The sequence below is a fragment of the Cannabis sativa genome, chromosome 6, assembly GCF_029168945.1.
Source record: "Cannabis sativa cultivar Pink pepper isolate KNU-18-1 chromosome 6, ASM2916894v1, whole genome shotgun sequence".
Classification (NCBI taxonomy): Eukaryota; Viridiplantae; Streptophyta; class Magnoliopsida; order Rosales; family Cannabaceae; genus Cannabis; species Cannabis sativa.
Window position 1 is genome coordinate 60,239,162 of NC_083606.1, and position 72,089 is coordinate 60,311,250.

The window sequence follows — 72,089 nt, forward strand, 5'->3', positions numbered from 1 at the left end:
TTCCATAAACCTCATTGATTAGCAACGAGCTGCACAGTACGTTTAAAAATCACGTAATACGCCTATGCTAGTTAGGGTGTTACACTCCTAAAGTACAAGCTCTGACTATACGGGCCCCTCAGGGGGTACAAATATCCCTAGTGGCAAGACTTGTAGTTGCTCCAGGACCAGGAGACTCGTATCCACCTAGAGTTATTCCACCAACTTCAGATGGCCATGTGGCAACAATATCTCGAGGCCCACATATTGCCGAAAGCACCAGAAACGCTCAATAGAGATATCTGAATGAGCTTGAACAATAAGAAACATATAATCTCGTCCACACACATGCTCAACATCCTTAAATGATAAATCTTCCAATAAATTTTATAGAAGATGATGCTAGGCACATGTATTTTCCACACAATGACCCATTAGTAATTGAAGCTCAAATTAAAAATAAGAGGGTGTCAAAATTCTAGTAGATAACGAAAGTTCTGTCAATATTCTCTTCAAATCTGCCTTTCAAGCTATCAGTTTAGTGGAAACCAATCTAACATCTTGTCTAGTTCAACTCCAAGGCTTTAATGGAGATACCCTACTTCTACAGTCTAATTACTCATTGGCTTGACCTTTTCAACCTCATCCTCTACAAGAGATCTCAACCATTCTTCAACTGCCATCCAAACCTGCTCATTCACTGCCTTGAGAAAGGCACTCATCTTGGTCCTCCAATAGGTGTAATTAGCACCCTTTAATATTGGAGGGCGACTGGTAGAACCGCCATCCCTAAACATATCCATAGAATACAAGAAATAACCTTCGTGACACTCTTCGAGATGAAACTCCAAGATAGTTAGTGTTGGATATTATTTTACCAGGATCTTAGATCTACTCACAAGTATGTTGTTTAACACCCTAAATATGAACTTTCTAAAACGATAAAATAAACACATATAAAGTTAAGAAAACCTTACATTGATGCAGCGGAATTAATGTCTCCTTCCACTCAGATCTCTAACCCTTGTATCCTTTCTGTCGCAGAGTAATATCAAGATCTGAGCCCGAATGTCCTTCTCTTTGAGTTTTATCCTTCACAGTCTTCCAACCTATGATTGAGTTACTGCTTGCTGTCTGTGGGCACTCACTCTTTCACTAGGGTCGAAATTTAGGAAGAGGAAAAGAGAAGAGGGGTTTCGGCCAAGGTATAGAAGAAGGGAAGGCTCAATTTTTCTGAAGAGAGAAATTTCTGACAGAAAACTAATGAAAGTGTGTAATTTTGACTGAGCCATCACTTTCTATTTATAGGCAACTACTAGGTTTAGGTTAGGAATTATTTGGCATTAAAATAATGAAAATATAAATTTGAAATTCCACAATAAGTGGCCGGCCAAGGTGTATAGAATGGGCCCCACTTAATTTTGCAGTTTTAACAAATTTTATTTCTATTTTCTCAAAAACGCCAATTTTTCAATTCTAACCATTTAAATGCCAAAACTAATTATTTAATAACTAAAATAGATTATTAAATAATATTGTCATTTAATTTAATTATTAACTAGACATATAAAGTCAATTAATAAATAAATAAACCTAGATATGCTATCTCATTTAACCATTGTTATAATCTTATTGTGATTTAAAGATCCTCTATATAGATGATCTACATCGAGATGGGATAATTTTACCGTTCTCACCCCTCAATGTATTTTTCCCCTTAAAACACTTAGCTACCTGTAAATGGTGTTTAGTGATCTAATAATTAGTCAGTTAAACAAGAGCTCATCCATTTACTTCTATTTGCTAAGCTCGAAGGTAATCATCACTTGACTTCTATACACCAGTAGAAGCTATAGATTCCATATTTATGTTCAGCACTCCCACTCAATCATACTATCATGTTCCCAAAATATACGTATCACCCTGACCCAAAAGTAGGCTTAACTAATAAATCAAAGAGCATGAATAGCACTCCTGAGTTGAGCCTAAGCATATCAGGATTTAGATTCTTTTAATCTTAAGATCAACTACTGATATTGACTTGGAAAGATATATAACGGTAAGTTTGTAATATCTTAACTTAGTTGCAATATCGGTCCAGTCCAATGTATACTCCATACATTCGAAACTAGTATACTTTACTAATGTCCTTGAAAGAACATAACACTTACTCCAAGTGTAAGTACACATCATCGCTGATTATCACATTAGTGTAAATCCAAAACACTGATGAAACAGGGACTTAGTCTTTTGATTCATATGATCACAATCACATTCCACTGTGTTGACGATACTGTAATTGTGAATAAACATATGATCTGGATTTAACTGATTTTGTGTGTGAATGTAATAAACATATTAAACCATTAGCATGTAAAATTCATGCAAACATTAATCACTTCAAATTTCTTATATTGATTACTAATCAGATTGTAAAGAGTTTTATTTAGGGCATAAAACCCAACAAACTCCCTCTTGCACTAACATAAAACAAAGTATGCAAATAGGTCAATCTGATGTCTTGATCTTCAGATCAAGTGTAGTATATTTGAATCCACCCAAACTTCTGGAAAGTGGTTCATAAATACACTTATGAAACATCCTTTACTATATGCTTTACTCATCAAGAGATACTGAAATCTTTACTGTTTTTAAAGTACATCTGAATAAACAGAAGACATATCTCTCATATTTTAAAATATGTAATTGAGATAATACAGTGTAGACTTTTCTTCAGTAATATAACTTTCTTGGTATTTTCGAATTTACAAAGTTATAATTCTTCTCTGGTAGAGCTTGAATTATTATAAGAATAATTCCTCCACCCCCAAAGTAAGCACCATCTCAAAAAATTTCAAAATGAGTTGGTGAGATACAAGGAAAACTGATACACAGTTCCTTAATATCTAACATATAGATCACTTTCATAGATCTTTATTGAATATCTTTTAATGCTCCTTATTTGATTACATCTCAGATAGCTCCCACTCAATAGCAGATGTCTGGTTAAATAATACTTTTAACCTCTTTATTGTTTGGAGAGTTATCTAGTTGTGACTTTTGTATTAGTCTAAAACTTTAAGTTAAGACTAAGTCATCAACATAGTAGACTAGTATTTGAAGTGAAAAATACATGCTAGAGATTAAGTAATCAAAATTAAGATACCATAAAATTTTATGAGGATTAAGAATTCTTGGTTCAAGTCATTCGAATAGATTGAACTAGAGTTCTTTATCTTATTCTCATAATTCTGATAAGTTATACCTATCCATGTGTATGGTTAGATTTACTTTTCAGTAGTGTTCTTAAGTACCTATCACAAGTATCTACCTAATGAATATGGGTAAAGAATTTTAAAATTCTCCCACTCAATTAAAGTAGTGTGAAACTTTATCAAAGAACTTTTATAGGTATCAAACTTTTACTTACAACAGTAAAACAAAATGGAACATACAATCAAGATCAAAGATTTATATTGATAATAGCTAAGTCATTATATTACTTCTATGTTAAAAGAAAATATGTGTTACATAGGGAATTGTGGAATAGACTCCACCCCTAAGTATATACATATAGGGTATTGTGGATAAACTCCACCCCTAAGTATATAGAGATTATGATCCACCCCTAAAGGTTGTAATGATCATGATTCTCTAAGTGTGATAGAGTTTATGTGGAGTTGAATACTATCCAGAGTTCATTAGATATAAAAGATCGTTGAACTACATAGTTTTCTTAACTTTTCTCCAGCCCTATCAGATCAAAAGATCCTTTTATTAAACAAATTCTTAATAATTGTATTAGAATTAACAATTATTAATAAACATAGAAATAATATCTAGTGTTTATTTAATATAACTCTATAAAGAGTTGTAAATATTATAGAATTTGCATCAATAATAAAAAAACTTACACATACAAACATATAAATATAATGTGGTAATTGTTGATGAAGATTAAGTAAATGAAGCTCAATCTCATAAATTGCAATGGTTTGAATTCGAAAATTAAAATAAACTTTATTAATAATAAAATATTGCAACAATATGAGAAAAACAGGGATAAATATCCCTAACTAAAATTCGAAATCCAAATTGTCTTTAAACTAAAACAATTTATTCAAAAAATAGACAGAAGAGCTTCATCTTCATCTGGACAATTTCACCCTTGGTCCAGCTTTCCGATCCAACTCATCTCAGTTCAAGTAGCTTGGCCTATAAGAAGAAGAAAACAAATAAACAAAGTTAGTCCAGAATCATAAATCCAAGTGGATAATAATTCACTAAAACTCTTAAAGTTTATAAATAGAAATACCTTGTTTCTTCGCAAGAAGTTTAGGACACTGGGGTTTCCAATGACCTTTCTCATTGCAGTAGAAACACTTTCCTTTGAGTGTAGCATCACCAGAAGCAGCAGCCTTTTTGTTTTTCATGGCTTTTGCACGCTTCTTGGTGTTCTTCCACTTCTTCTTCGATTTGGGTTTTGAAGCAGATGGAATATTTGCTTCAGGTTTTACTGTCCCATTACCATTCCCAGGATTGTGAGGTTTACTCCATTTCTTCTTGGGTCCTCCAATCAAATTTTCATAAGTTTGAAGGTCATTGACTAACTCATGAAAGTCTATTTCCTTCTTATTCATGACATAATTTGATGTGTATGGTAGAAATGCTGGAGTCAGACTATTCAAGATAGGCTTACTTGAGTAGCGCTATCTATTTCAGCACCATGATCCTGGGCTTCTTGGAAATAACTTGCCATGAGGAGAACATGGTCACGCACGTTTTGATGGGGTTCCATCCGTGCATTGATGTACTTCTTAGTCGCGTCAAAGCGAGACTGAAGTGATGCCTTACCGAATAGCTCATTTAACTTCGTCATTACTTCAGCAGCCTTCTCGGTTTTAGAAAACCGGGTTTTGAGGGTGTCAACCATGCTGGAAAGCATAAAGTATAGAGCTTTGTCATTTGCTTTCTGCCAACGCTCATACTTTTCTTTCACAGCTTTGGATGCATTATCGCCCGGCACTTCAGGTGACGACTTAGTTAAAACAAACAAGGCACTTTCTCCTATGAGAGCAATGTTAATGTTCTCATTCCATTTAGGAAAGTTAGATCCATTTAGCTTATTTTCAGTCAACAGTGATAACATAGAATTCATCATGTTTATACAGGATACTACAAAATAATAGAAATCAACAAATAGAAATCAATAATGGTTTAACACAAAATCAATTCAGAAATTATAAGCACATAGCAAGTAGGAATGATAAGAGAAAATACTTAAAAAAAATTCAATCCTAAATAATTTCCAAGGTTTTTCAACAAACTGATATAAGTGTCCCGTTTAGGCGAGAGTCAAAGTTACCATCCATTGAATAGAGTTGTCAGCTCATCTAAAATGTTAAACATTCTAGCAACCTTTTATTCAATCAAGATTGGAATCCACCGTTGTCCCGTTTAGGCGAAAGTCAAGGCTATTCTATCTTATGAGCTACTACCATTGTTTCGCAATTTGCAAGTCAAATATGGTCGCCACCATTAGGGTGATCCATACCATATAAAACACTTACAAACTACTTATTTTTCGAGATTAAACGGTGCGAAATTGCTAATGAACGTTCCTCCATTAGGGAGGATTACTCACTAAAACAAACGCGATGTAAAACCAACAATGGAGATCGAATATCTTAATAATAATAAAGCTCATTCTTTAAAATGTATTTTCTTTATTATTCTAATAAATATATTCATTAAATATCAAATTTAGAATTAAAAAAAATTCAAAAATAAGAATTTAATATAATATTTATAAAATTATACTTGGATGGTGATTGAAATAAAATTAATATTTCCATCTTAGTAGTAATTTTAAATATAAATATTAAGGAAATTAATTTAAGTTGTATTAATTTAAATTAATTAGCAACTTAAAAATTTCCATGAGAATATATTTATTGTATTCGAAAAATAAAGTATAAAAACTATACAAATTTTTGAAAAATAATAAATACTGAGAAAAATACTTCAAGCAAAAATATCACCTATCTATATTTTCTTTTGACTAGTTAATTCAATTTCTAATAATATATTTTAATTCATTTATTTTAAATTAATCAATTAAATGAAAAAATCATTGATTTAAGTTGGTCCAAGAATTAATTAAAATAAATAATTAATTTACAACTCAATCTATTTTTCAAGATAAATTAAAAAATATTGCATAATTAAAATGCAATTTTCAAAAATGATTAATAAAATAAAAAAATATATATATATTTTGAAAATTATTTAAATTTAAGTTGAAAAATTAAATTTCAACCTAAAAATAATTTTCTATTTAATTAAGTGTCATGAAAAATAAATATTTAAGTATCATGATGAAAATCAACTTAGATATTTAAATTTTTCAATTTAATTAAATGTATTAAATTCAAGAAATAAATAATTAAGTGTAGAAAAGGCTTAATTATTAATTTCTAGTTTAATACTAGGAAAAATATTCTTAAATAAAATTGTACCAAAATTAATTATTAAATAATTAATTTCACAATGTATAATATTTTTCTATTTAAATATTAGAAATAATAAGTAGTCTAGAAATAACTATCTAGAAAACATCTTATTTGACTAAGTATCTTTTCAACAAAAATTTGAAAAATATCTAATTTAAGTTGTAAAAAAAAAATAAAACTTAAATATTTTCAAATTTAAATTTAATTAAATATAAAAAATTAAGTTGTAACCACTTAATTTGAAAAATATTTCATTTTAAGTTTAAAGCTAACTTAAAAAAAATATCTTAAGAATCTTTAATAACTAATGCCTAAGATTCCTCAACTTAATTTAAATTTAAATAAAATATTCAAATTTAAGTTAGATATGAAAAAATAGTTAATATAACTGATTTATAACTTAAATAGGAATATTTAATTAAATAAGTTCCAGAAAGAATCTAGTTAGTTAAAATTCTTTATTTAATTAAATACAAGAAAAATACAAATAGTTTTGTCTAGAAATAATATCTAAAACTAAAGGTGTTTTTCTTAAAATTAACTTTAAAATATTAAAATGAAAATAAATTTTCATATATTTTAAAAGTTAATTATGTTGCTAATTAAATTTTATTAGGTCAAACTATTATAATTAACCTAGTACAATTATTCAAATCAGGCAAATGGGCCTTCACAATTGGGGTAGTTCATGTGAGGGGGTGCTGGGTTCAGTATGTCGTACCCACTTCTATGGCTCCCAACTCTCACACAAGGCCCAAAAGAGAGGAATTTAACCTTAAAATAAATAACTGTTATTAATTGAATAGGTCCAAAAACTAAATGGACATAAATAAAATCTTTCATGGTGTGACATTTTATTTAGCAACAACCTATATGCATCTATATAATAAAATAAACATATAGGCTCACACAAGCACACACTTGGATGGATCCTATCATGTTGCTAGGCCATACACAGATGAAAGAAGATTGTAAAATTTACCTGTTACAAATTATTAACTTGACCAAGGGAGCCATGAGTTAAAATCAGATCATTGGATCTGTCAACAAGTTAACCATGGCTATTTGCAATCAAGTAATAATAGGTTTTGAAAACTTACACACAAGCTAAAAAACCACATACTCCTGCAACAAGGTTAGCTGGATAGTTGGATGTAGGATTTATTTAATTTTAAATAAATAAATTTCGAAAATTAAATAATTAAATAAATAAATAAAATTAATATTAATTTTTCGGAAAAATAAAAAAAAATATTAATTTATTTTCGAAAATAAAATAATATAAATTAATTTCGAAATTAGTTAAAAAAAATTTAAAATTAAACCTACAATTTTGAAAAATTAGGTTTCAACTAACCTAAATATCATTTCAAAATTTGCTAACTACTTTTAAAAATTAAATGTTATTTTATAAATAAAAAATTAAATAAAAATTAAAAAAGATAAATTAAATATCTTTTTCAGATTTTAAATTTGATTTAAATAAATAAAATAATAAAATTTAAAAGTTAGCAAAATGTCTTACATCTATTTAAAATTACATGATTATAGTTATCTTATTTTAAATTTAAATAAGGTCAAATTATATAAAAAAAATTAATATCTGACCTTAAATTTAAAAATAAGATAAGATATAATTAAATTTAAAAATAAGATAGATAATTAAGCAAAAAAGATAGATATTTACTATTTTTAAATTCAAGTTACACTAATATCATGAATTAAATTAAAAAAAAAATTAAATAAATTAATTATGATAATTAGAATTGAATTAGGAATAGTAAATATATAAATACAAAACTACACAAAAAATCGAAACTTAAATCCATGAAAAAGCATGAAAAAACGAAGAAAAACGAAAAAATTGTGTGCTGTACGGACGAGATGCAGTGCATACCCGTCCGCGCGCGCAGTTAGGGAGTTGGGCCGAGAAATCACGGCGCTGGAGGAAATCAGCATGATTTTCCGCGTGCGTAAGGGGCTTCAGACAATGATTCCGCGCGCGCAGGGCGTGATTTAGACAGCAAGCTCGGTCGTTGCTTGTCTGAATTCAAACTAATTCAAATTAAATCGAAATTGAGTTCTGTAAAAAAGTAACTTTCTTAATTTTTTCCATACTATCCAATAAAAATAATTCCAGAAACAAATATTCAATTATTTTTCACGAAAATTCGCAAACCTCAATCAATCATCATATAACACTCAATACAACATGAAACTATCCAAATAACAAACAATCGTTTTAAAGTCTAAATTTCTTGCAAGCAAATCAATTACCAAGGCTCTGAGGCCAGTTGTTGGATATTATTTTACCAGGATCTTAGATCTACTCACAAGTATGTTGTTTAACACCCTAAATATGAACTTTCTAAAACGATAAAATAAACACATATAAAGTTAAGAAAACCTTACATTGATGCAGCGGAATTAATGTCTCCTTCCACTCAGATCTCTAACCCTTGTATCCTTTCTGTCGCAGAGTAATATCAAGATCTGAGCCCGAATGTCCTTCTCTTTGAGTTTGATCCTTCACAGTCTTCCAACCTATGATTGAGTTACTGCTTGCTGTGTGTGGGCACTCACTCTTTCACTAGGGTCGAAATTTAGGAAGAGGAAAAGAGAAGAGGGGTTTCGGCCAAGGTATAGAAGAAGGGAAGGCTCAGTTTTTCTGAAGAGAGAAATTTCTGACAGAAAACTAATGAAAGTGTGTAATTTTGACTGAGCCATCACTTTCTATTTATAGGCAACTACTAGGTTTAGGTTAGGAATTATTTGGCATTAAAATAATGAAAATATCAATTTGAAATTCCACAATAAGTGGCCGGCGAAGGTGTATAGAATGGGCCCCACTTGATTTTGCAGTTTTAACAAATTTTATTTCTATTTTCTCAAAAACGCCAATTTTCCAATTCTAACCATTTAAATGCCAAAACTAATTATTTAATAACTAAAATAGATTATTAAATAATATTGTCATTTAATTTAATTATTAACTAGACATATAAAGTCCATTAATAAATAAATAAACCTAAAATCTCTTTTCTTTACAATTTCGCCCCTGCTTAGTGAAAATTCACAAATTAGACATAGTCTAACTTTAGAATTATAATTGATCAATCACGAATCAATTAATGAGTCTTACAAGCAGTATGTTCTCAACTAGAATGGGGACCATGGATCTATATGCTGAGCTTCCAATAAGTGAACCGAATTTACCAAGTAAATTCCTACTTATTAATTCTTCGTTGAATCCACTCTTAGAACTTAGAATTGCATTCTAAGACTTATATAGAGCATATTATATGTTCCGCGATATAGATATGCTATCTCATTTAACCATTGTTATAATCTTATTGTGATTTAAAGATCCTCTATATAGATAATCTACATCGAGATGGGATAATTTTACTGTTCTCACCCCTCAATGTATTTTGCCCCTTAAAACACTTAGCTACCTGTAAATGGTGTTTAGTGATCTAAGAATTAGTCAGTTAAACAAGAGCTCATCCATTTACTTCTATTTGCTAAGCTCGAAGGGAATCATCACTTGACTTCTATACACCAGTAGAAGCTATAGATTCCATATTTATGTTCAGCACTCCCACTCAATCATACTATCATGTTCCCAAAATATACGTATCACCCTGACCCAAAAGTAGGCTTAACTAATAAATCAAAGAGCATGAATAGCACTCCTGAGTTGAGCCTAAGCATATCAGGATTTAGATTCTTTTAATCTTAAGATCAACTACTGATATTGACTTGGAAAGATATGTATAACGGTAAGTTTGTAATATCTTAACTTAGTTGCAATATCGGTCCAGTCCAATGTATACTCCATACATTCGAAACTAGTATACTTTACTAATGTCCTGGAAAGAACATAACACTTACTCCAAGTGTAAGTACACATCATCGCTGATTATCACATTAGTGTAAATCCAAAACACTGATGAAACAGGGACTTAGTCTTTTGATTCATATGATCACAATCACATTCCACTGTGTTGACGATACTATAATTGTGAATAAACATATGATCTGGATTTAACTGATTTTGTGTGTGAATGTAATAAACATATTAAACCATTAGCATGTAAAATTCATGTAAACCTTCATCACTTCAAATTTCTTATATTGATTACTAATCAGATTGTAAAGAGTTTTATTTAGGACATAAAACCCAACAGTTAGTCCCAACAACTCGTACGGTAAAAAATAAGAATTAATGAAATGAAATCAAGAAATGAAGGGGATACAAGAAAAGTATAACACAACCTAAACAACACCTCAAATCACTATTTCACAAATAAATAGTAGGTTCTGTTACCAATTGAATGTGCTATACCAAATTTTTATCTCATTTTCTTGAAACTTTTGAACAATTAATCATCACTTGGTAAATATAAAATCACAACACTAAAAAATTACAAGGTTCACTATAACTAGAAACAGATTTTAGTCAACTACTCCTTGGGTCCCCCCAAAGAACTAGGGTAATAACTCTACCAAGTCAAGAATGTATTTAACAACCGCTAATCCATATTAAAAACAGCTAATCCATATTAAAAATTTCACAAGATCATATACAAAAGACACTAGTGAACAATTACCCTAAACCAAATCCTTTGGTTGTACACAAGATCTTCTTGTGTAAATTGCCAAAATCCTTTCAACAACTTCACGATATGAAATTTCTTTAGATTCAAATAAGACCAAGCAACACTTTAGTAGCTTCAAATCTTGCTTTAAACTTCACCCTTCAATGAAGTTCCTGCAAGTATACAATATCAAAGAAAACAAAGAGAGAAGAAGAAAGCGTTTTTTAACACTGTAACAAAAATTAATCAATAGGATTAGTTAACTAATTAAGAATCTGATTATTTATAGTAACCTTAATTTGTAACTAATTACCAAACTAACCAGTTAATTAATTAGATTTAACTCTTCTCAAATTAACAGTAATAGCTAACGTGTCCCAAATAACCTGCAATAATATGTAGATGGAACTTGATACCATGCAGTTTCAACAAAGACAAATATAGACTAACCACTACAAAAATTATATATATCCTTAGTGATAATTTTTTAATTACAACATAATTTTTTTTGTGATTAAATGTAATTTTTAGTCACAGCAAAAGATTACTTGTAGTTAATGCATAGTATTTAGATACAAGTTAGTACTAATTTAGTTTTAGAGTATTGTGACCAAAAATACATTTAGTCACAATAAATTGTAATTTTTGTGACTAATACTTTTAGCTATAGACATTTTAGTCACAACATAAGAATATGATAATTTATAATTAGTCATAACTTTTTTACTTTCATTCACAAATTTTATTGTTACTAAAAGTAAATTCTTTTGTAATGAACCATTATATTATAAAGATAAAATTCTTACCTTGTAGATAAAACAATTTGGTCATAATTTTCCATAAAAAAACTGAAAATACTGATAGTTACATATATATGTTGCTATATCCAATGTTCATATAGGCTGAAATCATAAATTTTGGGGAATTAATTAATGGCTGCTTTGGGTTTGTAAAGAGCTTATTATTATCAATTCTACGTTTGTTTATAGGAAAAGGAACCAGATACTTAAAGTGTTAATTAACTAACAGTGATAATGAGTTGTCATTATTAATTGATAGGATGGATAAGAGAGAGGGGGAAAGGTATAATGGAATGGAACAGAGAATCTATATATAATGCTGACCAGCTCACTAACATGCCCACATAATTAGTAAAAGCAGCACAAACATTCTGGGTAGATATATATAATATTAGTGTACTTAATTAACAATTAACATTAGCAATCATAATTATTAATTAATTAGTTGCAAAGACACCGGCCACATATGTCATCTACCTCTTTAGTAGTTGCGTGAAACCATTAAATATCGTAGTTGTTATTATTCTGTGTATTTAATTTTTTATATGGACTCTTGTCTATTATGCTTACTTTAATTATGCTGAAAGATAAATGGTAGAAAATACCACTAGTGTCTAATATCACCAATATAATTAATTATATATTTGGTTCAATATATTTAAGCTTCATAATATTCATAGTACTACTAATTATTTGCAACACAGTATCTGATGCTTAATATCAATACTAAAATTCTGTTGTTTCTGTTATCTTGATGCTAGCGCAGCCTATATCTATGATCGTGGATATAGTTCTTATTTTATAATTAATAACACTCTTTTTATGAACTTATTTCATTGCACTAGCTAGTATAATGAAGTATGGAACAGACTTAATTCTTTCAAATAAAATAATCTGTTATTTTTAGGTTAGCGATTCAAAATAACCTTAAAACAATGGATTGTTTGACAAAATTTGATTCAAAAACTGTTTGCTTTGTGCATGATGTGGATACTGAAAATATTCAGCATTTCTTTTTTGACTGTCTCGTTATGTGGAAAAGTTTCATCCCTGCTTTCCAAAGGGAGATCAAGGATGGCCCATAAAAACTCTCATTCAAGAATGTTTGGGCCCCGTGGGATTCCAAAGAAACCGATCTTTGGGAATATTAATGATCTGGATAAGAGTGCTGTTGGTACAAAGAGAAAGAAAATCTCGGATGGACACAATGAATTCGAGGGAGACAACCTTAAGACGAACCCGTGGCTTGTGATTGACCGGGGACCTAAGGATGTGTTTGCTGAGGGTAGTTCAAATTCGGGTCTCCCTTTGGGGGACGAGCGAGCAGCTGTTACGTTGGGCGAGAGAAATCTTGGTCTAATGGAGGACAATGGAAAGAAAAGGAAAGCCGGCACCGATACCGAAGTTAGAGAAGGCCAAGGGAAAGATGATTTGGGTAGAGGATGTGATGATCATCTTTTTCAGGAGATTCGCGGTACAAGAAATCGGGGTGGAAAAAGCAATAAACCTGAAAGCTTGCTGGCCCTTGAACAAGATGATGGGTTGTTCGAAGACGAGGAAGTGGCAAAGTCTGAGTCTCGACCTGATCCTGAGTCGGGCCTCCCAACAGGTGAACATTACATAACTATCTCTGGTTCTATGTCCCTTATTTCTGATGCTAATGTGGCTAGGGGTAGAGTTACTATGAATTCTGTTCTGGAAAATGCAGATTTTTATGTGGCCGAGGAGGCGGTGTTAACTCAAACTTTTCGATCTCCTTGTTTTGATGATTAGCAAATATTTGATTATTATTTGTTACTAATGATTTATTGATTTTGTAGCAAATTTAAAAGAGAAAATAAATATTTTGGTATTCTTACCAAACTTTTAAAAGCAACACTAAATGGACTCAACAAGCATATCAAGAGCAAAAGATTCATCAAGGGATCAACAACTCAAGACCCTATTCAAAAGAGGTCTTCAAAATCCCAAAGTCAAAAAGTCAACCCGAAAGTCAAAGTCAAAGTCAAAGTCAAGGTCAACTCTCGGGAAAAATCAACTTGGGATCAAAAACATGCAAATCAAGCTAGGAGGCTCATCTACATCAAGACTACTCAAAATTAAATGGTATAAATCTACTTTAGTCTTGTTAAAGTGATTTGCATAAGCACACTAAGTTTTTATAAATTTGAATTTTGGCCCATTCACTAACTTGTGCAACAAGTTTTCTCACACGATAGTTCAAAAATTTTTTTGATTGAATTTCTAAATTACATTTTGTTTAACTAAGAGAACAAAGTTGGAATTTCTGAAATCGGATAATCGAGTAAGAAGTTATGCGCGTTTAAGTCCCAAAAAATGGCACTTTTGCCACTGGTCAGTCATCCGGAATTCTGGATGGCAACCGGAATTCCGGTTGTAATCAATCCGGAATTCCGGTTCCCATCCGGACTTCCGGTTCATGGCTGACCTCACCTCGGGAAACGTGCTAACGGCTATAAACGGCTAGTTTTTTATCAAACACTATATAAACTCGATTTTTCTTTCAAAAAACAAGTTGGTTGAGCATTTATTACATATATCTAACCTATCTAAGTGAGATTAAGGAGCTTCTAAGTTTGAAATCCAAACCAACACATTTCACACACTTTGAGCCAAAATTTGATTTTATTCATCTTAAGTGTGCTTGCTTTTCACTCTAGGTTTCCATTGTATCATCATATTTCTAGAGTGATTTTAGCTTGTATATCAAACACATTTCCATATTGTGATTGAGGTGAGGTTGGCACCGGTTTTGTAAACAACCCGGAAATAGTGAGATTGGCACTTTAACAATCCGAGAAAGAGGTTAATAGTCCTCGGGGGTGCGAAACTATTGTAAGAGGTTTGGAAATACCTTGGTGAAAATTTCCCGGTTGTAAGGGTTAGTCAAGCCCGTTAACTTGGCTCGATATTGGAACTCAAAGCTAGGTCCATAGCTTTGAAGACCAAGGACGTAGGTGGCATAGTTCTACCGAACCTTGTAAAAATCGAGAGTTTGCATTTTCTAATCCTTAAACTCTTTACTTTACAAGTTTAATTATTTGTCTTAATATATTGCTTGCCATACTACTTGCTTTTACTTGATTAATTGACTAATTGCATAATTTTGTGTTAAAAGTTTTAATTTTCCGAAATTAGTTTAAATTTCCAATTCACCCCCCCTCTTGGAAACATATCTTGGGCTAACAGGCGGGCCGTATCATGCCCCCCAGGGCTCCATGAAAACTCTGGCTTGGAACTGCCGGGGCTTGGGGCAAGCTCAGGCAGTGGAGGCCCTTCGGGGTTTGGTCAGAAGGGAGGACCCGGATGTTCTGTTTCTCATGGAAACGAAGGTAAAGAATTCTAAAATGGAAAGTATTTGGAGGAGATTGGGGTTCTTTAGTGCTTTTATTATTGATCCCGTGGGTTCGGCGGGTGGTCTCTGCTTATGTTGGAAAGCTGGGATCGATGTAGGGATGCTTCATTCGGATCAATCTAAAATCGTGGTGCGGTTCAATAATACATTGGGATGTGCGGATTGGATTTGCTATTTCGTTTATGCTCCTCCGGTTAGGAGTGACCGGAAAATGTTCTGGGAGAACTTAGCTCTTGAGATGGCGGGTCTGGATAAACCATGGACTCTCATCGGGGATTTGAATTCCATTCTTAATCAGGGTGAGAAATTTGGTGGGACTTCTGGGTCTCACGGTGACTTTGAGGACCTCTCTAACTTCCTGCTGATGACTGGGGGAGTGGATCTTGGAAGTGTGGGGAATTTTTACACTTGGACTAATAATAGAAAGTTCTCGACTCTTATTAAAGAACGGCTTGACAGAGTTATTGGAGACCCGAAGTGGATCTTATCCTATCCTAAAGCAGGGGTAAAAGTTCTTACTATTAGAGACTCGGATCATGCTCCGATGCTATTGGATCTTTATTTGGAGAATGATTCAACTCATAGACCCTTCCGGTATCTGGAGGCGTGGATCAGGGATCCGTCTTGCTATGATGTGGTGAAAGAGGCGTGGACAGCGGTGGTCCGGGGTTGCTTCAGTTTTCAATTGATCTCTAAACTCCATCGAACGAAACGGGCTCTAGCAAAATGGAACAAGGAATTCTTTGGTATGTGCAAATCGAAACTTGACGCTCTCGAGAAGCTGCTCCTTGAAGTCCAATCCCGCCCTCCTTCTCTGCCTAATACTGAGTTGGAGGCTGATATTTTGTTGGAAATTGAGGAGATATCTAAACGTCAATGTGAAATATGGCGCCAGAAATCCAGGGAAACTTGGTTGAAGAGTGGAGATAGGAACACTAGATTTTTCCATGCCTCTACGGTGATTAGAAGAAAACGGAATTACATTGGGGCGATTTCTGAAGATGGAGTTAATTGGACTTCGGGTAGGGGACCTATTGGAGAGTATTTTACCCAAAAGTTCAGTGAGGTCTTTCGATCGTCCGGAGTTCCTCTCACTCATGAGATAAGTGATCTCATTAACCCCGGAGTTTCAGATGATATGAATGAGGAGTTGACTAAACTTCCCTCGGAGGAGGAGATTCGCCTTGTGGTCTGGTCTATGGGTCCGCTTAAATCTCCGGGTCCGGATGGTATGCCAGGCTGTTTCTATCGGTATCATTGGAATACGGTCAAAGCAGAAGTGGTGGGTACGGTTCAGGATTTCTTTATGACCGGGGATCTTGATAGATCTCTTAATCATACCTTTTTGGTGCTTATTCCGAAAAGACCGAATGCAGCCAAATTTGATGATTTCCGTCCTATTTCGCTTTGCAACTTTGCTTATAAGGTTATTTCGAAACTTTTGGCAAGTAGGCTTAAGAAGCTGCTCCCGACTCTTATTTCGCCCTTTCAAGCGGCCTTTGTTTCGAGTAGATGGATTGCAGAAAATGGAATCTTGGCTCATGAAGTGTTGGATTCTTTTAAGAAGAAAAAGGGGAGGTCGGCCTTTGTTGGTCTTAAACTGGATATGTCTAAGGCGTATGACCGGATGGAATGGGGGTTTTTGGATAAAGTGTTAGAGGCCTTCGGATTTGACTCCAAGTTTTGGTCCTTGGTTTCTAAATGCATCAGTTCAGTCAGTTTTTCCATTTTGCTCAATGGGGGCCCTCTGAAACGTTTGCTTCCTTCTAGGGGTCTGCGCCAAGGGGATCCTCTTTCCCCCTTTCTCTTTATATTGGGTAGTGAAGTTCTTTCGAGGCTTCTCCTTCAGGCTGAGTTTAATGGAAGTCTTACAGGCTTTAAGGTGTGTCCGCAAAGCCCTTCTATTTCCCATCTTATGTTTGCGGATGACACATTTCTTTTTTGCAAGGCCTCTTTGGAAGAAATTGATGTGCTTAAAACGTGCTTGCAACGTTATTGTATGTGGTCGGGTCAGATGATAAATTACTCTAAGTCGGCTGTGGTTTTTTCTAGTAATGCGAATGACTCCCTTAGGTCCTCTATTGTGGATGCTTTGGGGGTGAGGCGGATGGAGGCTTCTGAGGTATTCTTGGGTAATCCTCTTTTCTTTACTAAAAGTAAGACTCGAGACTTCAACTTTGTAGTGGATAAAGTTAAGAATCGTCTTGAGGGATGGAGATGCAAGCTTCTTTCTCAGGCGGGCCGTACCACTCTTCTGAATTCTGTGATTACTAATATCTTCATATATACCATGTCGTCCTTCCTTTTGCCTAATTCGATATGTGGGACTTTGGATAAATTGGCTCAGAAATTCTGGTGGGTGGGTAATTCTAAGAAGGATAGGTTCTTGGCCTTGTCCCATTGGGATGGGCTTTGTCGGCCCAAGGCTTGTGGGGGTTTGGGTATAAAGAAGTTTTCTGAGATGAACTTAGCATTGATCACCAAGTTGGGGTGGGCTCTTGCGAAAGGAGGGGATGCTCCTTGGTGCCAGGTGCTCAAGGCTAAATATTGCAAGTGGGGTAGTAACTTTTGGAATGCAACTCTTCCTTCTAATGCCTCTTGGGGAGCTCGGGGAATTTTTGCTTCCAGAGAGTTCATCCGCCAAGAAAGTTGTTGGTTGGTGGGTAACGGACATTGTGTTGACTTGTGGACTACCCCGTGGACGCCGTGGTTGGATTGGGATTCATACTTGGCTGCCTTCAATCCAAATGTTCGTTGGCCGGTTACGCTTTCTCTGGAAAAATTCATCTTGAGTAATGGGTCCTTGGATATTAATCTTTTATCGCAGTGGTTTCGACCGGATTTCTTAGAGTCATTGAGAACCTTTGTTACTCTCCCTGGAAACTCGGATGATCTGCTAATTTGGAAAGACTCTCCTAATGGCCTCTTTTCTGTGAAGGCCGCCCATGCTTCCTTGATCAAGAATAGAAGTGGCAATGTGGATGTGCTTTTCAAACGAGTGTGGAACTCTTCCTTCTTAGAAAGAGTGAAATTGTTTTTATGGAAGGTGGGTAAGGATATCCTTCCTTGTGGTAAGAGACTCAAGGTGATTTATGGGAGAAGTTTTGAATGTGTTCTTTGTTCGCTTGCCGAGGACACACTTGAGCATTTATTCTTTCATTGCCCGTTGGCGCGGGGGTGTTGGTTCAAGAGTAGGTGGGGCATTCGAAGTGATTCCCTTACTTTCTCCTCTTCTCATGAGATTCTCCATTGGCTTTTGAACCCCCACTCTCCGTCGATGTTATCCCCGATGGATCTCCATGATCTCTCTTCATTTGCGGTTGCCTTGGCTTATACCCTTTGGAATGCCCGTAATAAAGCCTTTCATGATGGCTTCCTTCCCTCTGTTGATTCTATTTTGCATACTACTATGACTTTAGTGCAGGAAATTCAGATTGATGGGAACTTGGTGCTGAACCATGTTGGGGGAACCCCCCCTATTCCGTCGGCAGTTGATCTGTTGGGGGAGTTTAATGTTTTCGTTGATGCTGCTGTCAAGGACAACATGGCCTTTCTTGCGGTTCTGTCTTTGGATAAACAAGGAGAGGTTATTGAGGCCTTTTCTGTGAAGACTTGGGTGAAGTCTCCTTTGGAAGCGGAAACGATGGCTATTTGCCATGCAATCTCGAGGTGTCAAGAGCATGGTTGGATGAATGCCTGCATTTTCTCGGACTGCAAGGTTGCAGTGGAGGCGGCGGCTGCCCGTAAAGTCCCCTGTTGGAAGAGCACAGCTTGGTTTCTTCAACTGTTCAATCGTCTTGAGGTGGCAGTGAATACTAAGGTGGTTTGGATACCCCGTTCACTGAATTCCAATGCTCATTTGCTTGCGAAATGGGCTGCGTCCCATAATTTCAGTAATTGCTTTTCCCTTTCTGTTTTGAGGTCAATTTTGGCCTTGAACTAAGCCTGGTTGTGGGGTTTCGGCTGCCCTGGTGTGTTTGTTTTTTTTTTCTGGTTTTGCTTTGGTTTAATGAATCGGCCTTTTATCAAAAAAAGAAAAAAAGTGAGTAGGTTGGCAAACTTTTTCTAGTTCAATTGTACATCTTGCTAGGTGGCACTACAAAAAACTGTTATTTTTTGTGATAATTTTTTAGTGACAATATATTTTTTTGCGACTAAATGTAATTTTTAGTCACAACAAAATATTAGTTGTGACTAAGACATAGTATTTAGATATAAGTTGTTACTAAATTAGTTTTAGTCACAACAAGTATTGTGACGAAAAATACATTTAGTCACAACAAATTGTAATTTTTGTGACTAATATCTTTAGTCACGCACCTTTTAGTCACAACATATAATGATGAGTTATAATTAATCACAAGTTTTGTTGTGACTAAAAGTAAGTTTTTTTTTATAGTATGGATGACTCGATCTAATTTGAGTAAATTTAGAAGGAATTGCTTGGCAACTTCATATTGTCGGCTCTGATATATATATCACTTGTAGCGTGAGAGAAATGAAGTTTTGTGGGCTAAAAAATAATCAGATTAGACATTCTTATTAGAAAGATAACCAAAAGTGTAAAGAAATAGAGTTTTATTGGTTTGGCCTAAACATATTGGTAAAGAGGATGTTAAAATAGTTTGAGAATCTTTATTAATAGTGATTGGTAAAGATTGTATAAATTTTTTCAAGCCTTTATTAATAACGGCTAGAAAAAGAATGAAGCAATAGAGTAATATATATATATATATATGTATTTTAGTGTATTGAATATTCTTGTTCTATTTTTCTTGCAGGTACACGGTACAAATGGGTGTATATATAATGCACTATTCACATGTGCTAATTAGTTTTATTGGCAGAAATTAATAAAGGATTCAAAAAGTAGGTAAAAGGATTCCTATGCTACGTACCCACTTGAGCATTAAAAACATGTGTTTAAAATGCTATTTTCAACACGCTCCCTCAAGATTGACTTGGTTGTGACACCACGACAAGCTTGTCTTTTAGGTAGGTGAACTGGTTTATAGAAGTAGCTTTTGTGAATACATTAGCAGTCTGTTCTGATGTAGGAATGTGCCTAATTTTGATGAGTCCTCTCTTGATTAAGTCTCTGATGTAATGGACATCAACCTCAATATGTTTTGTGCGGTTGTGGAAGACAGGGTTAGAAGCAAGTTGTTTTGCACCTGCATTGTCGCACCAAATGACGACAGGGGTATTATGTTTGATGCCAAGTTCAGTGAACAAGGAAAAGATCCATGCTACCTTGGTTGCTGTCTAAGAGAGGGCACGATATTCAGCCTCTGTTGAAGATTTTGCCACTGCCTTCTGCTTCTTTGAGCACCAGGTAATGAGGTTGCCTCCCAAATATAAACAATATCCTGTTGTCAATTTTCGATCATCAATGGATCTTGCCCAGTCCGCGTCGCTGAAGCATTCAACACTTTGGCTCTTAGATAGATTGAATAGGAGTCCTTGTCCCACTGTGCCCTTAAGATAGCATAAAAGCCGCTTACAGGCATTCCAATGCATTTGAGTGGGATTGTGCATGAATTGGCTGAGTTTGTTCACTGTAAAGGCAATATCAAGCCTGCTTAAGGTCAGATATTGCAGTCCTCCCATGACACTTCGGAAGAATGTGGGTTGATCAAAGAGTTTGCTGTCGTTGGAGCTGAGTTTATCGCCTTGGCTTACGGGTGTGGGGCTAGACTTGCAGTGTGGCATGTTAGTTTTCTTGAGTAGATCAAGTGTGTAAGTACCTTGAGAGAGATGAATGCCGGAGGTGTCTCGAGTGATTTCAAAGCCGAGAAAGTAGTTCATGGACCCTAGTTTTTTTAGGGAGAAAAATTATTGGAGCTTGTTTATAATGCTTCAGATGGTAGTGTCATTACTGTTTGTGAGGAGAATGTCATCGACATAAACAAGGATATACATTTTGGTCCCTTCTTGTTTATAAAAGAATATGGAGGAATCAGACACAGAGTTGGTGAAGCCAAGGGAGGTTAGAACCTGCTTGAGGCGGTCGAACCAGGCACAGGGTGCTTGGCGAAGACCGTACAAGGCCTTGTGTAATTTGTAGACTTGATGAGGGTGAGTTTTGTTGATGTAGCCGGCAGGTTTGGTCATATAGACGGTTTCAGTAAGGATGTCATTGAGAAAGGCATTGTCTATATCGACCTGTTGTATATCCCAATTATTGTAGGCAGCAAGGGCAAGAATAACGCGGATAGTAGAGCTTTTAACAATGGGGCTGAATGTCTCGAAGAAGTCAACGCCCAGTTGTTGTTGGTAACCTTTAGCAATGAGTCTCGCTTTGTAGTGATTAACACTACCGTCATAGTTGCGTTTGATTTGAAGGAGCCATCTGTTGTCAACAACTCACATGTCTGCCATACGTGGAATAAGGGACCAAGTCTTGTTTTTAACAAGGGCGAAGAATTTTGTGTCCATGGCACGTTTCCAATGAGGAATTTTTAGGGCGGCAATGGCACATTCAGGGACAGAGTCAGTAGCAAGGGCCATGGGGGATGGAGAGAAGGCATGGAAAACACGAGGTTTGCGAATGCCGACTTTAACCCGAGTGATCATGGGGTGAGATGGGCAGGGTGAAGGTTGAGTGGAGGGTCGTGGTTGTGACGGTGAAGTGGAGGGTGGTGGGGACAGGGGTAGTTGAACGTGTAGGGAAATGGTGGATTAGGATGATATGGAATCGGATAAGGGTGGTGCGGGTGTATGAGAAGGAATGTTGGAGGTTGCTTTTGGTGTAGATTTAGGAGATGGAGAAGTAGGGTCTTCTTGACTGGAGGGTGAGCAACGGACAGTGGCATCTTGCACATCACCAGTAGTAGAGTTGGATGTTACACTAGGAATATAGGGAAGCCACTGGGGGTATTGAGTGGATGTGATGTAACGTCCCTGCTTCAAGCCTCCATTGGGCCCTTACACCCACGGACCGAATGGCTCTTATACACGAGTACGTCACTCTGGCTGCTCCCTGGATTGATGACTGACCCTACAGACCAACACGAGTGTCTCCAGCGTGCTTTGTCCTCACTCGCACGCTTCCTGGGAAAACTTCCCAGGAGGTCACTCATCCTAAAATTACTCCAGGCCAAGCACGCTTAACTGTGGAATTCTTTCGTGATGGGCTATCAAAAAATAAGATGCACCTTGTTTATATAGGTAATACCAATCAATCTATTTAAGCTCTCTTTAATTGTGTAGTCCCATATCTACACAACCTCAGAATCATCACACTTGACCTTCCCCAGGCGATGTGGGATTACGCAGCTTACCCAGTATTTCCCCTTACGGATCACGGGACTACTGACTGTCACAATCAACCCCCCTTACGGGGTCCAACGCCCTCGTCGACCACACTTCCGGCTGGGTCAAGGCTCTGATACCATTTGTAATGTCCCCGCTTCAAGCCTCCATTGGGCCCTTACACCCACGGACCGAATGGCTCTTATACACGAGTACGTCACTCTGGCTGCTTCTTGGATTGATGATTGACCCTACAGACAAACACGAGTATCTCCAGCGTGCTTTGTCCTTACTCGCATGCTTCCTGGGAAAACTTCTCAGGAGGTCACCCATCCTAAAATTACTCCAGGTCAAGCACGTTTAACTGTGGAGTTCTTTCGTGATGGGCTACCGAAAAACAAGATGCACCTTGTTGATATAGGTAATACCAATCAATCCATTTAAGCTCTCTTTAATTGTGTAGTCCCATACCTACACAACCTCAGAATCATCACACTTGACCTTCCCCAGGCGATGTGGGATTGCACAGCTTACCCGGTATTTCCCCTTATGGATCACGGGACTACTGACTGTCACATGTGAGTGGTGGATCTTTGTGTGCGGAAGGATAAGTGAAGCCTGAAGCAAAGGGAAAGTCATTTTCGTCAAACGAGACACTACTAGCAATGGAGACATGACCTGAGGAGTGGAGACAGAGATAACCTTTGTGGCTTGGACTATATCCAATGAAGACGCACTTGGCGGATCGAAACATGAGTTTGCTGGAGTTGTATGGACGAAGATATGGATAACAAGCACTGCCGAAGGCTTTGAGGAACTTGTAGTTGGGAGTGAGACCAAATAGTTTTTCCAAAGGACATTTGTAATGGAGAATTGGTGTGGGTAGATGATTGATTAGGAAAGTGGCTATTTGGATGGCTTCCCACCAAAATCGTTGAGACATACTAGAGTGAGCTAGAAGAGTGAGGCCGGTTTTTACGATATGACGATGTTTATGCTCGGGCTTTCCATTTTGTTGGTGAGTGTGTGGACAAGGATGCCTGAATTTTACTCTAATGGACTCGAGATAAGGCTCAAACTTTCGATATTTGCCCCCCAATCTATTTTTGGACGGTTTTAATGGTTGTGTTAAGTTGTTTTTTGACCTGTTTTTGGAAGGTGGGCAGGGCTTCGTCTTTAGTTTTGAGGGGAAATATCCAGGTATAGCGGCTGAAATCATCAATGAAGTGAATGTAGTAGCGATAGCCATGTCGAGAGATATTAGGAGATGGTCCCCATATGTCGGAGTGGACAAGTTCTAGCAATTGTTTTGATTCTTTGAGGGTGGAGGGATAATTTTTATGATGAGCTTTGCCAAGTTGACAACTAGGACAGAATTGTAAGGTAGAAGGTAAAGACTTTTTCTCATTAATTAAAATATGTTTGAGTGCATTGAGGGAAGGATGGCCTAGCCTAAAATGCCACAAACTTGATTCATTGACAGAAGCTTGAAAACAGGACTTGGCAGACTCTAGGACAAACACTACGACTGTTATTTATGGACAACTGAGGAGAACCGGCTGCTGGTGCTGTGAGGTGATATAGTCCATTGCTAACCTTCCCTTGAAGAAGAACCTTCTTTGAGTCCATGTCCTTTAAAACACAAGAGTCAGCATAAAACTTGGCCTAAGCATTGTTATCTTTAGTGAGTTGAGAAACACTTAGAAGAGTATTAGCAATAGTGGGTACACACAAGATATTTTTAAGTTTGACAGGAATAGAGCTATTTAAAGGTTTAATAAAAGTATTGCCAATATGAGAAATATGGAGAGATTGACCATTACCCACTATGAGTCTTGTCTTACCATTGTACTTAGTGGAGTTCTGCAAATTGTTTGCATTGTCAGTTATGTGGTTCGAAACACCACTATCCACATACCAATTAGTGTCATTTGGGCGAGGCTGCAGAGTAGAGTTGGCAAGGAAAGCTTGCTGGTTGTTGTTTGGATTATTGGCTAAGGAAGAGCTGTTTGGATTGTTTTGGATGTTGTTGTTTGGATTGAAGGCAACATCAAATCGATAGTAGCATTTGGTCACATGATGACCTGGTTTGTTACATAGTTGACAGATGACACATCCTTGATTTCCTCTGCCTCTACCACGTCCATGTCCGCGGAAGTTGGAACTTCTGCCAGAGTTTGGAGGCACAAATGGCTTTCTGTTGCGTGCTACAAAGTTTGCAGTCAGATTGGTGAGGTTTGTGTTCAAGGCATCGTTAGCTTTATAGATTCACATTTCTTAACTTTGAAGGAGGTATTGCACTTCAGATAGGGTGAGTTGATCTGCTCTAGGGTGAGATTTATGACAACCGAGTCATATTCGGATCCGAGACCTCCAAGAATATAGAGGATAAGATCATCATCGCTAAATGTATGTCCTGTGGAGTTGAGTGCTGCTGCTATGGCTTTCATTTTGAGGATGTAGTCATGAATGGACAGAGACCCCTTCTTGAGTGATTGAAGCTGAAATTACAGCTGAAGGAGGCGTGCTCGAGACTGAGTGGTGAGCAGATTCTCCAAAAGCGACCATAGTTCATGGGAGAATTGACATTGCAGGACTTGGCCAAGCATAGCCTCTGAAATGGAGTTGAGAAGCCAACTCAAAATAGCTTGGTCAATTCTAATCCAAAGAGTATATGAGGAGTTTACCTATCTTTACATCTCTTGGTTTGGACCAAGGAGTATCTCGACAAACTGAGGAGGGCACTGTCTCGTGCCAAACAGGAAACCGTCGAGGTCATGAGCACGCACGGTCGTCACCACTTGTGACCACCAGTAGGGGTAGTTGTCTCTGTCAAGTCGAATGGTGATGGGTGCAAAAGTTGCTGGTGCAGAGGTGCTGGAAGTGCTGGAGGAGGAGCATCGACGGCTTGGGGTCTGTTGTTGTTGTTGACGAAGGAGTCACCTTGCGAACCAGTGGACGCTATTGGCTCTGGTACCAAGTAAAACAACGACTAGAAAAAGGATGAAGCAGTAGAGTAATATATATATAGATATATGTATTTTAGTGTATTGAATATTCTTGTTCTAATTTCCTTGTAGGTACACGGTATAAATGGGTGCATATATAATGCACTGTTCACATGTGCTAATTAATATGGTTGGCAGAAATTAATAAAGGATTTAAAAAGTAAGTAAAAAGAATCCTATGTTACGTACCTACTTGAGCATTAGAAACATGTGTTTAAAATGCTATTTTCAACCGTTGATAGGTTGTAAATTGTACATTTTGTCTTTCACTTATTATATCATTATGTACAAGTGTTTTTTTTATTTTTTTATCTAACCTAGCTAAAAATGATTTTTTTTTTTCCTTCAAAAATTCATATATATATGACCACTAAACTTGTCTTTATGTAAATAATTCCTTTAGCAATATTCTATACTAATACATAACTTGGTAGAAGCACGAGACTAATAGAAAATATTTGATAGTTGACTCTATCTCTAGCTAATTAAGAATTAAATAATTTCTTTGATTGTGGAAAACCTGAAAATTAAATGAGGAAAATATCATGTCACTACTACAAAAACACCCTTTAGAGGCGGTTTTTAAGCCCTTTAGGCGTCGGTTTTCGCGAAATTCGCAACCGACGCCTATCAGGGCGACGCTAAAGGGTTTATTTGAACCGACGCCATATGTACCCCTATGGCGTCGGTTCCTAGCTAGGAACCGACGCCATAGGGGTACATATGGCGTCGGTTCCTAGCCAATAACCGACGCCATATGTGGCGTAGGAACCGACGCCAAAACCCCTCAGATTTCAGTTTTTTTCATTTTTTTTTTAATTTAATTATATTATTTTAATTTTATATTTATTAATTTATATACATATTTATTTAATTTAAATTACATATTTATTTAAATTTTAAATTACATATATATTTAATTTAATTATATATTAATTACATTTTAAATTAAATAGTAATTAAATTTGGGTAAAAACATAATTTGATTTCATAAAAATAATTAAATATTACACAAACATGTAAAATTAGTTAAAAATATTAATAAGTTAATAAATCTAATTACAAGTTAATCTATAAAAATTACATAATGAAGAAAAATTCTTCGACCTTTGAACCTCAATCGTCACCGTGAATCACCGCCATCAATTGTTCGATCCACTTTCGCTGTAGTGGTAAAATTTCTGTTTTTGGATCGTATTGCTTCTTACCCCCAAACTGTTAAAAAAATTAAAAATTTATATTAGTTTATGTATATGTATATTATATATTTGTTATTATAAAATTTATATACTATGATCAATAATTAAAACTTACAGCTTTTTGATCTTCTATGTAACGGTTGGGGTTGGCACGTGCGACGATGTCATTCATATATTTCAAAACATAAAAACCGCATTCTTGGCTTTTAGGTTGTCTTGGACGGTTGCTTGTGCAATTCCTTGCCACGGGCCAAGATACCGATGTGCGTCCCCTATATACATGAATGCCCCTGTTTGGAAAAATTATATTAGCATTTCAATTCGTTAGTTAATTTAAATTCGTTACATAAGAAGTCATTAAATAATTACCTTCCGATCATTTGTTCTATTTCTTCGGGAATTGGGCGGCCTTTTAGAGGGTTTAAATGGATAATTTTCTTTGGCGCAACCACCACTAGCGTCCAATGCATCCTAGAAAATTATATTGGAATATAAGTAAGATAGTATAAAAATAATTTGAAGACATAATATAGAAATGAACAATTAGCACTAAAGAATTTAATAAAGTTTACCCGATATTCCAAGGAATAAAGAACATTTGGTGGTTGCTTTTCATTAATGATAACCAATTAGCCAATCGTCTTGCCGCATCGTCAAAAGATCGACTCGTTCTTCATCGCCGATCCCATGCACCGTGAGAAGCTGCGGGTCGTAAAACTTGAAAATTTTTCTCGTACCGTTGATGCTCTCCCATATGTGCCCTTAAAAAAGTGTTAGTGTCTTATAATAATTTAACTATAATTTGAGATAAGGTTAATTAGATTAAAGAAGAGTATACATCATTCCAAACGGCATTCCACGGTTGCCGATGTAGTCACACGTAGCAACTGCTGCAAATCCTCTCCGGATAACGTGATGCGGGTACGCGGTGCAATGAATCCTCGGGGGACAGGAATTGTGATTATATCACGTTTATCTTTGAGCCTTAGGAATTCATGAATCATCCATTTCAGCGAATTAGGGATCAACGCCATCTTCTCTTCCGTGAACAACTCATCTTCCCGTGCACCACGGCTTTGTGGAGAAAGCATCGGAGCTTTCCCCTTTGACGCATCACGTCTTGAGGGCGGTTGAGCGAGTGGACCCTAAACAAAACAACATAATATATATATATCAAATTTTATCTAATTTCTACCGAAATTTCGGCAGCATAACGGTTGTAATTGAATGATCCCAAAAATTTTGAACATGGGCTGTATAACGACAAATAACACATATATAACGGTAGTTTGTTCATCCATCCCACCGCAAAGACATATATTCGCAGAACCTACTTCACTACGGATGAATATTGAAGATATTCAAACTCCACTAATCATTAATAATTAATTTCGAGTTGAGAAGTTACCTCGGTTGTTAAAATTAAGTGTTTAGGCCAAGGAAGGAACATCCGGTACACGTCCCTAACATATCTGAACTCTTCAAGTGGGACTGGGATTTCAGCGTCCTCTTGCAGGATTTCTGAAACCATGATCCGAGCATGTGAATCATCGTAATCCTGGCAGTGAACTTTGACCACACCCACATGCTCGTACAAATACCCTCGGGCCACAATATTGTCGATGTTGTCAGAGCAGAGATGTACTTGCTGAGTAAGGGCCGCTTGGTCATCAAAATTGTATAGGATACCTTGGTCGTTGAGGGAAATGAACTCCTCAAAGATAATTTTGTGGTTGTACCTCATCCCGAGGAGCGTATGGTTGTGGAACATACGCCTCACCAGCCCACCTCTCCTTCTTCCTCTTGTTCGGCAGCGTTCCTCTGCTGCTTAAGGGATTGGACTTCGGCTTTTAATTGTTCAATCTCCTTCGCTTGCCGAGCCACAACATCGACACTTCCCTTTTCTTCCCGCCGAACAGCTTGAGATGCCCCGGTCGGGAACCTACAAATCATAAAATGCAAATTAGCAACGATTTCATTTGTGTAACTAAATAAATAACATTTGAAGTAATAGCATACCCAGCAGCCCTGACACGTCCAGGATGCTCTGGTGTCCCGAGCGCCTGCGTGAGGATATCGTTTTGGCCCTGGACCTGAAGTTGTCCCTGACTAAGCTTCTCCTCTAATTGAGCCTAATGCACGCATATATTCAAGCAATTAGTATATGAATTATATACACTAACTCTAATTGAATTATATATTCAAGCAATTAGTATATGAATTAATATATACTTACTATCTTCTCGGCAATTTCCTTGTCGTAATCAGTGACAAGTTTTCTACTCTTGGTGCGAGATTTAATCCAAACACGGTGGCGGGGAGGATCTGCAACTTCGAGGTCCTTTTTCTACATAACGTTATAACAATGAAATGAGTACCAATTAAATTGTATAGCACATTATAGCACATTAAATTTTTAGTATTACTTACCACAGCTTCCCGTACGTTCACCATCCCACTCCGACCACTTCGATGTCTGGATTGAATTTTTGAGGAACGTTCACGTTGCACCTTACTCAATTCCTACAATGCCAATAAAATACATTAGATACATGTACTTGTATTTAAGAGTTTATCTTAGTGTTAATATAATTAGCGTACCAGAAATTCAGGAGTTAGTCTACTTTCAACAAATTTGCACCAATCGGCGGCGTCGATCTCCGGGTGCTTTTCGTGACTTGTGCCGGTCGTCCCGCATCATTCTCTTTCAACGCGGGCATTATGATGTCTTTTGTCATCCTATTCTTGAAGTCTTTCATTAACTTCCCAGCTAGGATGAGACAATCATGTTTGAAGGTGTCCAGCACAATGAACCCCGTCTATTTTGAAGGAAAACAAACACGGTTAGAGTCAACATTTGGAGTAATAGAAAAACAAATCAAAATTCTAACAAATAATAGCTTACCTGAATGTCTTTCCAAACTTTATTTTTCGAGTACGGTTGACTTCTTTCCAATTTTTATAAGCCAACCCTATTGTCTGCCGAGCATCCGACTCCCGCAGTGGATACGAGCTTCGCGTAGCTTTGTCCACAGGATTGACCTTTATCATTAACTTCGAGGGCCACTCTTTTGCCCTGATCCATTAGTTTGGATATTTCATTCATTTGCGTCGGCCCTCGTGTAGGTATTGTGGTTGGACACTCATTTTCTGCTCCCCGAATCAGATCCTGATTCTGAGTTCGCCATGTCTACACCATTAACAAACAAACTTCAAAGTTAGCTACATATATAACAAGTAGTGTATATGAAATTTTAAAAGCATAAACAAATTGTTAAGTATTCAGGACCATTCACAACCACAATATAAAGTAAGCTATATATCAAGTTACCAATTAGACACGTTTTCTTTTCTTTTTTTGTTTATGTTTGCCTGAATCACAATTGACCCATATTCCCTCATTGATATCGTTTCTAATGTATTCAGCGTCGTCTTCCTCAATGTTACGATCAATTCCCATGAGTTGCTCATGAATTGGTTGTCCAACAATGAAGTCATCGTAACATAAGTCAGCATTCTCCTCATCCTCTTCAGTCTCTAAGAACCTCCTCTCGGGTGTCGATAAAACAATAGACCATTTATCATTAGCCGGATCAGAAATGTAAAAAACTTGAGCTGCTTGGCTAGCCATGATGAATGGATCATTCTTGCTTCCTCTCTTACTTAAATCAACCAAAGTAAAACCAAGCTCGTCGCTTTTACTCCAACGTTGTTGTCAACCCAAGAACACTTAAAAAGTGGAATTCGGAACGCAAAATAATTGAGCTCCCATATTTCTTCAATGACCCCGTAATACGTCATAGTACCTAAAACAGGGTTTCTATCTTTTGCACTTGCAAAGTGCATAGTTTCTGCGACGATACGTATACCACTATTTTGAACCTCTCGAGCATCATCTCTTGACTTTGTATGAAAACGTTTACCCCTTACAATGTACGCTTCATGCTTTGCAACCGCAAAAGTTGGTCCAAGGGCAATACGACTCAACACATCAGATACTCCATGATTCGGTTCGTTCAACTTTGCTATAATGGTATTCCTTAACCACCCAATGAAAGTTTGACGATGTTGGTCTGCAACCCATTTTTGTTTATTTTTTTGATTTCTTGGAACCATTGATTGTAACAGCTCCATATGGTCACTGTAAAACAAGTAAGATAAATCAAGTTATTGTTCATCGTGACTTAAGTAATGTTAATCAAACAAAAGGTACTTACGTTATATATGGTTGAACCTCTGCGTTATTGTTCATCACGACTAATTGAGCTTGATCTAGTTCAAGCTTGGACACTGTCACCATTGTCCCTTTGCCCCTTAATCCTCTATCAACATCATCTGGGTCAGTTCTTGGTTTGCTAATTCCTATTGCCTCAACTCCAGCCATGTACTCTGAACAAAATTCCACAGCCTCTTCAGATATGTAGCACTCAACCATACATGCTTCTGGCCGATAGTGGTTACGCACATAACTTTTAAGTACCTTCATATTTCTTTCAAATGGATACATCCATCTCGCCCACACCGGCCCACACAGCCTTGCTTCTCTCACTAGATGAACCATTAAATGGATCATGATGTCGAAAAAAGATGGCGGAAAAAACTTTTCCAGGTTGCACAATGTTTTGACTACATGTTCATGTAATGCATCTAACTTATCCAATTCTAATTCCTTCCCGCACAGCCTATTAAAGAAAATGCAAACATGTGTCAAACACTCTCGAACATTTTTTGGCAAGACTGATCTAATGGCAATTGGAAGTAGATGTTGCATTAACGCATGACAATCATGTGATTTCAGACCCATTAATAGTTTCAATTCAGGCTCATTTCACCAAGTTTTTGATGTTAGCTCCATCGGGTACTTTCATATTTGCAAGTGATTTGCAAACCGTTTGTTTCTCTTTTTTGGATAAAGTGAAACAAGCGGAGGCAAATATAAACGTTCACCTTTCTTCTCAGGTGCCAGAGATTGTCGTATACCCATTTCAACGAGATCTAAACGACTATTTACACCGTCCTTAGTTTTGCCGGGAATATCAAGTAAGGTACCAATAATACTCTCACACACATTTTTTTCAATATGCATGACATCCAAACAATGTCGAACTAGTAGACTTTTCCAATATGGAAGACGAAAGAAGATTGACTTTCTTTGAAAACAACCATTAGTTTTTTTATTTTTTTGCGTCTTTCCATACTTAAAATCTACAAGTTGAACTTGTTGGAGAATTTGTTCCCGCACGGTGGCAAAGGAGCCATATCACCCTCTTCGCACCATCGAATGCTTTCTTCTTCCGTCTATCGGGATGATTTGCGGTGCAAGTAACGTCTGTGACCCATATAACACATCTTGTGTCCATTTGCCAAGCGACGAGCCGATGTGTTAGTGCAACAAATCGGACAACCTTCGTAACCTTTTGTGCTTAAGCCTGATAAATTACTATAAGCAGGGAAATCACTGACAGTCCACAACAACACAGCTTTCAGATTAAATAATTCTTTTTTAAAACCATCATAGAGCTGAACACCGTTCTCATACAATTCTATTTAATCGTCAATCAATGGTTCCAAATATACATCGATATTATGTCCGGGTTGTTGCAGGCCTGATATCATTAAAGAAAGCATGTTAAATTTCCTCTTCATCACTAACCAGGGAGGAAGATTGTATATAATTAGGAAGACAGACCATGAACTATGACGACTACTAAGAGATCTATGTGGATTTACTCCATCCGCGTACGTACCGAGACGAATGTGTCTTGGTTAAAATTTGAATTCAGGGTTTATGTAGTTCACTTTTTTCCAAGCTTGGGAATCTGCAGGATGTCTAAGTTTTCCATCTTTCACTCTCTTGGTCTCATGCCAAATCAAATTTTCAGAATGTTCTGCACTACGATATAATCGTTTCAGTCGCGGAATCAAAGGCATGTACCACATCACTTTTTGGGGGATAAGTTTCCTATTCTCCTTACTCTTGTTTACTTTATGGCGGGATAAACCGCAAGTCGGGCAATAATTCATGTCTGCATATTCCTTACGATATAAAATGCAATCGTTCGGACATGCATGAATTTTTTCATACTTCAATCCTATAGAATTTAACGTTTTTTTCACTTCATAAGTAGATTCCGGAAAGCAGTTGGCAAATGGTAAGATATCTTTAAAAGCAGCTAAAAATTGAGTAAAACATTTATCGCTCACTCCATTTTCTGCTTTTATGTTGTAAAACTTTACCATTGTTGGTAATCTTAGTTTTTTACAACCATCGAACAGAGGTTTATCAGCATCACTAAGAAAATTATCGAATTTCTCAGGATCATTAAGAAATTCCTCCTGTGCTTCGTTAAGCAAGTCCAATGGATAATCATCCAAATCATTACCCTCGATATCATCTACCCCCCGCTTTCCTAATGGATATGGATCATTAGGTAAATGTTCGCCATGGTAATACCAAATAGTATAACTTCTATTGAAACCTCGTAAATACACATGGTCCTTAATCATTGTAATATTCCCTTTAGATACATTACAACAATCTACACACGGACAATGAATACGTTCGTGATTTGTAGAATTCTTTAAGGCAAACTCTAAAAATGCATCGAACCCTACTTGAAATCGCAGTGTGTCTCTCTCCTCACGCATCCATGATTTATCCATAACAAAAATCCTATCCAAAAATTCAGTATTTAGTAACTACTTATAGCTAGTTACTAATTACACAATGTAACTAACTAAGTTTCTCACAATTTATTCATATTAATTTATAAATTACTTAAATTCTCGTTTTAGATTAGTTCATATTATTAGGTTGTTTTGTTGATTAGAATGTTATTAAAATTTTAAATATTTCTAATAAATAAAATTGAGGGGAAAAATTTTTGGTAAAGCAATAAAGGTATTAACTAATATTTTCCCCTTTTAATTAACTTTTGCTCTTTATTTTCTTTGAAAAATAAAAATCCACATTGAACCTCTCAAATGAAAGAAAAGAAATAAAAAAAGAAGGATTTTATATGTTTATTTTGTTAATTTATTTAGTAACTAATTATATCTAGTTACTAATTACACAATGTAACTAACTAAGTCTCTCACACAATTTATTCATATTAATCTAAAAATTACTCAAATTTTCGTTTCACATTAGTTCATGTTATTAGGTTGTTTAGTTGATTATAATGTTGGTAAAATTAAAAAGTTTTCATAAATGTGAATATTATTATTTTTTATGTGACCTAACTTCTTATTACTATGTTATAATTAACTATATTATGAATGGTTTTAGTAAGATTTATCCTAATTCTACCGAAATTTCTAAGAAAGCATAACTACTGTAATTGGACGTTCCCAAAAATTTTACAAGTGCCTAAAATAACAAACAAAACAGATAAACAATACAAAATTAATCCACCCATCCGACCGCAAAGACATGTATTCGCAGAACCTACTTCACTACGGATGAATATTTAAGATATTCAAACTCAACTAACATGCATTGATAATTAATTATATATTAAGAAAAAGTTAGTAAAAGTATATACCTATAATTGCAAGCCCAAATACGCTACACACAAAATTATGCCGAACCCCTATAATATAAAGAAATACAACGAAATTACAAAATTAATTATTTCATAACTTATAACTAGTTATAAAAAATTGTAACAAGTTACTTAGTTACTAAATTATACATACATATATATAATCAATTATATCTCACACTATTATCTCAAAAAAATAAAATTATATCACACACTAATTCCATTTTAAAATTTTTATTTCTAAACTAATTTTTTTTTTGAAACTAATAAAATCCCTCCAATGTCATTTTATTCACAATAAATATACATTGCAAAAAATATATAAAATACAATTACAAAATTTATTTTCATAAAAAATATACACACACTATATACACACACAATATATACACACATTATATACAAATATTCAATAAAATATACAAATACATATATATACTATACATTGTGGTATAAATTATTACCTAATAACCGCAATCCGACGACCACCGTAAAAAATCCCGACACTATACACATAAAACACAATAATATTACTAATAAAATAAAAAAACTCAAATAATAATTTACAAAAACATAAAATAAAACAATATACATAATACAATAAGAATAGAAGCAATATTTATACCTTAAACGAGGTTGAGATTGAACAATTTCTCAACAAAAATGGGTGGCCGGATTTCACACCCAAAGTTTACTATTTGGGTTCGGATGACACTTTTAGAGGCTAAAAAATCAAAACTTTTTAGGTGTATGTTATTAAGTATCGAAAATGGAGGATTTTAAAAAAAAAATGGGCTGAAATGGTTGAGAAATGGGGGAGATAGGGTGGGGAGGAGGTGGGTTCGGCGAGGGTTTCGTGGTGAGGAGGGCTCTCTGGTTTCTGATTTCTGGGTTGCTGAGTGAAGTGGGAAGGAAGAAGAAAGGTCGAACAAACATATAGTCTGAACGACCCTATGGCGTCGGTTCCTTCATAGGAACCGACGGCATAGGGTACACGTGTCAGCAGACTGTGTACCCTATGCCGTCGGTTCCTATGCTGGAACCGACGCCATATGGTAGTTCAGAAAAAAAAAAATAATAAATTTCCAACCGCCTCTAAATGGTATAATGCAATTTTATACCTACGGTTTTTATCAAAAAACCGCCTCTAAATGTCAATTTCGATCATAGCGGGTATTTTCACACCCTTTAGCTTCCCTTTTTATAAATGGGGTTGAAAAAACTGCCTCTAAAGGCTAATATTGTAGTAGTGTGTATATCCTTTCGAAATTGGGTTAGTTAGACCAAAAATAATATGTAATAAGCTGTTGTTGTTTTTTACTAAAAAGTATGCATTTTATTCATGATCGGACAAATCATGACAAACATAAGTTTGTTTCAATAATTATGCAATTTGATGATATTAATTGCAACTGTCACATTCTGCATAAATATAATTTAATAATTATGTGTATATTTAGTACACAACATTCAACTAATGATAGCCAAGCTTTATCCAATACTAAATTCATTCATCACGTGCTTTTAGTCGGATGAATATATGGAAATAAATTATATATATACTAAAATTTTCAAAGGTTATATAGCAGCCCTTTGTGGACCCAAAATTAATGTAATTAATTAATTAACAACTAAGTATGATTATTTCTCTACAGTTGTACTCTAAATTTTGTTTATTTGTTATGCATTGACAACTTGACTCAAACTATATATATTTTAAAGATAAAGTTGATAAGTGAGATTGATAACTAGAGAGGGACCCCAGGGCCAGGACATGTAATGGAGGCTTTCATGATTTTAGGTTGCTCACAACAACTAGTACAAATAGCTCCATATTCCTCTCCACACAATCATCATATATTCTCATCTTAATTATTTCTATATCAAAGAAAGAAAGATATAAAGATGGGCTACTACTCTTACAACTCCCCTCCTCCACCATCACCATCACCACCACCACCATGTCCACCGCCACCTCAATATGGTTATCAAAAAGCACCCCCACCGCCACAAAAAGATACTTATTCTTCTCCAAAACCATCATATCCTCCAAAGTCATCACCTCCAAAACCTTCATACCCACCAAAGTCATCACCTCCAAAACCATCATACCCACCAAAATCATCACCTCCAAAACCATCATACCCACCAAAATCATCACCTCCAAAATCTTCATATTCACCAAAGTCATCACCTCCTAATAATGCCTCACCACCAAATAATTCTGCATACCCACCAAAGCCAAGCAAGACTACTCCACCGGCTCAACCACCAAAACCTCATTATCCCTCTAAGCCAGAAAAGAACTCTCCTTCAGCTCAACCACCAAAACCCTATTCGAAACCTCCCTCAACCACACCTTACCCCGGATCACCGCTAGCCCAGCCGCCCACCTTCCACGGCTACGCGCCAGCCCCGCCCACTTTTGGATCTCCTTCGCCTACCATCAGTGGCATCCCGCCTTCCTCTGACATCTCTACGCCACCTTCGGGAGGCAACCACACAACTGTTATAGCAGTATGCGTGTCCCTTGGTGGTGCTTTCTTCTTGGCATTCATCTTGGTTGGCCTGATTTGTCTTGCTAAGAAGAAGAAGAAGCCGGTTTTGATTCCGGCTGCAGCTGCCTGTGCATCATCATCATCATCAGACTCTGATGAAGAAAGTGGCCATGGAAGTGGAACTGCTCGTCATGGAGCCGCCGAAGGCGCTGCAGTCGTTGGTGGAGGAGGATCTCCAAACCGATCATCTGGCCATGGTTCAGGGCATCAACGAAGTAGTTACTAAAGGGAATATTATTAATTACTTCGTGAAATGCATGCATGCATATTGATTTGTTTCATAATTTATTAAATTTTATCATTCTAAATATCTGGTTGAATTTTGATTGCTTGGATTTGTTGATATTGTAATTTTGTGGTTTTCAATTATATTCTGATTCTTTCAGTTCCCATAGTAAAAACTGTTGAGCGTACATCATGTGAGACTGTCATGTTAATTTTGTCTATAGTATTTGTAAGTAGTTATCACTATTTTTTAGTGGCATCTAATAATTTTAATTTTTGGCAGCTATACATGATAATTGAAATATTTACAAAAGAAAAGAAAAATGTTACTTTTATCAGAACATTTTGCAATTGCGCGGAAAAAAAAATCAAAATTTTACCAGTGCACATTTGCAGTGGCTAAAATCTAACTTTTACCAGCGCATTTACATGTTGGGAAAAGTCATTTTTGCCAGCGCTTTTCATTTTGTGCTGACAAAAGTTCTAATACCAACGTTGATTTGCCAATCCTTTCTGCCGACACATTAAAAGTAATTTTTATTATATTAGCGCAATACTAAATTTTTACCAGCACAAAAATATGTTGGCAAAAGTGACATTTCTTGTGATATTATAAAATCATACCACTTAAAAATTATTATTTAGCATAAAAAATTATTTTATAATAATGCATAATTATAAACTTAATTTAAAATTTAATAATATAATAAATAATTTTATTAAAAATATAAGAAAATAAATGAAAAAAATATATAATTCAATATATTATAACTAAATATAATAATTAAATAATAAATAACATAAATATATAAAGAAAATAATTTATTTATATGGTGATGCAAATTTTATTGTATTATAAAAAGATTGTGTCAAATTTATATTAATTTTTGACAATTAGAGCTCATATTTCTTTTTCTAAGTGAATTGTATATTTCAATTTTATATTATTTATTTGTATCTTACTCTCACACATTCTTTATACTATACATTAATGTTTATTTTCTTTCTAATCAAACTAATTCGACATTCATACATTCTATACAAATACTATACATTGAGGTTTTATCTTCTAACCGAACTTAATTATTTTTTGTTTAAATATATGCACAACTAAATCAAACATAACAAATATAAATTAGGAGCATTATTATAAAATTCGAGAATAAAAATTTGTAAGAGAATGAACAGAATTTGTTTCTATGATCTTTATACTATTTTATTCCTGTATTGTTTACTCGTTTTTGGGTTGATTTTCGTTCATTTTTTTTTAAGTCTCGCATTTTCAATACTCAAAAATGTGTTGTCGACATTTGATTGAATTTATTTTTGTATTTTAGTGTAAAAATGAGCTTTTCAAGTGACTATTTTGTTTATGTTAAAAAAAAAAAGTGATTATTTTGTTAGATTTTGTGCCCTAAATAAAACTAATTTCAATATAATCAGATATACTAATTAATAAAAATTAGAAATCATTCTATTTTGCATAGTTCACATAATTTATTTCATGATTATATTTAATGTATAAATTCTATTAAATGTAGAACATATATAAATATATTTTTGTTCATGATTATAGTGCCCACTACAAAAATGTTAGGCTGTACCGTGAACACTTTTGCCGAGGACATTGGAAAAATGTCATCGATAGAAGAAATTTCACATTGGCGGTAAGATTTCGCGCATTTTTGTAGGGGTTTGAAGTTCTTCTAACGAGGACATGGGTTCTAATGAGGACATTGTCCTCATTAGAGGTAGTGTTATATTCAGTAACCCTGTTCGTCTCCTTCATTTTCCTCTGAACTGAAAAAATTCCCATTTATGAAACCCTCCGCCCCTACCTCTCACTACAAGAAAATAGGGCCATTACCTACAAACTATAAATGTCGATAAAACTTCCCAAAATGTAGGCAAATACGTTAACCTACAAATAAACAAATAATTTTTATTTGTAGATAAAAAATTGTGGAGAAAGATTTTCACCTACAATTAATTATATTTGTAGGTATGTAAATATGGTGGATCCCACCTTTCTTAGTCAATGATGATGAGTAAGCAAGTGATGTGGATGATGATGTGTCATTCTATGTGGCAGCTGACAAGGATTGCCCCACAGAATGACATGTTACATATGTAGAAATTCACGTGTCAGCTTAGTCATAGGCCATGCTAGCACATGTCGCCCATTTTGGTATACGTACGTGGCATATTCTAGTAGGTCCATATGGTATATTTTGATAGGCCAACGTGGCAAATTTTGATAGGTACACATGAAAAAATATTATAAGAACACATATATATATATATCAAGTGCCATGTGGCAGAATGGTATAGGACCAACATGGATAATTATTAGAGGGCCAAGTGTCTGTAGCTGATATTATGTGTAGGTAAAGGCATTAGTATGTGCAAATAAATACATTAGTAAATGTAGACAAATACATTCAAGTGTAGGTAGAATATTATCCTAAATAAAATTAATTTTCTTATAATTAATTAAATAAATACACTGTAGCAATAATAATAATAAAATTTATCCTTTCTTCATTCATAAATAACTCAAAAATAACAAATCTCAATATTCATGGTCCAACATTTGATAATTTTTTTTTTTAAATAATATAAAATAAAATATAAACTAATTATCATCTTGTTGCTCTTGATTTTCAAGCGAGTCTCTTGATCGATGGAGGCACATGAGTTGGAGGCATAAGATTGTTATGTTAAAGAATGCCTACAACAATACTAAGTTGTTCATTAGTAGTATCAAGGCGGTTATATGCTTCATTAAGTCTTTGGACTAATTCCTCATATGTTGGACGATCAGGCTGAGTAGTATCACGCTCTGAAGTAAAAATTGTACCACTAAAAGATCGCCCCCACCCTCGCAAGTATACAAAGTGATGCCCAAGAATACGTTCCATAATATTTTTATCAGACAACTCTTCAAGAGTGTGTTGATCCCTTAAAACTTTCATTTCATTGTAATTATATATTTTTATTATTTAGTATTCGAATAATATAAAACTTATGAGAACTGTAACTTTAATAGATAAATTACTTACATATAATGCCTCAAGATCTGGTCCAGTCCATCCTTTCTCCATATCATAAAGTTTCAGACGCCATGTCTCAATTTGACATGTGGAAGTAGCTAAGTCCAGTCCACGTCGAATGTGATGTCGTGGTGTAGAGACTGATCCATTTTTTCATTCCCACTTCCTTTTAGACCGATTATTAGTATTTTTTACTGCTCTTTCCTAAAATAAATTAATAAAATAATGAGATGAAACAATAAACTACAAAAGACAATAATATGTTCGAATATCAACATGGTGATTACAGCTGAATCATTATGCAAAAGGTTGTTTAATGATAAATTTTGAGCTTCTATGAAACTTTAAAGCTAAAAAATGGAAGAAACTTTCCAACAATAAAATCACTCATTCCCATAACCTATGCCAACCATATTTGAGCAGAAAATTATATCAATCTATTTAGATGAAATATATTGAAGAAGAAAAACAAGAAAAACTCTAAACACATAAAGAAGAAAGATTCAAGGTCAATAATTTCAATATAGATACCTTAAATTTCACGGTGCACCAACGATCACACAATATCTCCCAATCTTTTTGATGGTCATCCTTTAGATCTGGATGTCGTTTTCTCTTGGCCCTCTCAACATCCTCTTCTCCTCCAATTTCTTTGAAATATGAATGTAACTTATACTTGTGACCCCTCCAAGCTTACCCATTTGCTCATCAATACACTTTAGGGTCGTTTCATCAAGCAAGTCAATATGATATGTTTCTTATAAATATAAAATAATATTGATTTTCAATTTAAATATTATATTTATATATATAAATAGAATAATACTTCAATGAAGTCAGTTGATTTGTTCCTAGCATGGGGTAAGTAAATCGCCAAGTAAAATTTTAAAGATTGATATTTGGTTAGTAAAATACTTTACTTTCAATCCTACTTTTAATGGAGAATATTATAAAAATATAATGTAAATATGGTAGACACTATAGTATATATATTTAGTATGTTCCTATTTCTTAAAAAGCAAGCAAACTACTTTTTTTCATAGAAAACAAACTCTAATTAATCTCCTATTAAATATATATGCTTTTTTTAAACAATTTAAAATTCACAAATAAGTAGAATACACAACTATTAATAAATAACTAATTTTAGTTAAACTTTTATATTCAAATATTTACTTCTTATCTAATTTATGATATTTTTTTGTATAATTTATTTTTAAAATGTAATATTAACACAATAGTTTATGTGAATTGATTTTAGCATCTTCTAATATCAAATATCTTACCAGAAGATAATGTCGCAATGGTGCTCTAACTTCCTCATGGACCATTCTCCACTCCTTGTAATGAAATGAACCATGGTTGCGAATAATAAACCCAATGTCATTATTAAATCTGTCAGCATTTGTACAAATTGGTTGATGACACTTCTTATCAAAATGGATTGGTAACTTTCCATTAGCCGATGCCTTTGCAATGCTAGCAGTTCTCACACCATCAGTTAGCCCACATGATTTGTTGGATACAGATTGTCCTACATTTGATATTTATTATGTATAAAAATTAATATTATGAAACAACTAAATGTAAAATGTATTAGACATATACCTGATTGTGTTTGAGAAGCAACACTATCTTCTTGACTTTGTCTAGTAGAGTGTGAGGTGCATTTAGGTGGCCGAATATGTGCAGTAGACTGTGTGGTTGGTCCTACATTAGAATTTTTTAAATTAAAAACAATTAAAATTAAAAATAACTTAATGTAAAATATAATAAACATACCTGATTGTGTTTGAGAAGCAACACTATCTTGACTCTATCTAAGTGACTTTATTCAGTAGAGTGTGTGGTGCTTACAGGTGGTTGAACTTGAACGTGTACATCAGAATGTGTGGTAGCTGGTGGTGGTGGACTCTGTATATTAGAGTGTGTAGTGGGTCCAAGTGGTTGAATAGGTCCAGTGTACATGTAGTTGGTCTTGGTGGTGGACTTTGAACATTAGGACATGTTGTGCGACTGGTTGGTTGCCTTTGCACAATAGATTGTTTGTTGGGTCCAGGTAGTTGACTTTGTATAGTAGAACGAGTGGTGCGACGTCTAGGTGGCATAGCATCAATGGTCTGGTCAACTTGTGGACTATGTGTAGTAGAGCGAGTAATGCGACGTCCAGGTGCCATGGCAGCAATTATTCATCATATAACAAACAAATAAGAAAAAAAATTAACATTATGATTGAATAAAAAAATATTAAGATATATTGAGATAAAATAAATAGTAACATATATTTTGATAAAACTAACTATGAATTAGGATTTCCCATGTTGGTCGAATTCTATTTCAGAAATGTCTTCATCTGAGCAAATCATTTCATTATCACTTGAGTAAATAATGTCATTGTTGAAGAAGACAGTTCCATCATCAAAATCTTCATCTTCTTCTCGATTTTTCATTGATTGATTATGGTTATTCATATTCAGTTCAATAACAAGTTTATCTGAAAGAGTTATGGGTGCAACATCTTGTCGAACTAAAGAAGAACCTTCAACCAAGTCCTTGGTAGGTCGAAAAGGAAGCAATTGAAATGATTCTTCCTCTTGGAAGACATCATTATTTAATGAATCATTTTGAGTATTACACACTTCAGGAATATCATAAATTATACGATGATTAACTTTTTGAACAATTCTCCAATTTAAACGATGACTCATATCAAGCAAATAGAAAATTTGTTGCACTTGAGATGCCAAATAAATGTGTAAAGACCGCTTAGTTTAATTTGGAAATTAGCAGTTAATTATATTTAATTATGGAAAATTATTTATAGATATTTAAATAATTATTTATGCTGTTATTATTGAATTCTGAAATGCATTTTATGTCATATAGTGAATTTCATAATTTTGCATTTCCGGTGCCCGGTAACATGGAACTCGGTGTTTGACTCAGTAAAATCACAACTTAGTATGTTAGTATTGTGGGACGGTTATTTAGACATTGGGAATGTCGGGAGTGGTCGGGAATTTAGAATTTTCCCAAAATACCCTTTAGTGCCCTTTATGTTATTTTAGTGTGGAGGGGCAAAATGATCATTTTGCCCCAATGATATTTTGTCCTTTAGTGGACTTTATGTTGTGAAAAATATGTGATTATGTTGGTTTGTGTTGGCTGAAATAAAGGTTAAAAATTATGTTTTTTTTTATCATTCATTCAAAATTTAAAAAATTAGAAAAAAGTAAGGAGATTTTCCCTCAAGCTCTCTCTCTCTTTCGGTTTGGATTGGGGCTGCTAGGGCTGGGAATTTTCTTGCTAGTTCAAGCATTTTCAGCAATTTTAAGGGTGATTCAAGTGCTTGGTAAGATCCTTGTAGCTTCATTTTTAGTTTTCTTAGTTTTTAAGAAACTTGAGTATTGCATGCTTGAGAATTTGTGGCTGTGGTTATTGTTTGTGGGTTCTTTTGATTTCTGAAGTTTAATTATGTTTTAAAATGATGATTCAAGCTAGTTTTTATGGTTGTTAGTTGGATTTAATCTATTATGGAGTTTTAGACTCAAAACTTGATTTTTATGGCAAAATGAAGAATTTGGTTGCTGTGTTTGTGGTGGTTGTTTTCTGTTATTTGCTGAAGCTTAGTTATCCATATTTAAGTAGATTTAAACAGGTTTGAATGCATGTTAGAGGGGTTTAGCCAAGCTTGAGTTTTGAACTCAAAGCTTGGAGCTTTAATGGCATTTTTCGTTTATGTGATTTCTGGGTTGTTTTAATGCTTTGAAATTGTTTATTGGGATATTTAGAACAGGTCTGGAAGGTTTGGTATGATTTGGGTTTGATTTGAGTGAGTTATGGATTTTTGTGTGTTTCCTGCGAGGAACCGGAATTCTGGATGGTGTTCAGGAATTCCCAGAACCGGAATTCCGGTTGTGCAACCGGTCTGCCGGTTGGGGGATTTTTGGGAACCCTAGTTTTTTCCGTTTTTATGTTGTTAAGTCCATGGGAAGTGATTTAGCGTATCACTTATTTAGTGTTGTGATTGTTATGGTTTAGGAGCATGTAAACCACCGTGCAGTTCGTTCCACTCAGGTTGACCGGCACACCTGAATTCGGAATCGAGGTAAGATTAGTATAACAGTATGCATATGTATTACATGTTTAGCGTGCATGTTAGGAAGCCTGTTAGATTACATTAAATATGTATGTTGGCTTCGTACCATCCGACCATATCACATCGGTTAGGCTAAAGTATGACTAGCAGCTGGAGTATGACCAGTGAACTGGGTATAGGCTGATACTAGGGTTGGTGGTACTGTACTGTTTGACCGTATCACATCGGTTAGGCTAGAGTATGACTAGCAGCTGGAGTATGACCAGTGAACCGAGTATAGGCTGATACTGAACACATCGGTAAGGCTTGAGTATGACTAGCAGCTGGAGTATGACCAGTGTACCGAGTATAGGCTGTTACTTTGTCAAAAGTACCGTCGTACGAACGTTCAGGACTCAGTATCGTGTGGGACACGGCAGTTAGGGTTATGGTCAGAGGTATGGGCTGTTGGAAATTATTTTATCAGGATCTTAGATCTACTCACAAGTATGTTGATTAACACCCTAAATATGAACTTCTAAAACGATTATAAAATAAACACATATAAAGTATGAGAAACCTTACATTGGGTGCAGCGGAATAATACGACTCCTTCCGTTCAGATCTCTAACCCTTGTATCCTTTCTGTCGCAGAGTATTATCAAAATCTGAACTTGGATCTCTTTCTCTCTTTCTTTAGTGCTGAAACTCCTTCTTGTTGAATGTCTTTCTTCACGATCTTCCTCAGTATGATTGAGGTATCATCTGCTGTGTGTGGGCACTACTCTAATCACTAAGAGGTTTCGAAATTTCAAGGAAGAAGAAAGAGAAGAAGGTGGCGGCTAGGTATAGAGAGAGAAGGCTCAGGTTTTTCTATGAAAGAAATCAGAAGTAAAAGTGTAATTTTTCTGAAGCCTTCACTATCTATTTATAGCATTCCACTAGGGTTAGGTTTGAATTATTTGGCATTAAAGTAATGAAAATATCAGATGAAAAAACCTATAAAAGTGGCCGGCCTAGGCAATGTGGATTTGGGCCTCACTTTTTGCAATTTTGCAGTTTTATCATTTCTGCATCTCATTTTCTCAAAAACGCCAATTTTCAAATTCAACCATTTAAATGCCAATTCTAACTATTTAATAACTATAAATAATTATTAAATAATATTGTCATTTATCGTATTTATTAATTGAACCATACAAAGTATCATAATTAACAAATATGCCCTAAAAACTCTTTCTTTACAATTTTGCCCTTACTTAGTGAAAAATTCACAAATAGACATAGTATAATTTGAGAATTATTATTGATTAATCAAAACCAATTATATGAGTCTTACAAGCAATATTATCTCAACTAGTGGGGGGATCATGGGTCTATATAACCGAGCTTCCAATAAGCAGATCAAGAATTTATAACCTAAATTCACTGACTTATTAATTTTTCGTTGAATCCACGCATTGCACTCTCAGTATATAGAATGCTCTATACGTTCCACCATATAGACACATCATTAGTTATCCATTGTTATAATCCTAATTTGATCAATGATCCTCTATATGAATGATCTACACTGTAAAGGGATTAGATTACCGTTACACCCTACAATGTATTTTATCCTTAAAACACTTAACCCCGTATAAATGATATTTCAGCTTATGTGAAATGAGTACTCCACCATTTATTTTCGATTGGTCAAGCTCGAAGGAGATCATCCTTTACTTACTATTCACCAGATAGAAGCTATAGATTCCATGTTTATGTTAGCGCTCCCACTCAATTGCACTACTGTGTTCCCAAAATGTACGTATCACCCTGACCCAAAAGTAGGCTTAACTAACAAATCAAAGAACACGAATAACCTCTTGAGATTGAGCCTAATCATAACAGGATTAAGATCGTTTGATCTAGGATCAACTAGGCGATATTGACTTGAATAGATATTACGGTAAGTTTAATAAATCTAAGTCAAAGTTCAATATCGGTCCCTTCCGATGCATACTCCATGCATCCAACATGAGCTTTACTTTAACCAATGCTCTGGAAGGAACATAGCATTTCTCCAAATGCAAGTAAACTCTGCTGTAGATTATCATATCAGTAAAACCCTATGTCTGATAAATCTAGGAAACTTTATTCACATAGTCATGTTTACTTTCCAATGTGTTGACAACACAATAAACAGGATCAAGTATGTGAAAAGGGTTTCAGATGAATTTATAAATCAAATAGACAAGCAATTGATAAGATGAACCAAAACATACACAAATGAATGAAAAATACTTCTGTTTCTTTATTGATGTTGAATAAAATGGATTACATTGAAATGGAGTTTTATTTAGGGCATAAAACCCAACAAACTCCCACTTGCACTTATGTAAAACAAAAAGTGCATTTCAAATAATCTCAACACCTTGATATACAAATCAAGTGTAGTAGTAGTAAACTTCTCGTAATAGGATCTGAAAAGTTGAATTAAACACAACCTTTTCTCCACCATTACTCTTCCTTAATCACAAAATCATTGATAATGTGAAATTCCTCTCTGTATGTCTACTCTTTTTGGGATACTGGATTCTATACCTTTGACAACTACTTTTGGTTAATCAGGAAATTAACACTAGTAGTTAAGGCTTGTTGGAACTGTGCCACAGTTGTATAGAACTTTCGTTAGACTGAATAAGTACCTTTCCTGCAACTTTAACATTCAGTCCTTTTTTTGGTAGACCTAGAGACTTCAGATAAGTTTTTACACTTCTCCAAAATCACTATTCCACCCCTAGAGTAATCACCATCTTATCAGAAAGATTTTCTAGCACAAAGGCAAATCTCGAAATCTGATGTGGTGTAGTCTAAGAGTTTTAAATACACCCTTATTGACTAACATATAGTTCCTCTTGTTAATCTTAAGATTTACTTGATTGTCTTCCAATGTTCTCTTCCTGGATTAATCTGATACCTACTCATTACTCCCACTCAACAGCAGGTGTCTGGTCTAAGGCATACTAAAGCATATCTGAGACCTCTCACTGTTGATTTAAGAAATTCTTTCATGACTTTATCTTTTCTGGAATAGTTGAGACTTTTCCTTAGATAAATAAAATCTATGCCTAGAAGTCGAGAAGCTTCTATAGATTGCCATTAGAAAGAAAATGCTTCAGCATCTTACTAAAGTAAGTTGCTTGCATTAGAGTAAGTAATTACCAGGTATACCACAAGCCATAGGTTTAGATAAACTCAAACCTATAATACTAGGAACAGGAAGTTTTGTTAAGTCCATTGAATAGATTTATACACGAAACTTCCTTTTATGTCCTTGTAATAGAAAACTTTAGGTTATTCCATGTGAATGGATTAAACCATAGTTCTATTGGCTTTTCTTCTTAGTTTCTTATCTTGACAATCCATTACTTGTTTAAACTCACAATGGATTTGTTGGTTTTTATGCCCTAAATAAAACTCTTTACAATCTGATTAGTTATCAATATAAGAAATTTGAAGTGATTTATGTTTGCATGAATTTTACATGTCAATGGTTTAATATGTTTATTACATTTACACACAAAATCAGTTAAATCCAGATCATATGTTTATTCACAATTACAGTATCGTCAACACAGTGGAATGTGATTGTGATCATATGAATCAAAAGACTTGGTCCCTGTTTCATCAGTGTTATTGGATTTACACTAATGTGATAATCAGCGATGATGTGTACTTACACTTGGAGTAAGTGTGATGTTCTTTCCAGGACATTAGTAAAGTATACTAGTTTCGAATGTATGGAGTATACATTGGACTGGACCGATATTGCAACTAAGTTAAGATATTACAAACATACCGTTATATATATCTTTCAAAGTCAATATCAGTAGTTGATCTTAATATTAAAAGAATCTAAATCCTGATATGCTTAGGCTCAACTCAGGAGTGCTATTCATGTTCTTTGATTTATTAGTTAAGCCTACTTTTAGGTCAGGGTGATACGTATATTTTGGGAACATGATAGTATGATTGAGTGGGAGTGCTGAACATAAATATGGAATCTATAGCTTCTACTGGTGTATAGAAGTCAAGTGATGATTCCCTTCGAGCTTAGCAAATAGAAGTAAATGGATGATCTCTTGTTTAACTGACTAATTATTAGATCACTAAACACCATTTACAGGTACCTAAGTGTTTTAAGGGGCAAGATACATTGAGGGGTGAGAACGGTAAAGAAATCCCATCTCGATGTAGATCATCTATATAGAGGATCTTTAAATCACAATAAGATTATAACAATGGTTAATGAGATAGCATATTGATATCGTGGAACATATAATATGTTCTATATAAGTCTGAGAGTGCAATTCTAAGTTCTAAGAGTGGATTCAACGAAGAATTAATAAGTAAGAATTTACTTGGTAAATTTGGTTCACTTATTGGAAGCTCAGCATATAGATCCATGGTCCCCATTCTAGTTGAGAACATTCTGCTTGTAAGACTCATTAATTGATTCGTGATTGATCAATTATAATTCTAAAGTTAGACTATGTCTAATTTTATGAATTTTCACTAAGTAGGGGTGAAATTGTAAAGAAAAGAGATTCTAGGTCTATTTATTTATTAATGGACTTTATATGTCCAGTTAATAATTAAATTAAATGACAATATTATTTAATAATCTATTTTAGTTATTAAATAATTAGTTTTGGCATTTAAATGGTTAGAATTGGAAAATTGGCGTTTTAGAAAAGATAGAAATAAAATTTGTGAAAACTGCAAAATCGAGTGGGCCCATAAACTACACCATGGCCGGCCACTGTTTTGACTTTTTCAAATTAATATTTTCATTATTTTAATGCCAAATAATTCCTAACCTAAACCTAGTAGTTGCCTATAAATAGAAAGTGATGGCTCAGTCAAAACACAACAATTCATTAGTTATCTGACAGAAATTTCTCTCTTCAGAAAAACTGAGCCTTCCCTATTTTCTTCTATAGGCCAAAACCCTCTTCTCTCTTTTCTCTTCATAAATTTCGACCCTAGTGAAAGAGTAAGTGCCCACACACAGCAAGCAGTAACTCAATCATAGATTGGAAGACTGTGAAGGATCAAACTTAAAGAAGAAAGACACTCGGGCTCAGATCTTGATTATACTCTGCGACAGAAAGGATACAAGGGTTAGAGATCTGAGTGGAAGGAGACATTAATTCTGCTGCATGAATGTAAGGTTTTTTTAACTTTATATGTGTTTATTTTATCGTTTTAGAAAGTTCATATGTAGGGTGTTAAACAACATACTTGTGAGTAGATATAAGATCCTGGTAAAATAAATTCCAACAGGATTTTCATCACTAGTGTCTTCCAAGTCATAAGAAGTGAAGTTCCTAGAAACTCTCCCACTACAACAAGGTACCGTGAATTATGTCTAAGAAAACTAAATGGCATTAACCTCTTAGGTTGTGACAAGACAACAGAGGCAGTGGGATCATCATATGGCAAATAAGATGATTGAACACTTTTGGAATCAAGAAATAAATATCTCCTTTATTTGCTACTTTATTTTCAGACTTAGTCATTTTCTTAGAAAAGTAGTATTTATTTAAACAAACACTTTCTTATCTATTGACTATGGGATGGTCCACCCCTAATCACTTAGAATAGCTAACAAACCATGGTTAACATTTCTAGCTTTTCTTAAGATTTTGATTAGGTCATCAATGAATCTAGTAATGATTTACATTAAGTATACAACCATTACATCATTATGAAAATGTATTACCATAGAAGGATTTAGGCAACGACTAGTAACTAATCATCAATATGCAAATCAAAATTTCTGGGGAGGTAAGTTTGGATATAATTCAAAAATCAATTTAATGATCTTTGAACTGCATATCTACTAACGATTTCTCCACCCTATCAGTTCGCAAGATCTTTAACCACTTACCTTAATGGTTTTAACCATTGCTAGAAATTTATGAAATTTTTCAAACATTTCAAATTTCTTTGCATAAGGTATAATCTAGAGTGTTCGTTTTAAGAATACAACGAAAAACTCATATCCACCCCTGAATGTACATCCATCTACGAATGAGATGAACAACTTTCAGTGGATATAGGCATATTAACTCTTTGCAGAGATTGATCTTGTCAAAACCACTATGAACAAGATACAAATGCCACAGATTAATAAAAATGTGGTTGTGTCTTTTTGATGACTTAGGTACAGTTACATCAAAGAGTTCTTAGAATAGTGCAAGTGGATCCTGGTCACAGAATACTAAACTCATATTCCATACTTTAATATATAGTTTTTGAATCTATTAATAGAAGATGGATATTAAACACTTGTGAAAGTGTAACTGTATTGTATTCTGGAAATAGAAATATAAGAAAATTTCTGTTTGGAATCTAAAATTAAAGTCAAAGACTTAAATTTATACCAAATATAATGAGTAATTCTATCTTGGACCACCACTACTAATTTAACTCTAGGAGATTTCTAAGATTGAGGACTTATATCATTGTGGAATAGAATTTTGGGGTTATAATCAGATGCGTCATTTATTTTCTGAAGAGAAAAAATAGAATGACATGAAATGATATATAGACCATTCATCCAATGATATGTTATTGAGCTAATTCGAAATGAATAAGCTAAGAGGAATTAGGATAATTTCGTTTATAAATAAGAATCCAACGATGCTTCGATTATCGAGAGTCAAAGTAATCTTATTTATACAATCTTCTTGTTTCATATTGTAAAAATAGTAGTCTAAGGTGTCGTCAATTGATGAACAGCTAGATGTTGCATATACAATATTTATCTTTCGAGATCTAACACTATTATGTATGTCTAATGGTGAAAATCCATTAGGAATTTATCTCATTAGAAAAACAAACCAAGTTAGACCAACAATGAAGATTCAAAATTAAACTACAATTTAATAACAGAAAATAACATGGTTCAATATAAATTCATACACAATTCAAAAATTATTAAACATATAGCAAGTAGGAATGACAAGCGAAAATACTAAAACATACAATCCTGAATAATTTCCAAGGTTTTCAACAAACTGATATCAGTGTCCCGTTTAGGCGAGAGTCAAAGCTACCATCCATTGAATAGAGTTGTCAGCTCATCTAAAATGTTAAACATTCTAGCAACCTTTTATTCGATCAAGATTAGAATCCAGCGTTGTCCCGTTTAGGCGAGAGTCAAGGCTATTCTATCTTATGAGCTTCTACCATTGTTTCATATTTTGCAAGTCAAATACAGTCGCCACCATTAGGGTGATCCGTACCATATAAAACACTTACAAAGCTACTTATCTTTCGAGATTAAACGGTGCGAACTTGCTAATGAACGTTCCTCCATTAGAGAGGATTACTCACTAAAACAAACGCTATGTAAAACCAACAATGGAGATCGAATATCTTAATAATAATAAAGCTCATTCTTTAAAATGTATTTTCATTATTATTTATAATAAAATATATTCATTAAATATCGAATTTAGAATTAAAATTCTAAATTAGAATTTAATTTAATATTTATAAAATTATACTTAGATGGTGATTGAAATAAACTGAATTATTTCCATCTCAGTAGTAACTTTGATATATTAATATTAAGAAAATTATTTAAGTTGTATTAATTTAAATTAATTTGCAACTCAAAAAAATTTTCATGAGAATATATTTATCGTATTTTGAAAAAGAAAGTATAAAAACTTTATATTTTTCGAAATACTTAAATAATAATTACTTAGAAAAATACTTCAAGCAAAAATATCACCTATTTAGATTTTCCTTTGACTAATTAATTCAATTTCTAATAATATACTTTAATTCATTTATTTTAAATTAATCAATAAATGAAAAAATCATTGATTTAAGTTGGTCCAAGAATTAATTAAAATAAATAATTACTTTACAACTTAATCTATTTTTCAAGATAAATTCAAAATCATCTTGCATTATGAAATGCAATTTCGAAAATTGATTAATAAAATAAAGAAAAAGTATATATTTTGAAAATTATTTAAATTTAAGTTGAAAAAATAAATTTCAACTAAAATAATTTTCTATTTAATTAAGTGTCATGAAAAAGAAATATTTAAGTATCATGATGAAAATCAACTTAGATATTTAATTTTCAATTTAATTAAATGTATTAAATTCAAGAAATAAATAATTAAGTGTAGAGAAGACTTAATTATTAATCTCTAGTTTAATACTAGGAAAAAATATACTTAAAATAAATTGTACCAAAATTAATTATTTAAATAATTAATTTCAGAATGTATAATATTTTCCTATTTAATATTAGAAATAATAAGTAGTCTAGAAATAACTATCTAGAAAATATCTTATTTGACTAAGTATCTTTTCCACAAAATTTGAAAAAATATCTAATTTAAGTTGTATTAGAAAAAAAATCTAGAACTTAAATATTTTCAAATTTAAATTTAACTAAATATCAAAAAAAAAAAAAATTAAGTTGTAACCACTTAATTTGAAAATATTCCATTTTAAGTTAATATTTGAAAAAAAAAATATCAACTTAAAAAAATATCTAAAGAATCTTAATAACCAATTCCTAAAATTCCTCAACTTAATTTTGAAATTTGAAATTCAAAAGATATTCAGATTTAAGTTGATTAGTTAGAGATAACTAATTTTCAACTTAAATAGGAATATTTAATGAAAAATTTAAATTAGGCTTCAGAAAGAATCTAGTTGGTTATAATTCTATATTTAATTAAATACAAGAAAATAAATATAGTTTAGCTTAGAATAAAATTCTTTAAACTATGGTTTTCTTAAATTAATTTCAAAATAAATGAAATTAATTATGTTGCTAATCAATTTTATTAGGTTAAACTAATTTAATTAACCTAGTACAGTTATTCAAATCAGGCAAATGAGCCTTCACAATTGGGGTAGTTCATGTGAGGGGGGGCTGGGTTCAGTATATTGTACCCACTACTATGGCTCCCAACTCTCACACAAGGCCCAAAAGAGAGGAATTTAACCTTAAAATGAACAACTGTTATTAATTGAATAGGCCCAAAAACTAAATGGGCCTAAATAAAATCTATCAAAAAACTATGATATTTTATTTAGCAACGACAACCTATATGCATCTATAATAAAATTAAACATATAGGCTCACACAGGCACACATTTGGATGGATCCTATCATGTTGCTAGGTCATACACAAATGAAAGAAGATTGTAAAATTTACCTGTTACAAATTATTTACTTGACCAATTGAACCATGAGTTAAAATCAGATCATTGGATCTGTCAACAAGTTAACCATGACTATTTCCAATCAAGCAATAATATGTTTTATAAAACTTACATACAAGCTAAAACACATACTCCTGCAACAAGATGAATTGGATAGTTGGATGTAGGATTTATTTAATTTTAAATAATTATTTTTCGAAAAATATTTAAATAATAAAAAAAATATTTCGTTTTTTTTTTAAAATAAAATAATAAAAAAAATTTAAAATTAAACCTACAATTTTTGAAAAATTAGGTTTCAACTAACCTAAATATCATTTCAAAAATAATTGCTAACTACCTTTTAAATTTTTTTAAAGTTATTTTATAAATTAAATATAAAATAAAAAAAATATTTTTCAGATTTTATATTTTAATTTAAATAAAATAACAAAATTTAAAAAATTAGCAAACTATCTTACTTCTATTTAAAATTACATGATTATAATAATCTTATTTTAAATTTAAATAAGGTCAAATATTTAAAAAAAATTAATTTAAAAAATATTTAATATCTGACCTTTAAATTTAAAAGATAAGATAAAATAATCAAATTTAAAAATAAGATATAAAATCAAGCAAAAAGATAGATATTTACTTGTTTTCAAATTTAAATTACACTAATATCTAAAATTAAATTTAAAAAATTCAAATTAATTTATTTTTGATATTAGATTTGAAAATGGAAAAGTAAAAATCAAAATACAAAACTACACAAAAAATCGGGAGTTAAATCCATGAAATAGCATGAAAAATCGAAGAAAAACGAAAAAATTGCTAGCTGTACGGACTGTATGCATTGCATACTGTCTGCGCGCGCTAGGGAGGGTGCACGGCCGAGCAAGCTCGGTGCTGGAGTGAGTCCAGTAGGATTTCCGTGCACGGAATGGGGTTTCAGACACCCCATGCGCGTGTTCTTCGGACAAAACTTGTCCTAACACGCGTCTGGCCGAGGAAATAGGCCATCCGCGCGCGTGTGTCTTTGTGATGTCACCCTGATATTTTTTGAAACTTCAAAAAATCATAACTAATTCAAATTAAATCGAAATTGAGTTCTGTAAAAAAGTAAATTGCTTAATTTTTCCTAAAATATCCAATAAAAATAATTCCAGAAACAGATATTCAATTATTTTTTACGAAAATTCACAAACATCAATCAATCATCAAACAACACTCAAAACAACATGATACCATCCAAAACATCAAACAAATCGTTTTAATTCCAAATTTCTTGCAAGAAAATCAATTACCATGGCTCTGAGGCCAGTTGTTATAAATTATTTTACCAGGATCTTAGATCTACTCACAAGTATGTTGATTAACACCCTAAATATGAACTTCTAAAACGATTATAAAATAAACACATATAAAGTATGAGAAACCTTACATTGGGTGCAGCGGAATAATACGACTCCTTCCGTTTAGATCTCTAACCCTTGTATCCTTTGTGTCGCAGAGTATTATCAAAATCTGAACCTGGATCTCTTTCTCTCTTTCTTTAGTGCTGAAACTCCTTCTTGTTGAATGTCTTTCTTCACGATCTTCCTCACTATGATTGAGGTATCACCTGCTGTGTGTGGGCACTACTCTAATCACTAAGAGGTTTCGAAATTTCAAGGAAGAAGAAAGAGAAGAAGGTGGTGGCTAGGTATAGAGAGAGAAGGCTCAGGTTTTTCTATGAAAGAAATCAGAAGTAAACGTGTAATTTTCTTGAAGCCTTCACTATCTATTTATAGCATTCCACTAGGGTTAGGTTTGAATTATTTGGCATTAAAATAATGAAAATATCAGATGAAAAAACCTATAAAAGTGGCCGGCCTCGGCAATGTGGATTTGGGCCTCACTTTTTGCAATTTTGCAGTTTTATCATTTCTGCATCTCATTTTCTCAAAAACGCCAATTTTCAAATTCAACCATTTAAATGCCAATTCTAACTATTTAATAACTATAAATAATTATTAAATAATATTTTCATTTATCGTATTTATTAATTGAACCATACAAAGTATCATAATTAACAACTATGCCCTAAAAACTCTTTCTTTACAATTTTGCCCTTACTTAGTGAAAAATTCACAAATAGACATAGTCTAATTTGAGAATTATAATTGATTAATCAAAACCAATTATATGAGTCTTACAAGCAATATTATCTCAACTAGTGGGGGGACCATGGGTCTATATAACCGAGCTTCCAATAAGCAGATCAAGAATTTATAACCTAAATTCACTGACTTATTAATTCTTTGTTGAATCCACGCATAGAACTTAGAATTGCACTCTCAGTATATAGAATGTTCTATATGTTCCACAATATAGACACATCATTAGTTATCCATTGTTATAACCTCTTGAGATTGAGCCTAATCATAACAGGATTAAGATCATTTGATCTAGGATCAACTAGGCGATATTGACTTGAATAGATATTACGGTAAGTTTAATAAATCTAAGTCAAAGTTCAATATCGGTCCCTTCCGATGCATACTCCATGCATCCAACCTGAGCTTTACTTTAACCAATGCTCTGGAAAGAACATATCATTTCTCCAAATGTAAGTAAACTCTGTTGTAGATTATCATATCAGTAAATACCTATGTCTGATAAATCTAGGAAACTTTATTCACATAGTCATGTTTACTTTCCAATGTGTTGACAACACAATAAACAGGATCAAGTATGTGAAAAGGGTTTCAGATGAATTTATAAATCAAATAGACAAGCAATTAATAAGATGAACCAAAACATACACAAATGAATGAAAAATACTTCTGTTTTCTTTATTGATGTTGAATAAAATGGATTACATTGAAATGGAGTTTTATTTAGGGCATAAAACCCAACATGGGCGTCTGATCATAACCCGGGATTTATGTATGTTTTATGATTTATGCTTTTCTTACTGAGTCTGTCGAGTCACAGTGCTATGTTTATGTGTAGGTAAGGGCAAGGCAAGGCTGGGGAACCGTGAGGACGAGCCGATGAAGATTGTACATGTCGGGGCGGTTAGGCCTGGAGCGTACGATCCTCGGGACAACGGTGCTTTTGTAGTTAGTCGCTGGGCGACAAGTATTTTGTATTAGCAACGAGCTGCACAGTACGTGTAAAGTATTTTGTAAATGGGATCCCAAAGTATTTTGTATAAAATATTATTTAAGTTTAATTAAAAAGAAAAAAATTTAATTAATCACGATTTCCATAAATCTCGTTGATTAGCAACGAGCTGCACAGTACGTTTAAAAATCACGTAATACGCCTATGCTAGTTAGGGTGTTACAATTTGGTATTAGAGTCACCTGGTTGTCTTCCGAAGATCGTCACGACATGTACAATCGTCATCAGCAGTTAGCTCGTTCTACGGTTCAGTAAGCTTTTATTGCTTTAGTAGTTTATTTAATTATTATGAAATAAGAAAAGCCTGATAGGAAGCATGTTAGTAGCCTGATAGTAGAATAGGCGCATGTTTTTAATTTCCTAATTAAGCGGCATTAGTAAGCTCTCGTTGATCTTGACCTAATGTGCCAACTCTTGGTTTCGCAGGCTGTTCAGACTAGATGGACGCTAGGCGGTGTTGGGTTTTATGCCCTAAAAAAAACTCATTTCAATATAATCAGATTTACTTATTAATATAGATCAGAAATAACATTTAATGTTGCATGGTTCACATGATTTATTTCATGATTATATGTACATAATGTATAAATTCATCTGAAACCCTTTTCACATACTTGATCCTGTTTATTGTGCCGTCAACACATTGGAAAGTAAACATGACTATGTGAATAAAGTTTTCCTAGATTTATCAGACACAGGGTTTTACTGATATGATAATCTACAACAGAGTTTACTTGCATTGAGAGAAGTGCTATGTTCTTTCCAGAGCATTGGTTAAAGTAAAGCTCAGGTTGGATGCATGGAGTATGCATCGGAAGGGACCGATATTGAACTTCACTACTACAAAATTGGGCTTTAGAGGCGGTTTTTAAGGGCTTTCAGCGTCGGCATTGGCAAAATTCGCTACCGACGCTGTTCCGGGTGACGCTAAAGGGTTAAAAACAACCGACGCCATAGGGGACCTATGGCGTCAGTTATTTCATAATAACCGACGCCATAGGGTCTTCCTATGGTTTTTTTTTTCAGCTTCCAATTTTGTATTTTAGCATAATTTATATATATATCATTTTATTATTAATATAATTAAATTAAGTATAAATTATATATAATAACCATAAATACAAATTAAATTGAAAAGTTTAATAAATACACATCTACATTACTCTAAGTGTTTGTATATTAGCTATCTTTTTATTAATATTTTATATTATGTGTTTGTATTTTTGTAGTATATTAGTATATTTTTATAATTTTTTTTAATATATTAGTATCATTTTTGTAGTGTATTGTATTTTTGTAGATAAAGGGTTAAACTTTGCATGAAATTTTTTGAAAACTTTGAACATTATTAATAACTTTTGATCCGGTTTCCGCTTGAGGCGATTTTTTTTTTTTTTGAACTTGGGTATTTTTTGTGTTTTATTTTGCATTTTACTTAACATAAACTAATAGAATTCTTATTTTAAGTATTAGAATCAATGTTTATAATGTATTTGTTAATTCTATTGTGTTTTGGTATATTGGTAAAAATTTATCAATCTATCCTTTTGGTCACAAGTTCAAATCCCAATATAGACATTTTTTTTGTATTTTTTTATAGCTTACTATATCTATCCTTAGCACTCAACAATATATATCCTATGTATTACATCAATATTATTCTAAAATTACTCTAAGCATTTAAAGATTATCTAAATATATATGAAAAATATTCTTATAAAAGTAGGTTAAAGAAAGCATACCTTATACCCAAAATTATGTACTTGTCTTTCGATAAAGTCACTTCCGATAAAATCCTAACAACCAAGTTTAAGAGAAATTAAAATCAAATATTATCCTAATTTTACTGAAATTTCGGCAGCATAACAACTATAATTGAACGTTTCCGAAAAATTCAAACCTATTAATATCAACAAAACACAATTCAAAACAATATGAAACAATCACAACAACATTTAGCAATATAAAAATTTACCACTCATTCGACTGCAGTACATGTATTCACAGAACCTACTTCACTAAGGATGAATATTGAAGATATTCAAACTCATCTAACATGCATATTATTTCACCCATCGATCCGGCGCATTACAATATATTACAGAACCTACTTCACTACGGATGAATATTTAAGATATTCAAACTCTACTAAGCATTCATAATTAATTTATAATAAAATTTAGTGAGTGTATACCTCGAGCTAATTAGAAACCGCTCAATACCAAATATGTCAGATCCTTGCAAATTGACCTCACAACCTACAACATAAAGAAATACTACAAAAATACAAATTTTTTTATTTAGCTACTTCCTAGTTATATAATTTATGAGTATTTAGTTACTAACTAGTTAATTTATTACTAACTAGTTAAAAATACATGAATAGAATGAAAATTAGTAACTTGCTAAGTAGTTGTCATTAACTATCTACTAGCTACTAAAAAAAATAAAAACACATGAATAAAATTGAAAATAGAAAAAAATTGATACAAAATAGAGGTAATTTTTAAACTTTTGTTTCTAGACTAATTTTTTAGAAAACAATTTCTAAACTTTTATTTTAATACTCTCTTATCTCATTCTCATTCACAATATTTAACAAAACTATTAGTTTAAAATACTCAATATATACATATACAATATATAAAATACTCTCCTATTTATCTCATTTCTCATTCACAATATATACACACACAATACATATTTAATACAACACAAAATACATACATATATACGCTCCTATATCACATTTTTCATTCACAATATATATACACATAATACATTTCTCATTCACAATATATACACACAATACATATTTAATAATATAGAAAAACCCTAAAAAAATTTATAAAATAAAAAATAAAGCAATGTACAGTACTAAAATTAGTAGAAATTAGATTTATACCTTAATAGACGTTGAAATACAATGTTTTCTCCACTAAAAACGGTGATCGGAGGTATAACCACCACCACCACTACCTCTACCTTCGGTTTACCCTAAAAAATGAGAAAAAATGTGATCTTTTCAGGTATATAGTTTTAGGTATGAAAAATATAAGATTTAGAAACAAAAATGAGCTAAAATGGTGAAAAAATGGTGAAATGGGGGTGGTTTTTCGTGGTGGTTGGCGGAGAGGGTTTGGGGTTCTCTGGTTTGGGGGTTTCTGAGTTGGCTGGTCGAATGAGGAAGATGATGGGCTGGGCTAGGGTTATAAACCCTTTAGGCATCGGTTTTTTTAGAAATAACCGATGCCATAGGGGGGACACCCTATGGCGTCGGTAATTTCCAAAAAACCGACGCCATAGGTGGTGTCAAAATCCCTTCCAAAAAATTCCAACCCTATGACGTCGGTTCTTTAATATTTTCTAAAAAAAAGTGTCTCTAAAAGCTTGGTTTGTAGTAGTGCTTTGACTTAGATTTAATTAAACTTACCGTAAAATCTATTCAAGTCAATATCGCCTAGTTGATCCTAGATCAAATGATCTTAATCCTGTTATGATTAGGCTCAATCTTGAAAGGCTATTCGTGTTCCTTGAATTGTTAGTTAAGCCTACTTTTAAGTCAGGGTGATACGTACTTTTTGGGAACACGGTAGTGCAATTGAGTGGGAGCGCTAGCATAAACATGGAATCTGTAGCTTCTATCTGGCGAATAGTAAGCAAAGGATGATCCCTTTCGAGCTTGACCAAACGAAAATAAATGGTGGAGATCTCATTTCACATAAGCTGAAATATCATTTATACGGGGTCAAGTGTTTTAAGGATAAAACACATAGTAGGGTGTTACGGTAATTTAATCCTTTTACTGTGTAGATCATTCATATAGAGGATAATTGATCACATTAGGATTATAACAATGGATAACTAATGATGTGTCTATATGGTGGAACATATAGAGCATTCTATATACTGAGAGTGCAATTCTAAGTTCTATGCGTGGATTCAACGAAGAATTAATAAGTTAGTGAATTTTAGTGCTAAATTCTTGATCTACTTATTGGAAGCTCGGTTATATAGACCCATGGTCCCCCCACTAGTTGAGATAATATTGCTTGTAAGACTCATGTAATTGGTTTTGATTAATCAATTATAATTCTCAAATTAGACTATGTCTATTTGTGAAATTTTCACTAAGTAAGGGCGAAATTGTAAAGAAAGAGTTTGTAGGGGCATATTTGTTAATTATGATACTTTGTATGGTTCAATTAATAAATATGATAAATGACAATATTATTTAATAATTATTTATAGTTATTAAATAGTTAGAATTGGCATTTAAATGGTTGAATTAGGAAATTGGCATTTTTGAGAAAATTAGATACAAAAGGTGTTAAAATTGCAAAATTGCAAAACCCAATGCCCAATCCACTAAGGCATGGCCGGCCACCCATTGTGTGGTTTTAAGTTGATTTTTTCATTATTTTAATGCCATATAATTCAAATCTAACCCTAGTGGAATGCTATAAATAGATAGTGAAGGCTTCAGGAAAATTACACTTTTCTTCAGACTTCTGATTCAGAAAAACTGAGCCTCTCTCTCTCCCTATCTTTAGCTACCACTTCTTCTTTCTTCTTCCTTTGAATTTCGAAATCCTTAGTGATTAGAGTAGTGCCCACACACATCAAGTGATACCTCAATCATAGTGAGGAAGATCGTGAAGAAAGATCATCAGCAAAGGAGTTTCAGCATCAAAGATTCAGAGAAAGAGATCCAGGTTCAGATATTGATAATGCTCTGCTACAGAAAGGAATCAAGGGCTAGATATCTGAACGGAAGGAGTCATATTATTCTGCTGCACCCAATGTAAGGTTTCTTTAACTTTATATGTGTTTATTTCATCGTTTTAGAAAGTTCTTATTTAGGATGTTAATAAACATACTTGTGAGTAGATCTAAGATCCTGGTAAAAATATTTCCAACAACTAGCCTCAGAGCCATGGTAATTGATTTACTTGCAAGAAATTTGGACTTTAAAACGATTGTTTGTATGATTTTTGGATGGTATCATGTTGTATTGAGTGTTATTTGATGATTGATTGATGTTTGTAAATTTTCGTGAAAAATAATTGCGATTTTGTTTCTGGAATTATTTTTATTGGATAGTCTGGAAAAAATTAAGCAAGTTAGCCTTTTACAGAACTCAATTTCGATTTTATTTGAATTAGTTATGAATTTTTGAAGATTTGAAAAAATCTAAATCTTGATATTTTCCTGCGATCGCAAATCTGTCCGTACAGTTCACAATTTTTTTCGTTTTTCTTCGATTTTTCATGCTTTTTCATGGAATTAACTTCCGATTTTTGGTATAGTTTTGTATTTATACTATTACTATTCCTAATTCAATTCTAATTATCTTTTTGAATTAATTTAATATTTTTTAAATTTAATTCAAGATATTAGTGTAATTTGAATTTGAATAGAATTAGTATCTATCTTCTTGCTTAAAAATCTATCTTATTTTAAAATTTGATTATATCTAATCTTATTTTAAATTAAAAATAAGATATTTATAATCATGTAATTTTTAAATGATATAAGATATTTTGCTAATTTTTTTAAATTTTGTTATTTTATTTATTTAAATTACATTTAAAATTTGAAAAAGATATTTATTTATCTTTTCTAATTTTTTATTTAATTTTATTTATAAAATAACATTTAAAATTTAAAAGTAGTTAGCAAATTTTTGAAATGATATTTAGGTTGGTTGAAACCTAATTTTTTAAAAATTGTAGGTTTAATTTTAAATTTAAATTTTTTAAAAAAATTTCGAATTTTTCAATTTTTTTTTAATTTTTCGAAATTTTTTTATTATTTAATTAATTATTTTCGAAATTAAATATTTAATTTAAAATTAAATAAATCCTACATCCAACTAACCTTGTTGCAGGAGTATGTGTTTTAGCTTATTTGTAAGTTTTCAAAACCTATTATTACTTGATTGCAAATAGCCATGGTTACTTTTTGCCAGATCTAATGATCTGATGGCTCCCTTGGTCAAGTTAATAATTTGTAACAGGTATATTTACAAACTTCTTTCATTTGTGTATGACCTAGCAACATGATAGGACCCATCCAAAGTGTGCCTGTGTGAGCCTATGTGTTTAATTTTATTATAGATACATATAGGTTGTTGTTGCTAAAATAAATTATCATAGTTCTTGATAGAATTTATTTAGGCCCATTTAGTTATTGGGCCTATTCAATTAATAACAGTTGTTCTTATTAAGGTTAAATTCCTCTCTTTTGGGCCTTGTGTGAGAGTTGGGGGCCATAGAAGTGGGTACGACATACTGAACCCAGCACCCCCTCACATGAACAACCCCAATTGTGAAGGCCCATTTGCCTGATTTGAACAACTGTACTAGGTTAATTACACTAGTTTAACCTAATAAAATTGATTAGCAACATAATTAATTTCATTTATTTTGAAATTAATTTAAAAAAATTATAGTTTAAAGAATTCTTTATTCTAAGCTAAACTATATGTATTTTCTTGTATTTAATTAAATATAGAATTATAACCATCTAGATTCTTTCTGGAGCTTAATTTAAATTTTTCATTAAATATTCCTATTTAAGTTGATATTTAGTTATCTACAACAAACAACTTAAATCTGAATATCTTTTGAATTTCAAAATTTCAAAATTAAGTTGAGGAATTTTAGGCATTGGTTATTAAGATTCTTTAAGATATTTTTTAAGTTAATATCTTTTCGAATATTAACTTAAAATGGAATATTTTAGATATTTTTTAGGTTAATATCTTTTCGAATATTAACTTAAAATGGAATATTTTTGAATTAAGTGGTTACAACTTAATTTATGATATTTAATTAAATTTAAATTTGAAAATATTTAAGTTCTAGATTTTTTCTCATACAACTTAAATTAGATATTTTTTCAAATTTTGTGGAAAAGATACTTAGTTAAATAAGATATTTCTAGATAGTTATTTCTAGACTACTTATTATTTCTAATATTAAATAGGAAAATATTATAAATTGTGAAATTAATTATTTATATAATTAATTTCGGTACAATTTATTTTAAGTATATTTTTCCTAGTATTAAACTAGAGACTAATAATTAAGCCTTCTCTACACTTAATTATTTATTTCTTGAATTTAATACATTTAATTAATTTGAAAATTTAATATCTAAGTTGATTTTTATCATCATACTTAAATATTTCTTTTTCATGACATTTAATTAAATAGAAAATTATTTTTTAGTTGAAATTTATTTTTTCAACTAAATTTAAATAATTTTCAAAATATATTTTTTCTTTATTTTATTAATCAATTTTCGAAATTGCATTTCTTAAATGCTAGAATTTCGAATTTTATCTTGAAAAATAGATTAAGTTGTAAATTAATTATTTATTTTAATTAATTCTTGGATCAACTTAAATCAATAATTTTTTTCATTTATTGATTAATTTAAAATAAATTGAATTAAAGTATATTATTAGAAATTGAATTAATTAGTCAAAGGAAAATCTAGATAGATGATATTTTTGCTTGAAGTATTTTTCTAGTGTATTTAATTAAATAGAAAATTAATATTTAAGTTTATTTTCATCATCATACTTAAATATTTGAAATTTTTCTTATATATTTAAATAGGAAAATTATATTTTTTGTTGTAAATTAATTTTATTAATTAATTTTGGGCCAACATTAAATTAGAATAATTTTTCCAGGATTAATTTTTTATTTTAACATGCATTTTCGAAAATTGTATTCTTAAATACTTTAATTTTTCGAAATGCAATATATATTTATAGAAAATTAAATTTGAGTTGTAAATTAATTTATATTAATTTTGTAACAACTTAAATTGAATATTTTTCTAAATATTTATTGGAAATTATTACTAAGATGGAAATAATTCATGTTATTTTTATATCCATCTAAGTAAAATTTATAAATATTAAATTAAAATTTATATTTAGAATTTTTCATTCTAAATTGGAAATTTTAAATAAATATATATTTAAAATAAATAAATTAAATAAAGAGAATCAAAGAAAATACAACTCACTTTAAATAATGAGCTTGATTATTATTAAGATATTCGATCTCCATTGTTGGTCTTACAAAAGTTAAATGTTTTCAATATAACCTCGAGACGCTAGACTTCGTCCCCCTATGGATGGTTATTCGTTGAACGCATTTAACACCGTAAGATTTCATTTGATAAGTGTTTTGTAAGTTTTCGTCTCTATTAGACTCTCCCCTACGGTGACTACTTAGAGATAAACTTATGAAACATGAAACAATGGTGGAAGCTCATAAAATGAGAATAACCTTGACTCTCGCCTACCGAGACAACGTTGGATTCTTATTTTGATCGAATAAAAGGTTCCTAGAATGGTTTCTATTTTAGATGAGCTGACAACTCTATTCAATAAATGATACTTTGACTCTCGCCTACCGGGACACTGTATCAGTTTTTTGAAAACCTTGGAAATTATTTAGGATTGTATGTTTTAGTATTTTCACTAGTCATTCCTACTTGCTATATGTTTATAATTTCTGAATTGTGTATGAATTTATATTGAACCATGTTATTTTCTGTTATTAAGTTGTAGTTTAATTTCGAATCTTCATTGTTGGTCTAACATGTTTGTTTTTTCTAATGAGATAAATCCCTAATGGATTTTCACCATTAGACATACATAATAGTGTTAGATCTCGAAAGATAAATATTGTATATGCGACATCTAGCTGTTCATCAATTGATGACACCTTAGACTAGTATTTTTACGATATGAAACAAGAAGATTGTATAAATAAGATTACTTTGACTTTCGCTAATCGAAGCATCGTTGGATTCTTATTTTAAACGAAATTATCCTAATTCCTCTTAGCTTATTCATTTCGAATTAGCTCAATAATATATCATTGGATGAATGGTCTATAAATCATTTCATGTCATTATATTTTCTCTTAAGAAAATTAAATGACGCTTATGATTATAATCCCGAAATTCTATTCCCAATTGATATAAATCCTCAATCTTAGAAATCTCCTACTTGTATGGGCAAATCTGACTTAGAGTTAAATTAGTAGTGGTGGTCCAAGATAGAATTGCTCATAATATTTGGTATAAATTTAAGTCTTTGACTTTTATTTTAGAATCCAAACAGAAATTTTCTTATATTTCTATTTCCAGGAAGCAATATAGTTACACTTTCCAAGTGTTTAATATCCATCTTCTATTAATGGATTAAAACTGTATGGAATATAAGTTAGGTATTCTGTGACCAAGATCCACTTGAAGTATTCTAAGAACTCTTTGATGTAACTAAACCTATGTCATCAATAGACACTACCATTTTTTTTAATCTATGGCATTTGTATCTTGTTCATAGTGGATTTGACAAGATCAATCTCTGCAAAGAGTTAATATACCTATATCCACTGAAAGTAGTTCATCTCATTCGCAGATGGATGTACATTCAGGGGTGGATATGAGTTTTTCGTTGTATTCTTAAAACGATAACTCTAGATTATACCTTTTAGCAAGAAATTTGAAATGTTTGAAAAATTTCATTAATTTCTAGCAATGGTTAAAACCATTAAGGTAAGTGGTTAAAGATCTTGCGAACTGATAGGGGTGGAGAAATAGTTAGTAGATATGCAGTTCAAAGATCATTAATTTGATTTTTGAATTATATCCAAACTTACCTCCCCAGAAATTTCGAATTGCATATTGATGATTAGTTACTAGTCGTTGCCTAAATCCTTCTATGGTAATACAATTTCAGAATGATGTAATGGTTGGGTACTTAATGTAAATCATTACTAGATTCATGGATGACCTAATCAAAATCTTAAGAAAAGCTAGAACTGTTAACCATGGTTTGTTAGCTATTCTAAGTGATTAGGGGTGGACCATCCCATTGTCAATAGATAAGAAAGTGTTTGTTCAAACAAATACTACTTTTCTAAGAAAATGACTAAGTCTGAAAAACAAGTAGCAAATAAAGGAGATATTTAATTCTTGATTCCAAAAGTGCTCTATCATCTTACATATGATGATCCCACTGCCTCTGTTGTCTTGTCACAACCAAAGAGGTTAATACCATTTAGTTTTCTTCGACATAATTCACGGTACCTTGTCGTAGTGGGAGAGTTTCTAGGAACTCACCTTCTTATGACTTGGGAGACACTAGTGATTAAAATCCATTGTGAGTTTAAACAAGTAATGGATTGTCAAGATAAGAAACTAAGAAGAAAAGCCAATAGAACTATGGTTTAATTCATTCACATGGAATAACCTAAAGTTTTCTATTACAAGGACATAAAAGGAAATTTTCGTTTATAAGTCCATTCAATGGACTTAACAAAACTTCTTGTTCCTAGTATTATAGGTTTAAGTTTATCTAAACCTATGGCTTGTGGTGTACCTGGTAATTACTTACTCTAATGCAAGCAACTTACTTTAGTAAGATGCTGAAGCATTTTCTTTCTAATGGCAATCTATAGAAGCTTCACAACTTCTTTGGTATAGATTTTATTTATCTAAGGAAAAGTCTTAACTATTCCAGAAAAGATAAAGCCATGAAAGAATTTTTTATATCAAAAGTGAGAGGTCTTAGATATGCTTTTGTATGCCTTAGACTAGACACCTGCTGTTGAGTGGCAGTAATGAGTAGGTATCAGATTAATCCAGGAGAAGAACATTGGAAGACAATCAAGTAAATCCTAAGATTAAGAAGAGGAACTATATGTTAGTCTATAAGAGTGTGTTTAAAACTCTTAGACTACACCACATCAGATTTCGAAATTTGCCTATGTGCTAGTAAATATTTATGATAAGATGGTGGTTACTCTGGGGGTGGAATAGTGATTTTGGAGAAGTGTAAAAACCTATCTGAAGTCTCTAGGTCTACCAGAGAGGGACTGGATGTTAAGGTTGCAGGAAAGGTACTTATTCAGTCTAAGGAAAGTTCTATACATTTTTGGCATCATTCCGAATTGCCTTAAACTACTAGTGTTAATTTCCTGATTAACCAAAAGTAGTTGCCAAAGATATAGAATCCAGTATCCCAAGAGAGTAGACATATAGAGAGGAATTTCACATTATCAATGATTTTGTGATTAAAGGAAGAGTAATAGTGGAGAAAAGGTTGTGTTTAATTCAACCTTTCAGATCCTATTACGAGGAGTTTACTACTACTACACTTGATTTGTATATCAAGGTGTTGAGATTATTTGAAACGCACTTTTTGTTTTATATTAGTGCAAGTAGGAGTTTGTTGGGTTTTATGCCCTAAATAAAACTCATTTCAATATAATCAGATTTACTTATTAATATATATAGATCAGAAATAACATTTAATGGTGCATGGTTCACATGATTTATTTCATGATTATATGTACATAATGTATAAATTCATCTGAAACCCTTTTCACATACTTGATCCTGTTTATTGTGCCGTCAACACATTGGAGGTGATTGTGTGTTTAGTTATATTAATTTAACTTGTGTATTGATATTTTTGTCAACATACTAACATAGGAATATTCCAAACATGGCAGTGGCTCCTCCAATAAAACAGAGATGCCACAAGGGATTAAGCATACGAGAGAAACGGGAAGACTTTTTTGTCAACATACTAACTTAGAAACGTTTGGAGATCAACTCAGCAAAATGGCCAAAATTGAAGGAGTTGAACCATGGAAGAAGAGCGAGTCAAAAGTGATGTTTATGTTTAGTGTCTATTTAAACTCTTTTATTTTCACATTAACATCTAGCTACAACTAAACTTATGAACTTAGAAATATAAAAATACAAACGTATTGATGTTTATTAATGAATTTTATTTTTATCATTTGTATTTGTGTAGTACTAATTTCAAAATAAAAATTGCATAATATACATGTACAAGAATTATTTTTTTTTAAGAAAAGGAAAAAACTGCTTGTGTTCTTGGTAAAGCATTCTACCGAGAAGAGTTTCCTCGGTAAAAATTAGATAGAATGGTCAAATGGTAAAGGTAGCACCGAGAACTTCCCAAACTTCTGCCTACAACAAATGTTCTCGGTATACCCTTTACCGACAACAATTTTCTTGTCCTTGATATATCTCAACTTGTACTCGACGAGGGTCTAACGAGGACATTATACCGAGTACTTGTTCTTGGTATAAGGTTTTACCAAGGACATCTCAAGTTGTACCGAGAACTTTTGTCCTCGTTATAAACCTCTATTTTTGTAGTGGTCATCAGCACAGTGGAATATAATCATGATTATATGTTTAAAAGTTTAATACCCACGATTTGTCAGTTCACTAGATTTAGACTGGCATGATAATCGGCGATAAGTATACTTACACATTGGATAAGTGTTATGTCCTTTCCAGGGTAGTTCAATTGAGTGGACGTGTTGATCATAGATATGAAATCTATATCTTATATAGGTATTTAGAAGTGAAACGATGATTTCCTTTAAGCTTGGCTTGATAGAGATAAATGATTGAGTCTCATTTCAGTAATTATATTAGTTTACTGAAATATCATTTATAAGTAGCTAAGTGTTTTAAGGATAAAATATATTGAAGGGTAGAGCGGTAAATTTGTCCCTTTTTGATGTAGATCATCTATAGAGGATCTTTGACTATTAGAATTGTAACAATGGATAATCATAACGTATCTATATCATGGAACATGTATAGCATTCTATATAATTGAGAGTGTTATTTAATTCTAAATCTATAGTGGCGCAAGGCGGAATTAATAAGTTAAAAAATTTACTTGGTGAATTCTAGATCTACTTATTAAAAACTCGGTTATATAGGCCCATGGTCCCCTCACTAGTTGAGATAATACTGCTTGCAGACTTAGTTAATTGATTTTAATTAATCAATTATAATTTTAAAATTAGACTGTGTCTTATTTATGAATTTTCACTAAGGGCTTAATTGTGAAGAAAATAGGTTTTGAGGTCAATATATTAATTAAGAGACTTTGTATGGTCTAATTAATAAATATCATAAATGCCTATTTTATTTAATAATTAATTATAATTATTAAATAAATAGAGATTGGTCCTTTATGGCCGACCCTAATGTTGAATTTTTGCCCAATATTTTATTCTTTTTTAATACATATGATTCATCCTTATGCCCTAGCTGAAACACTATAAAAGGAGCATGATGCTCTCATCTCATCCTCTTGTCAACTTGACTATTCAACCTACCAAATCTAGTTTTCATTCTTTGACAACTAGTAGATGAGAGAGTTCCTTTCATAGTGATTTCAAACCTCCGTCATTGTTCTTCACCATTCGAAACCTTGAGTGAAAGAGTGCCATGCCCATACATAGCAAGTTAAGTACTCAATCATAGTGAGTAAGACGGTGGTAACCAAACCCGAAGGAGAGAAAGAGATTCAGGTTCAGATCTTGATAATGCTCTGCTACAGAAAGGAATCAAGGGCTAGAGATTTTCAACAGAAGGAGTCATGCTGCAATCAATGTAATATTTTCTTAAACCTTAATGTATTTAATTTCATTGTTTTAAAGATATTCATATTTAGGATGTTAATTCAACATACTTGTTAGTAAATCTAGATCCTGGTTAAATATTCCTAACAACTGGTATTAGACCCATGGTAATGACTGTTAGGTTTTATGCCCTAAATAAAACTCTTTACAATCTGATTAGTAATCAACATAAGAAATTTGAAGTGATTGATGTTTGCATGAATTCTACATGCTAATGGTTTAATATGTTTAATATGTTTATTACATTCATACACACAAAATCAGTTAAATCCAGATCATATGTTTATTCACAATTACAGTATCGTCAACACAGTGGAATGTGATTGTGATCATATGAATCAAAAGTTTTGGTCCCTGTTTGATCAGTGTTATTGGATTTACACTAATGTGATAATCAGCGATGATGTGTACTTACACTTGGAGTAAGTGTTATGTTCTTTCCAGGACATTAGCAAAGTATACTAGTTTCGAATGTATGGAGTATACATTGGACTGGACCGATATTGCAACTAAGTTAAGATATTACAAACTTACCGTTATACATATCTTTCCAAGTCAATATCAGTAGTTGATCTTAAGATTAAAAAGAATCTAAATCCTGATATGCTTGGGCTCAACTCAGGAGTGCTATTCATGTTCTTTGATTTATTAGTTAAGCCTACTTTCTGGTCAGGGTGATACGTATATTTCGAGAACATGATAGTATGATTGAGTGGGAGTGCTGAACATAAATATGGAATCTATAGCTTCTACTGGTGTATAGAAGTTAAGTGATGATTCCCTTCGAGCTTAGCAAATAGAAGTAAATGGATGAGCTCTTGTTTAACTGACTAATTATTAGATCACTAAACACCATTTACAGGTAGCTAAGTGTTTTAAGGGGCAAAATACATTGAGGGGTGAGAACGGTAAAGAAATCCCATCTCGATGTAAATCATCTATATAGAGGATCTTTAAATCACAATAAGATTATAACAATGGTTAAATGAGATAGTATATTGGTATCATGAAACATACAATGTGCTCTATATAAGTCTGAGAGTGCAATTCTAAGTTCTAAGAGTGGATTCCACGAAGAATTAATAAGTAGGAATTTACTTGGTAAATTTGGTTCACTTATTGGAAGCTCAGCATATAGATCCATGGTCCCCATTCTAGTTGAGAACATTCTGCTTGTAAGACTCATTAATTGATTCGTGATTGATCAATTATAATTCTAAAGTTAGACTATGTCTGATTTTATGAATTTTCACTAAGCAGGGGTGAAATTGTAAGGAAAAGAGTTTTCTAGGTTTATTTATTTATTAATGGATTTTATATGTCTAATTAATAATTAAATTAAATGACAATATTATTTAATAATTTATTTTAGTTATTAAATAATTAGTTTTGGCATTTAAAAGGTTAGAATTGGAAAATTGGCATTTTTGAGAAAATAGAGATAAAATTTGATAAAATTGCAAAATTAAGTAAGGCCCAATAACACCATATGGCCGGCCACTTAATGATGATTTTTCAAATTATTATTTTCATTATTTTAATGCCAAATAATTCTAAACCTAAACCTAGTAGTTGCCTATAAATAGAAAGTGATGGCTCAGTCTCAACACATGCTTTCATTAGCTTTCTGACAGAAATTTCTCTCTTCAGAAAAACTGAGCCTTCCCTCACTTTCTACCTTGGCCGAAATATCTCTCTCTCTTTTCCCTTCATCTTTTTCGTGACCCTAGTGAAAGAGTAAGTGCCCACACACAGCAAGCAGTAACTCAATCATAGATTGGAAGACTGTGAAGGATCAAAGCTTGAAGAAGAAGGAGATTCGGGCTCAGATCTTGATTATACTCGCTACGTAAAGGAATCAAGGGTTAGAGATCTGAGTGGAAGGAGACATTAATTCCGCTGCATCAATGTAAGGTTTTCTTAACTTTATATGTGTTTATTTTATCGTTTTAGAAAGTTCATATTTAGGATGTTAATAAACAT

The 72,089-nt window shown here is 33.0% G+C and overlaps 3 protein-coding genes and 1 non-coding gene across 4 annotated transcripts; 1 reads left to right on the forward strand and 3 right to left on the reverse strand.

Annotated features, from left to right (window-relative positions):
* Positions 1 to 24,857: 24,857 nt before the first annotated feature.
* LOC115696130 (small nucleolar RNA Z247) lies at positions 24,858 to 24,934 on the reverse strand. Its single transcript, XR_009688695.1, has one exon. It is a non-coding gene; the product is annotated as a small nucleolar RNA Z247 (small nucleolar RNA).
* Positions 24,935 to 28,678: 3,744 nt separating this feature from the next.
* LOC133039496 (uncharacterized) lies at positions 28,679 to 29,369 on the reverse strand. Its single transcript, XM_061118404.1, has 4 exons — positions 29,331 to 29,369; positions 29,160 to 29,252; positions 28,966 to 29,076; positions 28,679 to 28,861 (listed from the first exon to the last, which is right to left on the reverse strand). Exons 2-4 carry the CDS (start codon positions 29,181 to 29,183, stop codon positions 28,679 to 28,681), a joined length of 318 nt encoding a protein of 105 aa, XP_060974387.1. The 5' UTR covers positions 29,184 to 29,252; positions 29,331 to 29,369.
* A 1,023-nt stretch (positions 29,370 to 30,392) lies between these two features.
* On the reverse strand, positions 30,393 to 31,533 carry LOC133039320 (uncharacterized). The gene is made up of 2 exons (XM_061118186.1): positions 30,947 to 31,533; positions 30,393 to 30,870 (listed from the first exon to the last, which is right to left on the reverse strand). The coding sequence occupies exons 1-2, from the start codon at positions 31,531 to 31,533 to the stop codon at positions 30,393 to 30,395; spliced, it is 1,065 nt and encodes a 354-aa protein (XP_060974169.1).
* A 4,645-nt stretch (positions 31,534 to 36,178) lies between these two features.
* LOC115724615 (protein TRACHEARY ELEMENT DIFFERENTIATION-RELATED 7A) lies at positions 36,179 to 37,057 on the forward strand. Its single transcript, XM_030653939.2, has one exon. It carries the CDS (start codon positions 36,179 to 36,181, stop codon positions 37,055 to 37,057), a length of 879 nt encoding a protein of 292 aa, XP_030509799.1.
* Positions 37,058 to 72,089: the final 35,032 nt, after the last annotated feature.

Bases quoted from the DNA above. Each gene is read 5' to 3' on its own strand.
- LOC133039496 (XM_061118404.1), bottom strand. From the start codon at position 29,183: ATGGTGAACGTACGGGAAGCTGTG. The intron at 29,077-29,159 runs GTAAGTAATACT...AACGTTATGTAG, and splicing joins TGAACGTACGGGAAGCTGTG to AAAAAGGACCTCGAAGTTGC. The intron at 28,862-28,965 runs GTAAGTATATAT...TGCGTGCATTAG, and splicing joins AGGAAATTGCCGAGAAGATA to GCTCAATTAGAGGAGAAGCT.
- LOC133039320 (XM_061118186.1), bottom strand. From the start codon at position 31,533: ATGGGTCTGAAATCACATGATTGTCATGCGTTAATGCAACATCTACTT. The intron at 30,871-30,946 runs GTAAGTACCTTT...CTTGTTTTACAG, and splicing joins GAGGTTCAACCATATATAAC to TGACCATATGGAGCTGTTAC.
- LOC115724615 (XM_030653939.2), top strand. From the start codon at position 36,179: ATGGGCTACTACTCTTACAACTCCCCTCCTCCACCATCACCATCACCA.